This window comes from Elephas maximus, chromosome X (assembly GCF_024166365.1).
Source record: "Elephas maximus indicus isolate mEleMax1 chromosome X, mEleMax1 primary haplotype, whole genome shotgun sequence".
NCBI lineage: Eukaryota > Metazoa > Chordata > Mammalia > Proboscidea > Elephantidae > Elephas > Elephas maximus.
In genome coordinates this window covers 65,915,023-65,987,111 of record NC_064846.1, presented here as the reverse complement: position 1 = coordinate 65,987,111, position 72,089 = coordinate 65,915,023, and positions in this window count along the sequence as shown.

Below are 72,089 nucleotides of genomic sequence, written 5' to 3'. Positions count from 1 at the left end.
ATCACTTTTTCATTTACAAAGCAGGATTATATTTCTCATCTCACTTAGTAGGGCTTTCTGAATCTTGATCAATTCGTCTGTCCTTTTTTTTTTTTTTTTCCAATTCTTTGATAAAGAACATGAAAAAACCCATTGCTGCTGAGTTGATTTCAACTCATAGTAACCCTATAGGACAGAGTAGAACTGCCCCACAGGGTTTCCAAGGAGTGGCCAATGGATTCAAACTGCTGCCCTTTTGGTTAATAGCCTAGCTCTTAACCATTGTGCCACCAGGGCTCTGGAGAACGTTGGAGAATCTAAATGAGGAAACACAAACAAAGATAATTACTATCTCAGAAATTTTGAAAGCATCTTAATTTTGACATAATTCAGAGAACACTAGGCAAATGCTGTTGCATTTAAATCTACATTTTTAAGGCACTGTACATTCAATTTTATTTTATTTTTCCACTTAACTTATCATATTGTCTTCCTAGGTATACACAGCATCCCAGAACAAGGCTTATTCTGTGTGTTTAATATTAAAGATTTTTAAAGGAAAATTTGAACAGAAATTACCTTAAGTGAATAAATAGGAACATTTTATTTGGTGACCTGGATTGTGACAAAGTCAAAACAAAATTAATTCAGTAAAAATGAGCAAATATGCAAATCAACAAACTAGCTATTTACCTGAAAGCACCAGATGATTGATTTTTAACTTTTAACCTTTTATTTTGTCAGTATACAGAGATATTTACTCTGTAACCAAATATAGCAGCCAATGTTAGGTTGTTAGCATGGCAGTATAGCCTTGAAAATAAGAGTATGGTCTTTGGAACCAGACAAAATCATATTCAAATATAGACTCTGGCACTTACAAACTGTGTTGCTTTGAGCATGTTACTATAAAATGGAGATAATAGTAGGTTGTTGTGAAGATCAAATGAGATCATGTTTATAAAGCATTTAACAGATTGCCTGAAATAGATAAAAGCTAAAAAAAAAAGATGAGAGCCCTGATGACACGATGGTTAAGCACTGGGCTGCTAACTGAAAGAGTGGCAGTTGGAACCCACCCTGTGGCTCTGTGGGAGAAAGACCTAATGGTCTGTTTCTGTAAAGCCAAGAAAACCCTATGGGGCAGTTCTACTTTGTTACATGGGGTCCGTATGAGTCAGAACAGACTTGACAGCACCAAACAACAACAAACTACCACAAACTTAGTGACTTAGAAAAAATGTAAAGGATGAAGAATAAAAAGGTAGTCAGATTGAATGAGAGGAGACCAATTTTCTCTAACCTATATAGGGCCCTTACATGAATTAGAAAAATATGTCTTCTCTGGGTGCATATAGCCTCAAGAGTGCATGCTTGGTAACTGGATGGTATTTTTGTGCAAAACCAAAGGCACCCCCTTCTTCCAGGCTGCCACAGTCTTGCAACAGAATGCACAACTTGATAAGCCAAGTGTAGACTGGATTCCACCTTTCACTGGCTGCATCTCACAGGTGTCCTTAGTGACGAACATATGACATGCAGCTATATCTCAAATTATATGCCAAGTAGCGTTGTCAATAAATTTCTTCTGGAAAAGTATAGTGCTTTCCTTGAAGGGAATTAAAACATGTAAATTAAAATCACAAAATTTTATTTGAACAAAACTCATCCTAAGAGAACAGAATTCCCTGCTTCCAAATTTTTCTGTCTAGACTTGGCTATGGACCAAGTATAATATCTTAATGGATCAAAGAAGCATAGCCTAAAATTCTGGCATTATTTCTGGCCTGAAGACTTTGGAGACATATATTAAGGAGTTAGACTGGCTATTACAAGTTGTGATCACAATCCATTTAGTGTACCAAGAGATTTCCTCTGCATAAGTAATTTAAGAGTGCATTTGAGATATCAACAGATGCAGTCCATCCTAGCTGAACAGAACCCAAAGAATTACTAATAAGATTAGTTTTGAATTTTAATTTCAGTCTATTACGTACTAGTTATTTGACTTTGATCAAGTCTCTTTACTCTCTGAGCCTTAGGGTTTTCAATGTGCAAATGAAGATAATACTAAATTTGCAGAGTTCTCCTAAGGGTTACATAAGAATCTATATAAAGACCAGGCACACTGTGGCCACCCAAAATGATAGCTATTTTAATTGATTATTGATGTGTGTTTAAAAATGCCCAGTATTATTTTGTTCTGTAATGCCTAGCATCAATCAGATCAGGTAAACCTGAGCATGGCTAGGCTCACTTGTACTGGATCAGGAGTCCGGAATGTCTTTAGGACCTTTTCTGCACATATGTGCAAGAGGTTTTTCATGCTCTTGAAAGAGATACTGAGAGAAGGCAAATTTAGGGCCTTCTTTTTTTTAGAAGAGAAGCAGTTGACTATTTAGCAACTGAAAAGCTTTATATCAATTTGACTATTTGGCATTAAATGGGTAAGATATGTGATTGTATATAAAACTTCCAATGTTATGGCCTTGTAGAAACACTAAGAATCTAGAAAGTTCCAGCTAAAATTTAAAAAGTATATTTTCTGTTCTCTACTACCAATGCTACCAATACACTGTGGCCATGCTTCCGGGAACTCTTAAGTGTAGCATAGGCATTAAACTGTGTCTTTGTTTCATTCACTTCACAGAGAGTCAGGCACACAGGGAGGTTAAGTGATTTGCCCAAGGCTGTGTCTTCTGTCAGTAACAGAACTGTAGGAATTGAACCAAAAATCAGGCTCCCAGATAATGTAAAACCTACATGAGAAAGTCATTTTGCTTGTGCTGCTGCTGTTGCTTATCCTGTTTCTCTTTATACTAACACATCAACTACATTAATTCCCTTTATGATCTGGTTCAATGTTTATATGACTGTAGTAAACCGATGGTGCCTGTATTCAGTGAGAAACTATGAGAAGGTAGGAACTACATTTATACAACCTCTAATAGTTCCTTTCTTATATGGACTCTGACAAAGGCAAATGGAATAGACAGTCAGCTCTCCAATGTCTGCGGTTCTTTAATAATCTGACAAAACCAGCAATAAACGTGGCTAGAAAAATCATAATATGAGGGAGGATTGAGGCTTACTTCCAACAAGGAAATGCCTTTGCACTTCTCTTTTCAGGACTACTACTTATTCTCAGGTGGTATTGGAGATATCATGATACAATGAGTTCTCTCAACCAGCGGCAAAAAGGAGAGACATCCTGAGGTGTCTGTTGGTCACTATGATAAGGAAAGAAAAATGGCACGAATTGAATATACTTTGTTTTTACAGTGACAATAATTATTGAAAAGGTTTATCAATCATTACCAAATTTCACCAACCTACCCTCTAGTCAGGTGGAAATTCACTTGGCAGATAACCAATCTGGTGGTAAAATGAATCAAAGACCATGCAAGCAGTCACAGCTGCATCACCATATTAACAATTAAAATGGCATATGGGTTTTTTTTTTTTTATGGCAAGCTAAGGTTTATCGAACACCTTCCAATATACAATTGAATTTCATCTTCACAATAGTCCTGTCCATGACATAGGACAGAGGTTTTTATTGTTAGCTTCCATCAGGTTGGCTCTGACTGGTGTTGACATGAACAAAATGTTGCCTGGTCCTGTGTCATCTTCACAATCATTGGTATGCTTGAGTCCACTGTTGAGGCCACTATTTATTTTGAGTATCTTCCAACCTAAGGGGCTCTTCTTCTAGCACTATATTGGACGATATTCTGTTGTGACCCTATGAAAATATCTTTGTGGATGAGAGCAAGCATAAAGTCAATTCCCAGAAGGTGGAGATCTAACATACCCCTGCTTTCCTACTTCTCCATCATTTCTGACACCAGCTGCCAGCACAGCATCTTTTTTATCTCTGTCACTAGCCAACCAGGGCTAGGTCATACCTCACAAGTTAAAAGGACACTGTCCTTGGATTCATTAATTCACTGGAATGACTGTCAGAACTCACAAAAAATATTATACCCACGACTACTGGATTTATTATTGTAAAATGATATGTCAAATCATCAGGAGGAAGAAATGTACAGGTGAGATATGAGAAGGTTCCCAACATGGAACTGCCTTAGTATTCTGGGCTTTAACTGGCCAGTCTACATGATAGGCTAACTCATGCCTCCTGAGATTAGCTGATATAAGCTTCCCTGATCTTCTGGTCTGGTCATCCCCCACTCACCAGCACAAATCCTGATGTGTGGCCTGGAAGTCCCAGACCAAGGAACTCCAATTGCTCCAAGTGTTACAATTATTTCCCCAGAGCCAAGGACAAAGGCCACCTTATTTAGGGTAAAGCTAAGTCCTTAAACCCACAGATCTGTAGGGATTTCATTGGCTAATTTTCAGAAGTGTATCTCCAGGCTTTTCTTCCTAGTCTGCCTTAGTTTGAAAGCTCCAATGAAAGCTGTCCACCATGTGTGACCCTGCTGGTATTTGAAACACCAGTGGCATAGCTTCCAACAGCATAGCAATACACAAGGCACCACAGTAAAAGAAACCGACAGACAGGTGTTGAAGGACAGAGATTAGTATTCCATTTTATTTGACATGTCTTATACCTAACTAGCAAGTGGTGGATTTAAGAAAAGGGAATAATCTATAGCCCATGGTACTTTCCATTACAGTATGCTATCAGAAGGGCCACGAAAGCATCAGATGTGAACTACTGACTTCGGTCAGGAAAAATAGTACCCTGGGACAACTGGATTTCTATATGCAAAAGAATGAAGTTGAACCCGTACCTCACATCGTATATGAAAATTAACTCAAAATGGATCAGTGACTTAAACATAAGAACTAAAACCCTAAAACTCTTAGAATAAAACATAGAAGTAAAACTTCAAGACATTGCTTTTGACAGTGGATTCTTAGATATGATACCAAAAGCATGATTACAAAAAAAAAAAAAAATAGGTAAATGTAACTTCATCAAAAACAATTTTTTTGAGGGGGTATTTAAAGACTTTATATCAGTCTTAACTGATCAATTTAGAGAATAACTATGGGAAAAAGGAATGCATTAAACATAATGATTTTTTTTGCTAACGCAAGTACCCGACCATATACTTTGTATATTAAACAACAAAACATCCTTGTTGTAAATGATATATTTCAAATAAATTTAACTCTCCAAAAAAAAAGGGGGGGGACTTTATAAAAAAAGTGAAGAGACAACCTATAGAATGGGAAAAATATTTGGGGACCATATATCTGATAAGGTCTTAATAACAAGAATATACAAAGAACTCCTACAACTCAACAACAAAAGTACAAACAACCGAATTTAAAAATGCGCAGAGGTTTGAATAGGTATTTCTCCAAAGAAGATACACGGATGGCTAATAAGTACATGAAAAGATGCTCAACATCATTAGTCATCAGGGAAATGCAAATCAGAGCCATAATTACATACCACCTCATACCTAATAGGATGGCTATTATCAGAAAAATGGAAAACAAGAGTTGGCAAGTGTGTGGAAAATTTGGAACCCTCATCCATTACTCATGGTGATGTAAAATGCTGCAGCCACTAAGCAAAACAGTTTGTTGGTTCCAACAATTCCACTCCCAAGTATATACCCAACAGACTTGGCAGCAGGGACTCAAACAAGTTCTCATATACCAGTGTTCATTGCAGTGCTGTTCACAACAACCAAAAAGTAGAAGCAGCCCAAGTGTCCCTCAATAGATGAATGGGTAAACAAAAATGTGGTATGTCCATGCAATGGAATATTATTCAGCCATAAAGAGGAATGAAGTTCTGAGACATTATGCTGAGTGAAATAAGTCAGATATGGATGGAGAAATATTGTATGATTCCACTTGTATGGAGTATGTGGAATAGGCAAATGCGTAGAGACAAAAGTTTATTAGTGGTTACCAGAGGCTAGGGAGAGGAAAGAATAGGAGTTATTGCTCAAAGGGTACTGAGTTTCTGTTTGGGGTGATGTAAAGCTTTTTGGAAATGGATAATGGTGATGATAGCATAACATGGTGAGTGTAATTAATGTCACCGAATTGGAAACTTAAAAAAGGCTAAAATGGCAAATTTTTTGTTTTATATATATATATATACACAAGGGTTAGTGGGTTTTTATATGAATACATGTACATATATATTTACTATGCATCTTTTTATTTTATAATTTAATTTTTGTTGAAAATGTGTTCTAATAATAGAAAGCCAGTATTTTTCACAACTAGAAGCCTTTATGAATTAGTGGACTTCCAAAGTCCAACCTATTTGCTACAGGTTAAGTAAATTTCTTTGATTATTATTTCTACTGTCTTCCTTATCCATTGTCATATTGTATTTAAATCAGGGATGGGACAGTGGTGTACTGGTAAACCAATGTGGAAGTGAAGAAGGGGAAAGAGGGTAGAAAAGTCCTGATTTGTATCATTTGCTGATTCCAGTGGCCAATTTCAAGCTACCTATGATACATTTATTGAGTACATAGTTGGGAACTGATGTACACAATTGGCCTTTGTAAGCTACTCTGAACTGGCTCTGGAACACCACGGAAAGGGAAGGTCAGAACATGAAATTGTGAGGACACAGACAGAGATGGTGAAGCATTTATTAATTTATTCAAGCATATATTCCATATACCTGGAATTTGCTAAGTGTTTTAGAGGAGGCATAGAGATAAAAACAGCTATCATATTTGAATGCGTCCTATGTTTTTGGAAAAGTGTTAGGCCGTTTATGTACATATCTTCGTTTTATATTCAAAATCTCTATATATGGCATGCATCATTTTTCAGATGAAATCAATGCTCATTGAGATGAAGTGATCTGTCCAATGAGCATGTGGCTGGGTCAGAAGTCTAGCTCATGTCTTAGTGTCTCTTAAAAGTGCTTCCTATTATATCAAGGCAACTTAGTTGAGATTTCTTGCCTTCAGGGAACTTATAGTCTAGTTGAGACTAAAGCACAATCATAATATAGTGTGACAGCATGAGGGTCACAGAAAAGGGACAGTTAATTCAGCCTAATGGGCATTTGGGAAAACTTCCAAAAAGAAGTGACTGTTGAGTCAATTCTTAAGAGCTAGCAAAAGTTAGTTTGGCATTTAGAGACAAGGAGGGCATTTCTGGTAGAGGAAACAGAATATACAGACTCACAGAGAGAGTGTGGGACTTGCAGAAATTGCAAGTGGATCCATATATTCCTTCATTCAAAAAATGTTTATTGAGCACGTACTCTATGGGGCAGTTCTACTCTGTCCTATAGGGTCGCTATGAGTCCGAATCCACTCTATGGCACTGGTTGGGGTTTTATGTTCAAGTCACTATGCTGCCACTAAATATACAACAGTGAACAAAACTTAAGGCAATGTCCTTCTTCAAAAAACTTACTTTGTAATGGGGGTAGAGACAAAACTAACAAATATGTAAGTAAAATTATATGTCACATGGGATACATGATATGGAGAAATAAAACAGGAAAGGAGGATAGGGTGTGTCTGAGAAGTGGTCACAATTTTAAAAAGAATAGTCTGGGAAGACTGGGACCTAGGTGAGACGATGAAGGCACCCAGTGAGCAAAATTCAAGGAAGCACTCATTCTCAAGAGTGAGTCTCACAGCCTGAGAGTAAGTACTTCCTTAAATTTTGGACCCTGTGTGCCTCCCTTGCGTCACCCTAGTCCTGACATGGCAAGTGGTATTTGAGACAAGACTGAAAGTAGATGAGACATGCTGACATCTGGAAGAAGAGCATTCCAAGAACTTCAAAAACTCTGCACCTAAAAGTCCTCTTGAGAACATGGTGTGACAAAGGAAAAGCAGAAGAGGTGTGCAGGGGTCTGAACATGGAGGGCATTACTTGGATTTTATCTTGAGGACAATAATGGGGGGGTTTCTTAATGAGTTTTAAATGGGGTAGGCATATGATCAGGTTTGACTTTTAGAGATAGCATTGTGCCTGGAGCATGGAGTATGTTGTGAATGGAGAGGAGAGAACAATTTAAAAGATGTTTAAGTGGTAAAATAAATTAGTCACTTTGGACAAAGTGTGTATTGAGGATATTGAGATGGGCTCAAAAAGAGGAGAAAAGAGGAGCAAAGAAGACAAATGGGATTTCATTGAATTGTTCCTGTGGTCAGGCTTATTCCTCAAAAGTTCACACTGTACAGGGAAATATGAGAAGAGTAGGATTTGCCAAGAAAAGATCATATTGGGTGGTATGTAATATCAAAGGTGGCAGCTTTAGTGATTAACCTAACAGATGCAAATGTCTGGAGAAATTTCACACCATAATGTAGGTTCCACCTTTTATTTAGAATAGGACTTAGATTTTTTTTTTTAATTCAATTTGGTCTACTGTCTTTATGCTAAGTATGCATTATTGGAAATGGGCCACAGCAGACAGGCAAATTAGAATATCTTTAACAGAAGTAGAAGCTGTAAAATATACAGAAAAAAAATTTCCAGCAATAATGGAAGAACACCACTTTTTGCTTTTGTGTGTGTGTGTGTGCGTATAACTTATTTTAGGATTAATAAAAATGGTACTGTCCTTCAGTACCCTTCATAACTTTCAATTTTTAGGTGACTGTCTCTTGTCTCTTCAGGCTCCCTCTTGTTCCTCTTGTTAGAAATGACATTATATGTAGGGATATGCACTGTGAAGTTTGGACCAAATACAAATAACAGTGTTGATTACTTTTACAAGAAAACATTTTTATGACATTGGATTCCAATGGGATTGAAATATTTATGAAGAAATATATCATACTTTCTTTGGTGGACATTTTATCACAAATTATATTTTTGTCACAATGTTTAAAAAAAAAGCTTCACTACTATATTAGCAAGTCTCTTTGGTTACAAGATGAGGGACATGCTGCTGTAGCTTAAGCAAAAAAGGGGGAATTTTACTATTCACCTGATATGGTTGTTGTGAAAATTCAATGAAAAAGGACATGTAAAACATTTGGCACACTGCCTGCTGCATGAAAAATGGTTAAAAGTTATTAGTTATTATTATCAGTATTCATTCAACAAAGATTTACTGATTCTGGTCACCAGTGCCAGGCACAACAACCCTATTAGATAAATATTATTATCCTCATTCTACAGATGATAAACTGAGGTTGGAGAGATTAATTGTTCAAAGTTCACACATCTAGTGAGTGACAGACCTGAGATTTGAGTTCAAGTTGATCTTAATTGAGCCAACTACTAAAAGAGGCTGGAGTTAGTTAAACTGAAAATGTTGGTTAAGGATTTTGTCTTAGAGAAAAGAGGAAGAAAGAATTAATTCCAGTAAATTCCATAGTTAAGGTTAGGGTATTGAGAGAGTTCTCCCTAATGGAAGAAAAGGAAGTAACATTCTTTTATCACATACTTTGATGGATTCCCTATGTGTAATATTTCCTTTAATATCCACAAGCATTGTATAAGACATATATTATCACCCCCACTTTACAGATAAGGAAACTGAAGCTTAGAATGTTTATCATGACCAAGGTCACACATCTAATAAGTGGTAGAGTCTGGATAAAACCAAGTCAGTTGACACCAGTAAATCATGATATCTGTACTTTGTTGATGATCATTGACTTCTTTATAAAGTAGGAAGTAGGTCAGGTAAGTGATTAAAAATAATCTGGACAGGGAGTGTCTAGAGTAACAATGAGGTAAAATCACAGTTTCTGAGACATATAGTGTGTACTCATCTGTGCTTTTCCTATAATCTTTTTTATTAAAAAAGTTATATATATGTCTTATAGAAAATTTTAACATCATATAAAAGTGTTTAATGTGAATACAAACATCCTACCTTCCACCAATCAAAGATAATTGTGGTAACATTTTACTGTTTCTTTCTAGTTCTTAATACTTTTTTAAACTTATGTAATATTATTTATCTTACTTTTATAACAGTGTAAAGTTAGCATTTTCCCAAGCTACTGAAAAATTTTCATAATAATAATTTTAATGGCATTGTGATATTTCTTCATATTTAACCTTTTGTGTATTTTTGCACATTTATTTACATTTTTCCTATTCTGAATAATGCTGCAGGAAGCATCTATATAAATAAAATGTCAAAATCTGATTATTTCCTTAAACTAGATTTCTGGAAGCAGGCTTATTAGATCACAGTTCTATGAATGTAGGTCTGACATATACTATGCATACAGCAATGTTTCAAATATGGTTAATATATAATCACAAGAAGGAAAAAGAATATTTACTGGACACTGAAAATGTGTCAGATTCTGTGCTAGCCACTTCCATATTGATTTTTTATTATTCACGTAAGCTTGGGGGTCATTTTATACTCTGTCCTATAGGGTCGCTATGAGTCGGAATTGACTCGATGGCTCTGGGATTTTTTATATTAAAAATGTAGAAGCTGAGGCTCAGAAGTGTTGCATTCATTGCTCAAAGTCATATATCTACTAGTGGAAGAATAATAGGCTATCAAAAGGCAAAACTCTGTTGAACTGAGTGAAGAAGTGTATTCTGTCTTCACTGTTCAGGTATTTTATTCACTCGTTTGTTTTTCTTATGAGGAGAATAATTTATATCCTAGCCAGTATGCCATTGTTTTTTAAGTATATCCAATATATAGATCTATAATCCCCAGCAAGCTCTTCTTCTATGTCTGTCATCGTCACATTGTATGCAGAGAATTGTTCTTTTCAATTGAATGGAGGGAGGGAGTCACCATTAGGCTTTTGAGAGTGATAGAGTTCTGGTTACTTCAGGTATTGTCTGAATACATGACTGTAATAGACCTAAGGGAAGATGATAAAGAAGGTACCAAGCCTCTTCATTCCAAGCCTCTTCATTTCTTAAAAATGAGAAAAGCCAACTGTAAAACTCCATTAATAATCAGAATGTGGAATGTAAGAAGTATGAATCTAGAAAAACTGAAAATTGTTGAAAATGAAATGGAATACATAAACATCAATATTCTAGGCATTAGTGAGCTGAAATGGACTGGTATAGGCCATTTTGAATCAGACAAACATACGGTCTACTATGTCAGGAATGACAAGTTGAAGAGAAATGTCATTGCATTCATTGTCAAAAAGAACATTTCAAGATCTATCCTGAAGTGCAACACTGTCAGTGATAGGATAATATTCATAAGCCTCCAAGGAAGACCAGTTAATATGACTATTACTCAAATTTACACACCAACCACTAAGGCCAAAGATGGAGAAATTGAAATTTTTACCAACTTCTGCAGTCTGAATTGATCGAACATGAAATCAGGATACATTGATAATTACAGGTGATTGGAATGAGAACGTTGGAAACAAAGAATGATAAATCGTTGGAAAATGTGGCCTTGTTGATAGAAACGATGCCAGAGATCACATGATAGAATTTTGTAAGACCAACAACTTCTTCATTGCAAATATCTTTTTTCAACAACTTATTGGAGACTATACATATGGAGGAAACCCTGGTGGCAGAGTGGTTAAGTGCTATGGCTGCTAACCAAAGGGTCAGCAGTTCAAATATGCCAGATGCTCCTTGGAAACTCTATGGGGCAGTTCTATTCTGTCCTATAGGGTCACTATGAGTCAGAATCGACTCGATGGATACATATGGACCTCACCTGATGGAACACACAGGGATCAAATTGACTACATTTGTGAAAAGAGACGATGAAGAAGCTCTGTATCATCAGTCAGAACAAGACCATGGGGCTGACTGTGGAACAGACCATCAATTGCTCATATGTAAGCACAAACTGAAGCTGAAGAAAATTAGGATAAGTCCACGAGAGCCAATGTACTTTGAGTACATCCTACCCAATTTAGAGAACATCTGGAAAATAGATTTGACTTATGGAACACTAATGACTGAAGACCAGAGGAGTTGTGGAATGACATCAAGGACATCATATATGAAGACAGCAAGAGGTTATTAAATATACAGGAAAGAAAGAAAAGACCAAAATCGATTTCAGAAGAGACTCTGAAACTTACTTTTTAAGGTAGAGTAGAGTAGCTAAAGCAAACAGAGGACATGATGAAGTAAAAGAGCTGAATAGAAAATTTCTAAGGGCCACTCGAGAAGAAAAAATAAAGTATAATAATGACATGAAAAGACAAGGAGTTAGAAAACCAAAAGTGAAGAACAAGCTTGGCATTTCTCAAGCTGAAAGAACTGAAGAAAAAAGTCAAGCCTCAAGTTACAATAGTGAAGGATTCTACGGGCAAGATACTGAGAGACACAGGAAGCATCAAAAGAAGATGGAAACAGTCAATATCAAATCACCTAAAGAAGCAGATCATGGTCGTTTCAACAAGCTCTCAAAACAAAGAATCAATGGATCTTCTGGATGAAGGTGTCTTCCTGGAATTACCGGATGCAGAATACAAAAGATTAATATACAGAACTCTTCAAGACATCAGGAACAAGATCAGGAAGGAGATCAGGCAATATGCAGAACAAGTCAAGGAACACACAGATAAAGCAGTTGAAGAAATTAAAAAGATTATTAAAGAACATAATGAAAAATTTAATAAGCTGCAAGAATCCATATAGAAACAGCAATCAGAAATTCAGAAGATTAACAATAAAATTACAGAATTAGACACCTCAATAGAAAGAGGAGCAGAATTGAGCAAGGCAGAATTGGTAAGATTGACGATAAAGCATTTGGCACCATTATATTTGAAGAAAAATCAGACAAAAAAAATTAAAAAAAATGAAGAAACCCTAAGAATCACGTGGGACTCTATCAAGAAAAATAACCTGTGAGTGATTAGAGTACCAGAACAGGGAGGGATAACAGAAAACACAAAGAGAATTACTGAAGACTTGTTGGCAGAAAACTTCCCTGATATGGTGAAAGATGAGAAGAAATCTATGCAAGATGCTCATTGACCTCCACATAACATAGATCTTAAAAGAAAGTCACCAAGACATATTATAATCAAACTTTCCAAAACCAAAGATAGAGAATTTTAAGAGCAGCTAGGGATAAACGACAAGTCACCTACAAAGGAGAGCCAGTAAGAATAAGCTCGGACTACGCAGCAGAAACCACGCAGGCAAGAAGGCAGTGGGAGGACTTATGTAAAGCACTGAAGTAAAAAAAAATTGCCAGCCAAGAATCATATATCCAGCAAAAATGTCTCTCAAATATGAAGGTGAAATTAGGACATTTCCAGATAAACAGAAGTTTAGGGAATTCATAAAAACCAAACTAACACTACAAGAAATACTAAAAGGAGTTCTTTGGTTAGAAAATCAATAATATCAGATATCGATCCAAGACTAGAACACTGGGCAGAGCAATCAGGGGTCAACCCAGATAGGGAAATCACAAAAATAACTCAAGATAAAAAAATGCTCAAAACAGGGAAACAGTGGTAACATTATGTAAAACGAGACAACATTAAAACAATAAAAAGGGACTAAGAAATGTAGTCATAGATCTTTCATATGGAGAGGAAGACAAGGCTATATGAAGAAATAAAAGTTAGGTTTAAGCTTACAAAAATAGGGGTAAATATTAAGGTAACCACAAAGGAGACTAACAATCCTACTCATCAAAATAAAATACAAGAAAAAAATAGAGACTCAGCAGAGACAAAATCAACTACAACGAATAAGCGGGAAAGACAATACATAAAGATAAACCACCCAGCACAAAAAATCAAGTGGGAAGAAGAAATTGTCAACAACACACAAAAAAAGACATCAAAATGACAGCACTAAGCTCATAAAAAAAACCTATCCATAATTAAACTGAATGGAAACGGACTAAATGCACTAATAAAGAGACAGAGAGTGGCATAATGGATTTAAAAAACACAATCTGTCTATATGCTGCCTACAAGAGACACAACTTAGACTTAGAGACACAAACAAACTAAAACTCAAAGGACAGAAAGAAATATATCAAGCAAACAACAATCAAAAAAGAGCAGGAGTGACAATATTATTCTCTAACAAAATAGGCTTTAAAGTCAAATCCACCACAAAGGATAAGGAAAGACACTCTATAATGATTAAAGGGACAATATACCCGGAGGATATTACCATATGAAGTATTTATGCACCCAATGACAGCATTGAAACGTGAGATAGACAACAACAGAGTTATAGTAGGATACTTCAACACGCCACTTTTGGTGAAGGACAGAACATCCAGAAAGAAGCTCAATAAAGACACAGAAGATCTAAACGCCACAATCAACCAACTTGACCTCATGTATATATATACAGAACACTTCACCCAAAAGCAACCAAGTATACCTTCCTTTCCTACATACACCGAACATTCTCTAGAACAGACCACATATTAGGTCATAAAGCAAGCCTTAGCAGAATCAAAAACATCAAAATATTACAAAGCATCTTCCCTGACCATAAGGCCATAAAAGTAGAAATCAATAACAGAAAAAGCAGGGAAAAGAAATCAAACACTTGGAAACTGAACAATACCCTGCTTAAAAACAAGTGGGTTATAGAAGACATCAAGGATGGAATAAAGAAATTTGTAGAATCCAATGAGAATGAAAACATTTACTATCAGAACTTTGAGATATTGCAAAAGCAGTGCTCAGAGGTCAATTTATATCAATAAATGCAAACATATAAAAAGAACGGGCCAAAATCAAAGAATTATCCCTACAGCTTGAACAAAAAGAAAGAGAGCAACAGAAGAAATCTTCAGGCACTAGAAGAAAGGAAATAATAAAAATTAGAGCAGAACTAAATGAAATAGAAAACAGAAAAACAATTGAAAGAATTAACAAAACCGAAAGCTGGTTCTTTGAAAAAATTAACAAAATTTATAAACCATTGGCCAAACTGACAAAGAAAAACAGGAGAGGAAGTAAATAACCCAAATAAGACATGAGATGGGTGATATTACAACCAACCCAACTGAAATTAAAATAATCATATGAGATTACTATGAAAAATTGTTCTCCAACAAATTTGAGAACCTAGAAGAAATGGACGAATTCCTAGAAACACACTACCTACCTAAAGTAACACAAACAGCGGTAGAACAACTAAAAAGATTGAAAAGGTAATCAAAAAACCTCCAACAAAGAAGAAGCCCTAGCTTGGATAGCTTAGTGGAGAGTACTACGAAACTTTCAGAGAAGAGTTAACACCACTACTAATAAAGGTATTTCAGAGCATAGAAAAGGAAGGAATACTACCAAACTCATTCTGTGAAGCCTGCATATCCCTAATACCAAAACCAGGTAAAGACACCACAAAAAAAAAAGAAAGAAAATTGCAGACCTATATCCCTCATGAACTTAGATGCAAAAATCCTCAACAAAATTCTAGCCAATAGAATTCAACAACATATTAAAAAAAATAATTCAAAATGACCAAGTGGGATTCATACCAGGTATGCAGGGGTGGTTCAACATTAGAGCAACAATAATTGTAATCCATCATATAAATAAAAGACAAGAACCACATGATCTCATCAATTGATCCACAAAAGGCATTTGACAAAGTTCAACACCCATTCATGACAAAAACTCTCAGCAAAATAGGAATAGAAGGAAAATCCTTCAACAAAATAAAGAGCATGTATACAGAGCCGACAACCAAAATCATCCTAAATGGAGAGAATTTGAAAGCATTCCCCTTGAGATCAGGAACCAGACAAGGATTCCTTTTATCACCACTTTTATCCAACATTGTGCTGGAGGTCCTAGCCAGACTAATTAGGCTACATAAAGAATTAAAGGGCATCCAGATTGGTAAGGAAGAAATAAAAATATCTCTATTTGCAGATGACATGATCTTATACACAGAAAACCCTAAAGAATCCTTAAGAAAACTACTGAAACTAGTAGAAGAGCTCAGCAGAGTATCAGGATACAAGACAAACATACAGAAATCAGTTGGATTCCTCTACACCAACAAAAAGAACACTGAAGTGGAAATCACCCCCCAAGAAAATAAAATACTTAGGAATAAATCTTACCAGAGACATAAAATATCTATACAAAGAAAACTACAAGACACTACAGCAAGAAACCAAAAGAGACCTACATAAGTGGAAAGACATACCTTGCTCATGGATAGGAAGGCTTAACTGTAAAAATGTCTATTCTACCAAAAGCAATCTATAGATTTAATGCAACTCTGATCCAAATTCCAATGACATTTTTTAATCAGATGGAGAAACAAATCACCAGCTTCATATGGAAGGGAAAGAGGCCCCGGATAGGCAAAGCATTACTGAAAAAGAAGAACAAAGTGGGAGGCCTCACTCTACCTGATTTTAGAAACTATTATACTGCCACAGTAGTCAAAACAGCCTGGTACTGGTACAACAGATACATAGACCAATGAAACAGAATTGAGAATACAGACATAAATCCATCCACAAATGAGCAGCTGATATTTGACAAAGGCCCAAAGTCAGCTAAATAGGGAAAAGACAGTCTGTTTAACAAATGGTGCTGGCATAACTGCGTCTGCAAAAAAATGAAACAAAACACATTTGTCATGCCATGCACAAAAATGAACTCAAAACGGATCAAAGACCTAAATATAAAATCTAAAACGATAAAGATCATGGAAGAAAAAATAGGAGCAATGCCAGGAGCCCTAGTACATGGCATAAACTGTATGCAAAACATTATTAACAATGCAAAAGAAAAACTAGATAACTGGGAGCTATTAAAAATCAAACAGCAATGCTCATCCAAAGATTTCACCAAAGGAGCAAAAAGATTACCTATAGACTGGGAAAAAGTTTTTAGCTATGACATTTCTGATCAGCACCTGATCTCTAAAATCTACATGATACTGCAAAAACTCAACTGCAAAAAGACAAATAAGGCAATTAAAAAATGGGCAAAGGATATGAACAGACACTTCACTAAAGAAGACATCCAGGTAGCTAACAGATACATGAGGAAATGCTCATGCTCATTAGCCATTAGAGAAATGCAAATCAGAACTATAATGAGATTCCATCTCACTTCAACAAGGCTGGCATTAACCCCAAAAAACCCACAAAGTAATAAATGTTGGAGAGCTTGTGGAGAGACTGGAACACTTATACACTGCTTGTGGGAATATAAAATGGTACAACCACTTTGGAAATTGATTTGGCGCTTCCTTAAAAAGCTAGAAATAGAACTACCATACAATCCCATAATCCTGCTCCTTGGAATATATCCTGGAGAAATAAGAGCCTTTACATGAACAGATATATGCACACCCATGTTCATTGCAGCATTGTTTACAATAGCAAAAAGGTGGAAGCAACCAAGGTGCCCATCAAAAGGATGAATGGATAAATAAATTGTGGTATATTCACACAATAGAATACTATGCATCAATAAAGAACAATGATGAATCCATGAAACATTTCATAACATGGAGGAATTTGGAAGGCATTATGCTGAGTGAAATTAGTCAGTTGCAAATGGACAAATATTGTATGAGACCACTGTTATAAAAACTTGAAAATTAAAAAGAGAAGAAAATGTTCTTTAATGATTATGAGAGCGGAGGGAACGGGGGAGAGGGGTTTTCACTGATTAGATAGTAGGTAAGAACAAGTCTAGTTTAAGGGAAAGACAACACACAATACAGGAGAGGTCAGCACAACTGGACTAAACCAAAAGGAGTTTTCTGAATAAACTGAATGTGTCGCAGGTCAGCGTAGCAGGGGCGGAGACTTGGGGCCCATGGTTTCAGGGGACATCTAAGTCAATTGGCATAATAAAATCTATTAAGAAAACATTCTGCATCCCACTTTGGAGAGTGGCGTCTGAGGTCTTAACGCTAGCAAGTGACCATCTAAGATACATCAATTGGTCTCAACCCACGTGGACCAAAGGAGAATGAGGAACGCCAAAGACACAAGGTAATTAATTATAAGCCCAAGAGACAGAAAGGGCCACATAAATCAGAGAGTACATCAGCCTGAGACCACGACTAGATGGTGCCCAGCTACAACCGATGACTGCTCTGACAGGGAACACAACAGAGAACCCCTGAGGGAGCAGTAGAGCAGCGGGATGCAGACCTCAAATTCTCATAAAAAGATCAGACTTAATGGTCTGACTGAATAAGAAGGATGCCAGAGGTCATGGTCCCTAAACCTTCTGTTAGCCCAAGACAAGAATCATTCCCAAAGCCAACTCTTCAGACATGGATTGGACTAGGTTATGGAATAGAAAATGATACTGATAAAGACTGAACTTCTTGGATCAAGTAAGCACATGAGACTAGGTGGGCAGCTCTTGTCTGGAGAAGAGATGAGACAACAGAGGGGGTCAGAACCTGCTGGAATGGACGTGAAAATAGACAGTGGAGAGCAGGAGTGTGCTATCTCATTAGAGGGAGAGCAACTAGGAGTACATAGCAAGGTGTATACAAGTTTTTGTATGAGAGACAGACTTGGTTTGTAAACTTAAAGCACAATAAAAATTAAAAACAAAAAGAAAAAGATGCAAGGAATACACAGCGTCACTGTACCAAAAAGAATTGGTTGACGTTCAATACTTTGAGGAGGTGACATATGATCAAAACCAATGGTACTGAAGGAAGAAGTCCAAGCTGTACTGAAGACATTGGTGAAAACAAGGCTCCAGAATACCAACTAAGATGTTACAACAAATGGGTGCAGCACTGGAAGGGCTCACTCGTCTATTCCAAGCAATTTGGAGGAGAGCTACATGGCCAACACACTGGAAGAGATCCATATTTATGCCTATTCCAAAGAAAGGTGATCCAACCAAATGTGGATATTATCGAACAATATTAATATCACACAAAAGTAAAATTTTGCAGAAGATCATTCAAAGGCAGTTGCAGCAGTACATAGACAGGGAACGAAGAATATCATTGCTGATGTCAGATGGATCGTGGCTGAAAGCAGAGAATACCAGAAAGACGTTTTCCTGTCTTTCATGGACTATGCAAAGGCATTCTACTGTGTGTATCACCTTCAGTATGGATTACAACTCAACATAACCCAAACCACATAAAGAAAACAAAAACCCTCACAACTGGACCAATAAGCAACATCATGACAGAGTGAAGACTGAAATTGTTAAGGATTTCATTTTACTTAGATCCACAATCAAAGCCCATGGAAGCGGCAGTCAAGAAATGAAGTGACACATTGCATTAGGCAAATCCACTGCAAAAGACTTCTTTAAAATGTTAAAAAGCAAAGTTGTCACTTTAAGGACTAAGGTGAGCCTGACCCAAGCCATGGTGTTTTCAATCATCCCATATGCAAACGAAAGCTGGACAATGAATAAGGAAGTAGGAAGAAGAATTAATGACTTTGAATTATGATGTTGGCAAAGAATATTGAATATACCGTGGACTGCCAAAAGAATGAACAAATCTGTCTTGGAAGAAGACAAGAATGCTCCTTAGAAGCGAGGATGGCAAGACTGCATCTTACATACTTTGGACATGTTGTCAGGAGAGAACAGTCCCTGGAGAAGGACATCATGTTTAATGAAGTAGAGGGTCAACCAAAAAGAGGAAAACCATCAGTGAGATGAATTGACACAGTGGCTGCAACAATGGGCTTAAGCGTAATGATCGCGATGATGGCGCAGGACCGGGCAGTGTTTCGTTCTGCTGTACATAGGGTCGCTATGAGTTGGAACTGACTTGACAGCACCTAACAACAACTCTCCTCTTCATGACTATCTCCTGGGTTCCTGTGCTATTTTTTCTTCAAAGGTGGACTGCTTTTTAGACCACCAATATATTTGTTCTTCTAACTCCACTGTAAATTTAGTGGGAGTTCTCCCCATACCCTGGCAAGTGACAGAATGATTCCACATCCTAGGTTTTCAATGCTTTTGCTAGTTTTTGTCTTTTTGTGTGCTTTTATTAAATAGGTTAATGGAACTTGGGAGATGACAGATCAAGGGCTGATTATCATTATCTGATTAATCTTTATTATTAATTATTACTATCATTAATAATCTTCATACAGAAATCTAATCTCTAAATACTAAAAAGTTAATCTCATTTAAAAGATGCAGTCTCCATAGTGCATACCTATTCATTCAACTTGGTCAAAAAAAAAAGGAAAATTTGTAGCCATTTTTGTATCTGAGGCAGATCAACAGCTGAAGCAGCATAGTTATAAGTGGCCTCTGAGATGAGTGCATGCACGTTATTATAGTTACGGAATAGAAATGCCCTACACTCTGATGGCTCTATGTAATTTTTACTTATGGTATTGCCTTGATAATTTGCATGGCAAAAGTCAGGTTGGAACAATCTAATAGTATTTGAGCTCTGTTAAGAATAAGCCTAGGCTTAATTATAAGTCAAGAATGCCTATATCAAAGAAATATAGGCAAGCTGTAGCATTTGTAGGGATTTGATGGTTATTTTTATAACATCTAACATCATATTCTCATTCTGACATTTTTCAATTTTACTATAGAAAAATTTGCAGGCATTCTTCTATGACATTGCCTAAGGCTAGGCCTCCATTTTCAAAGTACAGATTCCCGAAGTAAGTAAAGTATTGTGTGGTAATTTCCTTTGTGCACATAAATTGTACATGCTTCCTGGAATAATTGCTTATTCGCGTATTCATAGAATGTGCTACTGAAATGATCTATGAGTGCAAGATTTATGTGTAAAAATACATTACAATGAGAATGTTAAAAAGGTTTCTGGTTATTTGGGTGGTTTGTTGGACAGAGAGATAATTGGTGCATTTTTAAGTTAACTTGCATCACTTTGCACCTACTACGGATTTTAATCAAAATTGAATAATTTTAGCTATTGGGAAGAAAGCACAATTCAAATTTATGTCTTTGACTTAAGAAGCTTCTCTCAACAGCTCTGAAATCAATTTGGTCCTTGATTGCCAGAACCTGAGTAGGCGAAATGAGAACTGGGAACGATTTGTACCATGTGCAGTGTATACTGGGAAACCCTGGTGGCCTAGTGGTTAAGTGCTACGGCTGCTAACCAAAGGGTTGGCAGTTCGAATCCGCCAGGTGCTCCTTGGAAACTATGGGAACTTGGAAACTACTGTCCTGTAGGGTCGCTATGAGTCGGAATCGACTCGACGGCACTGGGTTTGTTTTTTTTTGGTTAGTGTATTACTGACTGAGAATGGCAGCCTGAAAGCTGGGAGAGAGAAATAATCAAACTTAAATAAATTTGAAGAAGTTAAAAAAAAAAAAAACTCATTACTGCACAAGGTGATGCAAACCTCTTTAGTCTGTTCAGCAAAAGAACTGCTTGAGTAAACCAGATTAGGGAGGTGTAGGATGGCATCGGAAACCCTGGTGACCTAGTGGTTAAGTGCTATGGCTGCAAACCAAAAGGTCAGCAGTTTGAATCCACCAGGTGCTCATTGGAAACTCTATGGGGCAGTTCTACTCTGTCTTGTAGGGTTGCTGTGAGTCGGAAATGACTCGATGGCAATGGGTTTTTTGGTTTAGGATGGCATCATCAGTAAGATGTAACCAGAAAAATGTTAAACTGCTCGGGGAATCATTATCTACTGACAGAAATCAATGACCATCAGAAAAATTCAGGAGTTTTTGAAAAATGCAGGTAGATTTTCAACCAGAATATAGGGAACAAAATAATGCAGATCTTAATTGACCCTTGAATTATATGTTCTGTTTCTCAATGAATACACCACCCCATCACCCACACAGTTCATGTGGGCAAACTATCAGAATCAGAAGTTGATTGGGTTTGTAAGCTCAGAGTCAGCAATCATGTATTAAATCACACGCCAGGTTTAGAGAATATTTATTTAAGAAAGTGGAACATTATTCTGGAATGCCATGAAAATACTGAGATACACTGAAAGGGAGCTTTTCACAAAATTAATTTTTTTGTTCTCTTATTAATTTTTTGGGGGGGTGGGGGAAGAAAAGGATACATGTGCTTCTTACCAAAAGGAAACTATATAGTTTTTTTAAAAAAAAAGACTAGATTTTAGCAATAACTGTTTAATGTAAGTTTGGTTCAGGCACCTTGTCATAATACAATTCTTATCAGAAGACTTGACAATTGTTCTACCCCTTGGGGTTGGTGAGAGATACCATCAATATATTTTGCTCTCCATTGTAATAATTGTATTTGCAATTAGAAACTATTATTTTTAAAATTACAGAACAATGCATGGTGACTGTAACAAATTAAAACAACGTAGATGTGTAGAAAGTAAAAACTGAAAGCTTTCTTCCCCCTTCACATCTCCCAAGGTGAATGACAGGTAAAGGTTTGGCATGGATCCTTCCAGACCTTAGAGGCACACACACTGCGGTGTGTAGGAGCCAATTACACACCTATTTTTGTGGGCAGTTTCTTTACTCATCAATATATTACCAGACATTTAAGTAGTCTAGGAATTGCCGCTTTACAAACAAGGCTAGAATGAGTATCTTTAGACACATATCTTTGTGCACTCTTGCAAGAATAGAGATCCCTAGATTATAATTGCTGAGTCAAAGGGAATATGCATTTTAAATTAGAGTAAAAATTGCTCAATTTCCTTCTAGAAACGTACACCCCACCCAGAGTGTGAACATGATTTTCATTCTGCACTCTCTCCAAAGCTTAATAAAGCCACTTTTGGTTTTATTTTTGCCATTCTTATAGGGGAAATGATAGTTCAACAAATTAGCAAATTTTTGATATAAAATTTATTGCTGCTTCAATTTTCAGTTGAAAAATTCACCTTCTCAGAAACCCCGTTTATTGAATTCTCAATCCCCATAAATTGTTAAACTTTCCTCTGAGAATACTTAAAAATTAATAATAATATCTGGTCAGCAATGCTTTATTCTTTCTCATCCCTCAGTCTAATTACTTCATTAAGTTAAAAAAAATTACTCAAAATCACAGGTGAATCAAAGGAGCTGCAATTCTTTACGCCTAATAACTTTTCACATTTTAGCTCTCATCTCCTCTGGGAAGTTGCTCAATCAATTATCTCCTATTCTTTTTATATATTCAACCTTTACCTCGCCACTGACTCTTTCCTTCAGCTTTAACATATTCCCCAGTTTCTTCCATTTAAAAATAACCCTCTATGACGCTGCACGCTCCACTATCACCGTTATTACTCCTTAAATTTCTCATAAAAAATAGTCTACTCAAATTCTATAATTCCTCACTTTCCATTCACTTCTCATCCCACAGCAATCTCACTTTCATCGCCAAAACCATACTGAAAACTCCTCTTGGAAAGGTTTTCAGTGATTGCTGTATTGCCAAAGTGGGCAGTTAATATTCCTTTTCTTACTAGACTTTATTTTTGCATTTCATACTCTGCTCTCCTATTTTCACTAACATTTCATTTCCCTGTTTCTTCTTGTACCTCTCTGATTGTTTCATCTTCTCCACTTCCATGGGTTTCTCTCATCTACTCTTTAACCACTGTAGTTGCCCAGAGCTCCATACTTGGTAATGGTTTTCTTTCTCAGTATTATGTACCTCTATAATTTTAAAGAGAATCTGAACAGATAACCCATATATCTATACCTCCACCCTTTCTTGAGCTCAAATCTATATAACCATTGCCTGCTCCAGGTTCCTCAAGTTCCAATTATCCAAAACTGAAATTTTCATACCACCCCTTAAACCTACTCCTCCTTCTATGTTTTGGACCACTGTTAATGGCATCAACATCCATCTGGTTTGATATCCAATTAATTTCCAAATCTGGCTGATTTTCCTTCTAGGTGTATTGCAAATTTCTCTCATTCCCTTCACCCTTAATTGCACTGGCATAATTCAGATCTTTCTCCTATTATAATAACCTACTAAACACTTTCCCTGCCTCCTTTTCCATCCAGCTGTCACGCATCATCCATAAAGATGTCCGTAAGTACAAAACACATCATACCGCTCCCATGATTAGAAAGCATCTGGGGTTACCTATTGTTTACAAAATAAAGCCCGACGTCTTTTTTTTTTTTTTTGCTATTAGAAGTTGTTCAAAACTTGGTTCCTCGATATTTCTCCAGTCCATTCCCCAGGCTCCCTGTGTCACTTTTAATGATCTAATAACTTCTAACCACTTACAGTTCTCCCTCGCATTAGGCTGTTTCTCACCTCTTCTTCTTGGCTCAAACGGCTTCCTCTCCCTATGAATGTGCTTCCTATCTTTTAGTTAGTTTCTGGTTAACTTTTACTCATCTTTCAAGACTCAGCTGAGGTAACACCTCCTTCAGAAAGCCTTCCCTGACCCTCCAGATCAGGCGGAAATGCCCCCTTTTTTGCTCCCATAGCAATATATATATATATACACACATATGTATACATATACACATATGTACATATACATATATCTTAGCACTTGCGTGAGTTGCAAAAATGTGGTTGAGACTGTCTCCTCTCATTTGTTGGTAAGATCCTTAAGGCAGATACCACAGCTCATTCATCTGTTCCCAGTGCCTTATGTGTTGAATGAACATTTGTTGAACTGGAGAGGGGAAAGCCTCTTAAAGATCAAGGTGGTTCTCTCAGATGCGCGAAGTGCAGACCTAACATATATTTCAATTTATTCTCTTGTCTGTTGTCCCACAGCTTTTTTGAAAACTCTTGCTCTTCTTACTTGTATTACCTTTGCTGGCTTGTTTCTAACCCGTTTTAGAGATGGAAATATTCTTTTGTTAACTCTTTTCCGTGAGGAGTTATTTCCAGATGAAGGCCCTGACTAAAATTAATCCTCCAATTTGGCAGCGTGATGACATTTACCGTGCAATAGTATCCCTCTGGCAGAAGTAGTAGTTAAGGGACAGTAATGTTAATCCTGGTGGCGTAGAGGTTAAATGCTAAGGCTGCTAACCAAAGGGTCAGAAGTTTGAATCCTCCAGGTGCTCCTTGGAAACTCTATGGGGCAGTTCTACTCTGTTCTATAGGGTCGCGATGAGTCGGAATCGACTCGAGGGCACTGGGTTTGATTTTTTTTTGGGTTAATGTTAATCTGGCTTTGTGTGTGCGTGCGTGTGTGTGTGTATGTGTGTGTGTGTGTGTTTTCCTAGCTTGTAGACTAGAAAAACTACAATTTCGCCTGCCATATTGACTTAGGAAATATCTGCTAAAAATATTCTGACAGGACTAAAACAGCAAATTCTGTATGACTGAAATGCACCCTTTATTCATTAACGTGTGGAAACAGGAATGAGGATGTAACATAAAAAAGTTGTGGTCTAAAAGATGCACCTAAATAGAGAAGAGCTATTTCAATAATAAAACCAAACATATCTGGGCCATATTAGATATACCCGATAATCCAGAAGAGTGATGAGGTAGTTACACACAAGGAGTTAAAAACTAGAGAAAAAATCTCAAACATAGAAAGTATGCTTTTAGACATTACCGCTGTTTTTTGTAAGTTACATTTGTGGATTTTGTTTAATCAAAGTGTGCCACTAAATTTTGATTTCTACAAAATATTTAATCCTCTTCTTTTGATCAGTTCCTTTCGGTGATGTACAAGTCTCTGATCTCCTTACTGTTGCTAAATATGGTTCAAGGCAATTAGGGCTTTCTTTGATCAAATAGTACATTGTGATTTTCTACCCATTAGTAATGTGGTTGGTTGGATCTCAGTTGTTCTTTTTACAACATCAGTAAGATAGGCATTGTCTTACCTCTTGTGCCTCGTAACTTTTATAAATCAGTTGCTGTCCAGGAAGTTTGTTTTACAATTTTAAGCACACGCTATTTTTGGTTCTTGTTTATAATCCTGGCACTTTGCACTAGAGTGATTCAATAAGCAACCGTTGGGACTATAATTATTGCTTTTGAAGCATTCATTCTAATCTTAAGAAAATGCCAGAACTGTTCAATTCCAGATAATTTTCTAATGTTTTTTTTTTTCATCTACACTGAAGAAGTACTTCTTAAGGCTTTTTTTTTCCTCTTTTACACGTTCTTTTCCAAGAGTAGCTTAATCTAACCCCAACATGGATAAGGAAATCCTTACTAATATAATTATTTTAATAGTTTTACCATGCTAAGATTTTTAGATTTTAAATTTCTAACTTCAAAAAGATTTGGCCAGGATATTTTAGTTTCAAGCAGACTTGGGGAAGGGGGGGGGAAGTCACTCAGAATTAGAGTTATTGTTCTTAAAACTGATAATTATTGTATCACTCAGTTTCAGAGTTGGTGACATTTCTTAAGTATACATTTAATTTTGATTTGACTGATGAAAATATTAACATTTATATCTACTATGTTATTTCAGGAAAGAGCAGTTGTTGGCTTAAAGAAATCAACCAATTAATGAATCAGGCAAAAAAAAATCCCTTACAAATTCATGAATTCAATCTAGATGTATTTTTGTACGTCTGATAATTTAATTTGGGTACTTAAATATATGAAATCCTATCCTTGGTATCCTCACTGCCTCCCCCATTCCCTACCTTGACGGTTTTGCTGGAATTGCATTAAGGAATAAGCCCTACCTCTGAGAGTAGGGAAGCAAATGCTCTAACATCATACAAGGTTATTTCTGAATTTATCGCTGTTGCTGTTGTTAGGTGCCTTCAAGTCATTTCCAGAGCATAGTGACCCTGTGAACAACAGAACTAAACACTGCCTAGTCCTGCACCATCCTCACTATCATTTCTATTATTGAGCCCATTGTTGTAGCCACTGTGTCAATACACCTCATTGAGGGTGTTCCTCTTTTTTGCTGACCCTCTTACCTTACCAAGCATGATGTCCTTCTCCAGGGACTGGTCCCTCCTGATAACATGCCCAAAGGACGTGAGACAAAGTCTTGCAATCCTCCCTTCTAAGGGGCATTCTGGCTGTACTTCTTCCAAGACAGATTTGTTCATTTTTCTGGCAGTCCATGGAAATTTATTGCTGGTAATAGCAAAACTAATATAGTTTAAACATTAGAGATAGATATATGTGTATAACTCCAAAGAAGAACTGTCTACTGTACTTTTTGCAATGTTCTTCCTAACTCTGAGTGTCAAAGTCTGTATCATCTAGCCTACATTTAACCTTCTTTGTGGAAACAACTTAATCTCTTTGTCATGGGAAAAGATAATGGCAGGAAAAGGTGATCTAGAGTCTGGGATAATTTTCGAATAGTTCCCTAAGTCCAATAATCTTCTTTTTTCTTGTGAGGCCTCAGGGTCTGTGTCTTGAGCACGAATTTAGCTTTGACAAAGCAGGACTCTCATTGAAGACAGTGGTTGCTTAGGGGGTGCTCTAAGTATTGGATGTGTATGGTGGTTTTCCAGTGGGGGTTTGGTGGAAGAGATGGAGTAGACAGAGGATATATTAGCATTCTTGAATGCATAAGAAACACTGCTTGGGAATTCTCAGAAAAACTTGCTGGGCAGGGGCCAGATTTTGCAGCGAATTTGTGTATCAGTCTGAATAGATAACAGCCCAAAGCCAAGACACTTTGAACAATGGTGCTAACATAACTTTATTTGTTCTGACTAGTTTTTGAGGCATGGGAAAATTCACGTTAAATCTCCTTACTGAAAAGGCTACATCAGTTTCTGGTATAGTCTCACTACATTTTCTCCAGCACTGAGCAGTAGCAGTTATTTTAACCTTTAAGTATTGCATAAGTAAAACATAGTAATTTTGTGTTGTTAAGATTATTAACTTGGATGAACATATTTTCTTCTGTTTATTGTCAGTTGTACTTCTTTTTCTGGAAATTGTTCTTTAATGTCTATGTGTGACTTCCTCATTGTGATAATCCAAGAAAATTCTATTTGACTAAATGTTGAGTTAAAATTCAAATATTTCATTACAAATACTTAAAAATGATTTTTAAAAGTATATTTAAAAAAGAAAACCTGAACCCTTAGAAAATCTGTGTGGGAAAATAATTTCAATGCATGACACAAAGCCATAAGGAAAACCGAAATAACTGCATCTTTAACTGATTTCATTTGAGCAACTCACCAAATTAGTCAATTCTCTTCATTTTCTGTATAGGACATACTGATTCATGCACCTGGCACGCTGAATGTTCATAACTGGTAGGTTACCGTCTAGTATTGGACAAGGTTTGAAGAAATAACATTCATATTCCACCGGTGGGAATATAAAGTGGTGCAGCCTATTTTGGAGTGCAGTCTGGAAATATACATCTTTAAAAAAAAACAAGCTTTCTCTCTGTTACAAATATATATATATGTATATATGGATGATGATGATGAAAGATGATGTATATAAACATATATATATGCCAAAGTATAAGTAAAAAGATTTTCATCATCTTGTTAGATGTCATTGAGTCTGTTCTGACTCACAGCAACCCTCTGTACAACAGAACTAAACACTACCCAGACCCGTGTCATCCACACAGTCATTGCTATGGTTGAGCACATTGTTGCAGCCACTATGTTAATCCATCTCATTGAGGGTCTTCCTCTTTTTCTCTGACCCTCTGCTTTACCAAGCATGATGTCCTTCTCCAGGGATTGGTTGTTCCTGATAATATGTCCAAAGAAAGTTAGACAAAGTCTCTCCATCCTTGCTTCTAAGGGACATTCTGGCTGTACTTCTTTCAAGACAGATTTGTTCATTTTTCTGGCAGTCCATGTTCTTCACCAACACCATAACTCAAATGCATCAATTCTTCTTTGGTCTTCCTCATTTATTGTCCAGCTTTTGCATGCACGTGAGGTGGATGAAAATACTATGGCTCGGGTCAGGCATATCTTAGTCATCAAAGTGACATCTTTGCTTTTTAACAATTTAAAGATGTTTTTGCAGCAGACATAACCAATGCAATGCACTGTTTGGTTTCTTTTTTGTGTGTGTGTGTGTGCTTTAAGTGAAAGTTTACCCCTCAAGTTAATTTCCTCATTCAAAAATTTATACACATATTGTTTTGTGACATTAGTTGCAATCCCCACAATGTGACAGCACAGTCCCCTTTCTACTCTACATTCCCTGAGTCCATTCAACCAGTTCCTAGCTCGTCCTGCCTTTTCATCCTGCTTTTGTATAGGAGCTGCCCATTTGGTCGCGTGTATCTGACTGAACTAAGAAGCACATTCCTCACATGTATTATTTTTTGTTTTATAATACTGTCTAATCTTTGCCTGAAGAGTGGGCTTCAGGAATGATTTGAGTTCTGGGTTAACAGAGCATCGGGGGGCTATAGGTTTGGGGGCTCCTCCAGTCTCTGTCAGACCATTAAGTTTGGTGTTTTAACGTGAATTTAAGTTCTGTTCTATGTTTTTCTCCCTCTCTCTCCTGGACTGCCTGTGGTGTTCCCTGTCAGGGTGGTCATTGGTGGTAGGCAGGCACAATCTAGTTCTTCTGGTCTCAGGCTGGTGGAATCTCTGGTTCATTTGGTCCTCTAGTCCTTTGGGCTAGTATTTTCCTTGTGTCTGGTTTTCTTGATTCTCCTTTGCTACGAGCGTGAGGGGACCAATTCATGTATTTTAGATAGCTGCTCCCAAACTTTTATGACCCCAGATGCCACTCACCAAAGTGCGATGTAGAACATTTTCTTAATAAACTATGTTATGCCAATTGACCTAGATGTCCCCCAAAACTATGGTCTCCAGGCCCCAGTCCCAGCTACTCTGTTCCTCAAAGTGTTTGGATGTATCCAGGAAACTGCTTTTGCTTTTGTCCAGTTGTGCTCACTTCCCCTATATTGTGTGCTGTCCTTCCCTTCACTGAAGTTGATCCTTGTCTACTATCTAGTGATTTCCCCTCTGCCTCCCTCCCCACCCTCTCAGCCATCAAAGAATGCTTTTTTCAGTGTTCATCCCTTTTCCTGAGTTCTTATCATAGTCGTCTTATATAATATTTGTCCTTTTGTGACTGACTTATTTCACTCAGCGTAATGCCCTCCATCTTCATCCATGTTGTGAAATGCTTCTGGATTCATCATTGTTTCTTGATTTTAAACCACAGAGTATCCCCTTTTCCATTCGAAAGACTGCCTCTTGGTCTATATACAGGTTCCTCATGATCACAGTTAAATGTTCTGGAATTTCCATACTTCACAATGTTATCCATAATTTGTTATGATCGACACAGTAGAATGTCTGCATAGTCAGTAAAACACAGGTCAACATCTTTTTTGTATTCTCTGCCTTCAGCCAAGATCCATCCATCTGACAATGGCATCCCTTGTTACAGGGTCTCTTCTGAATCTGGCTTGAATTTTTGCAGTTCTTATTGATGTACCACTCCAACCATTTTTTATGATCTTCAGCAAAATTGGACTTGGGTGTGATATTTATATTGTTCGATAATTACCTCATTCTGTTGGATCACCTTCCTTTGGAATGCACAAAAATATGATCTTTTCCGGTTGGGTGGCCAGATAGCTGTTTTCCAAGTTTCTTGGCATAGACAAGTGACCATTTCCAGTACAGCATCTGTTGGCTGAAACATCTCAATTGGTATTCCGTCAATTCCTGGAGCCTTGTTTTTTGCCAGTGCCTTCAGTGCAGCTTGAACTTTTTCTTTCAATACCATCAGTTCTTGATCACATACTACCTCCTGAAATGGTTGAATGTTGGCAAATTCTTTGTGGTACAGTGACTCTGGTTTTATGCTTCCTGTGTCATTCAATACTTTGCCCAAGAAATCCTTCAATATTGCAAATCAAGGCTTGAATTTTTTTTTCATTTTTTTCAGCTTGAGAAATGTCGAGCTTGTTCTTCCTTTTTGCCTTGTAGCTCCAGGTCGTTGCACATTTCATTATAATACTTTACTTTGTCTTCTTCAGCTGCACTTTGAAATCTTCTGTTCAGCTCTTTTACTTCATCATTTCTCCCTTTGGCTTTAGCTGCTCTATTTTCAAGAGCGAGTTTCAGAGTCTCTTCTGACATCCATTTTGGTCTTTTTTTTCTTTCTTTCTTTCCTGTCTTTTTAATGACCTCTTGCTTTCTTCATGTATGATGTCCTTGAAGTCATCCCACAACTTGTCTGGTCTTCAGCCATTAGTGTTCAATGCAACAAATCTACACTTGAGATGGTCTCTAAATTCAGGTGGGATATACTCAAGGCCATACTTTGGCTCTTGTTGACTTGTTTTAATTTTCTTCAGCTTCAACATAAACTTGCATGAGAACAATTGATGGTATGCTTTGCAGTCAGCCCCTGGCCTTGTTCTTACTGATGATTTTGTACTTCTCCATTGTCTCTTTCCACAGCTGTAGTTTATTTGATTCCTGTTTATTCCATCCTGTGAGGTCCACATGTATAAAAAAAAAAATTTTTTTATAGTCACTGTTTATGTTATTGAAAAAAAGTATTTGCAATGAATGAGTCATTTGTCTTGCAAAATTCTATTATATAATATCTGGCATCATTTCTCTCACCAAGGCCATATTTTCCAGCTAATAATCCTTCTTCTTTTTTTACCAACATTTGAATTCCAATCACCAGTAATTATTAGCGCATCCTGATTGCATGTTTGATCAATTTCCGACTGCAGGAGTTGGTAAAATCTTCAATTTCTTCATCTTTTCCATTAGTAGTTTGTGCATAAATTTGAATAATAGTTGTAGTAACTGGTCTTCCTTATAGGCATATGGATATTATCCTATCTTGAAAGATTCTTTCCAATGATGAATGCTGCATCATTCCTCTTCAATTTGTCATTCAGGCATAGTAGACCATCTGATTGTCCAATTCAAAATGGCCAATATCAGTCCACTTCATCTCACTAATGCCTTGGATATTGATCTTCATGCATTCCATTTTATTTTATTTATAATTCTTATTGTGCTTTAGGCGAAAGTTTACAAATCAAGTCAGTCTCTCACACAAAAACCCGTATACACCTTGCTACACACTCCCAATTACTCTCCCCCTAATGAGACAGCCTGCTCTCTCCCTCCACTCTCTCTTTTCACATCCATTTCGTCAGCTTCTAACCCCCTCCACCCTCTCATCTCCCCTCTAGGCAGGAGATGCCAACTTAGTCAAGTGTCCACCTGATCCAAGAAGCTCCCTCCCCACCAGCATCCCTCTCCAACCCATTGTCCAGTCCCATTTTATTTTTAATGACTTCAAATTTTCCTACATTCATAGTTTGTACATTCCATGTCCTGATTATTAATGGATGTTTGCAGGTGTGTTGTCTCATTTTGATTCTTGCCACACCAGCAAATAAAGATCATGAATGCTTTACTCCATCCAAGTCATTAAGGTTGACTCTACTTTGAGGAGGTACCTCTTCCCCAGTCATATTTTGAGTGTCTTCCAATCTGAGGGGCTCATCTTCCAGAACTTCATCAGACAATGTTCCGCTGCTATTCATAAGGTTTTCACTGGCCATATTTTTAGAAGTAGATTGCCAGGTACTTCTTCTTAATCTGTCTTAGTCTGGAAGCTCAACCAAAACCTGTCCACCATGGGTGACCCTGCTGTTTATTTGAAATATCAAGGGCATAGCTTCCAGCATCACAGTAACACTTAAGCCACCACAATACAACAAACTGACAGCTATTTGTAATTGTAGAAAAAAAACCTGATGAAAATTAATGTCCACCAGTAGAGGACTGGTTTAGTAAATTTATGGCACAGGTATGAAATACCATGAACATGAGTAGGGTAGATTTATATTTTATCGTATGGAAGATGGCCAAAAAATTGCCATTAAGTGAAAATAATTAGTTGTTGGGCAGAATGCATTATGGAGACCTATTTATATATTAAAAAAAAAAAAATCTCTGAGCAGAAGGGTAAAAGACCTGATAATGAATATTTCTGGCGAGTGACATTAAAAGATCAGGATAGGGGGCGTGCAGCCCATTTATATCACAATCAACTGAGGGACTTCTTATAAATAGATTCCTGGGCCCATCCCAGTTTAGCCACTTGTGGCTGAAATTTTGTATGCTAACATAACCTTGAAACATTATTCTCTGGGCGTGGGAACAGAAAATTAGTTTTTTAAATAAGCTTTTACAGTTGATTGTTAAGCACATTAAAATTTGATCAATAAAAGGGATTGCATCCTGCAATGACATTTTTAGTTTCTGGAGTCACTGATCATTCAGTTCTGGGTTTGAGCAAAAAGTATGTGAAGTTTTTCTTTGATACCCTTATGCTTTCCCTCTTAGCGTGCTGCTGGCATCCCTGCCAAAATTCCATTGCTTTTAGATCTGGACTCCCTTGTTTTTTTCTTGGTTTTAGCTTGTTGTCAACTGGGTCCGACTCATGTCAACCTCATGTACAACAGAACAAAGTGTTGCCTGGTCTTGCAATATCTTCACAACTATTGATATGCTCAAGTCCATTGTTGTGGCCACAGTGTATTTTGAGTTCCTTCCAACTTAGGGGGCTCATCTTCCATCACTATATCAGACAACGTTGTGTTACAATTCATAGGATTTTCATTGGCTAATTTTTGGAAGTATGTCACCATGCCTTTCTTCCTACTCTGACTTAGTCTGGAGGCTTTGCCGAAACCTGCCCACCATGGGTGATCCTGCTGGTATTTGAAATACTGGTGGCATGACTTCCAGCATCATAACAACATGCAAGCCGCCACAGTAGGACACACTGACAGACAAGTGTGGTGATTTTAGCTGGTAGTCCATTAATGTCTAAGTTGTTAACTTATATTTTTGAGAGAGAAATCTTTGTGAACAATAAACTTTCAAATTCAAAAAAAGGATTCCCATACTGGAGAAGTTTTAGGTCCTACAGCAGCCATCTGGAGAGATATTTAGGTTGTAGGGGGTGCTTTCTAGCACATCTTAACCACACTACCTAGGTATATTCATCCTATACCCAAAGATAGCCCTGCTCACTTTTAGCAATGTGCCTTGTACATTAAAAGAGGTCACAGACATTTTCAGGACAGAAGATTTGGAAGCCGCAGACATTATGCTGGACTAAATGACTCCCGAAGTTCTCCACAATCCAATGATTTAAAGATATTCTATCATCTTTCTCATGTGCTTTCCCAGTGGACTCAGAAAATTCAAGCAGAATTTGGAAGAACAGAAAAAGCAAAAATGTTTCACAAATCTCAAATAATACATTTGTATACCTGTACAGACATAGGACTGACAAGACAAAAGACAGCAGCATCATACAGACAAGTTTTAAGGTTATTCCAGCCACACATGATGGTAATGATGTGAAGCAGTGCAAGGTAATTAAGACAAATTTAAGAATGTTAAAATGCCAATAAACATAAAATTCTAAATTCAGTAGGGATCTATTTCACTTAGTAAAGTTAACCAGCATTACTGAAACTAAAAATATAACTTTGGTAAATTTTATTTCTTTGCTATTAGCATTAAAATTATTTTAAAGGGGTTGTTTCTTTAGAGGGCTCATAATCCCTCAGAAGAAACTCACATTAAGGTACACTATTTTTATTTATTAGTCTTAAGCCTTACGTATTCTCCTCCTCCACCTGTTGCAATGCAATTTTTTCTTTTTCTTTTTTTTTTAAGTATGGTAGAGTGCTAGAAGTCCCACCTTGGGAAAATGAGGTATTAAGATTTTTTCTTTCTTTCTTCCCTTTTCACATTAAACAATTAATCCCTTTAAAAATCATGTATTTCACATGTATAGTATTATACGTGATGGCAAATAGAAAGAATACTTGTTTATTGTAGGCATAGTGGAAAGGACAGAGGTTCGTGAGTCAGTCGTGCTTGGGTCTGCTACCTATCTATGCTGATTAGTAGCTGCAGGTCTTGCTGAAAGTTGAAAAGTCCCTTGAAATTTTATTTTCTAAGATAATAAAATAAAACATAATAGTACCTGCTCCATAGTGTTATGAGATTGATGTGAGAACAAAGGCATATAGTACAATGTCTGGCTGGTGCTCAACAAACCTTTTATTGCCAAACAGAGATTATATCTGTCAAAATGCTTTTGACTCTAAGTATCAGAAGATCCAATACAAAATGGCTTAAACACTAAGATACAGATGATATTTCAAAAAGTGTAAACAATAAGGAGATCTGTTAATGCATATAACAAAAAGTCTGGAAATATGGTGGTTCTAGGATGGGCTACTTCAGAGTCAATGTCAGCAGGAGGCCCTGGGTGGCACAAATGGTTAGGTGCTCTACAACTAACAAAAAGGTTGGACGTTTGAACCCACCCAGAGGCACCACAGAAGACTGGCCTGGCAATCCACTTCTGAAAGGTCACAACGTTGAAAACCCTGTGGAACAGTTCTACTCTGCAACATAGGTTCACCATGAGTTGGAATCGACTTGAAGGAGCTAACAACAGCAACGTCAGCAAGGATCCCTATTCTTTAACTTTTTCTGATGTGCCATTCTTTAGCATATTGGCTTTTGTCCTTAGGCCTGTTCCCTAAGGATTACAACTGCTTGTTGTGTTAGTTGCCATTAAGTAGGCTCCCACTCATGGCAACTTGATGTATATTGGAACTGAAAGTTGCCTGGTCCTGCGCTATCTTCATGATCATTGGCAGGTTTGAATCCATTGTTGTGGCTATTGTGTCAATCCACCAACCATGATGCACTTTTCTAGCAATTGGTCTTTCCTGATGACGTGTATAAAGTAGGCAGGGTGAAGCCTTGCCATCCTTGCTTCTAAGGAATATTCTGGTTGTATTTCTTCTAAGACTGATGTGTTCGTTCTTTTAGCAGTGTATGGTATATTGAGTATTCTTCACCAACACCACAGTTTGAATGCCTCAATGTTTTTGTCTTCCTTCTTCATTGTCCAGCTTTCCCATGCATATGAGGTGATTGAAAAGACATGGTTTGGATTAGGTGCACCTCAGTCATCCAAATGATACCTTTGCCTTTTAAAACTCCAAAGAGGTCTTTTGCAGCAGATTTGCCCAATGCAATACAAGTAGTTGCTGACTTACGATGGGGTTCTGTTCCAATGACTCAGTCATAAATCTGTTCTAAGGTAAGTCGAATAGCTCTTTTTTTTTTTAGTTTTCATTTTTATTCTATTTATTATCGGTATCTTTATAAATTTGATCTTTAATTGTCTTTGGGGGTTGGAGACATTACATATAAACTAACAGATATATTTTAATACATACATACATTAAAAATACACAAATCATAAAAATTTACTCAGACAGTGAAGAAGAGTTGTACGACACTGGTGTTTTGTCAGTTGCAGTAATAGCTCCACTTGTGGAAGATTCTGGATTATCCCTCAGAATGGGCATGGCGTTTCTAGTTAGAAAATTAGTGAGAATTGTCTGTATGGTCTTTTTCTTTTTTTCGTCATGTATTTCATGCCACTGCTTCCTGGATCTGTATTGACTTTACCAAAGCAATCAATGTTTGGGTCCAAGTTTTCAAGCAACTGAAGCCCCTGATTGAATTTAGAAGAAAACTCCAGTTAATCCTCTCACTGTAAAAAATTTTGACAACTTTTCTCCAACCTGTTCCTCATTATTTCTTTTTTCAAAATTTATCTTCAAAATCCATTAAGTCCTGATCTGTCAATTCTTCTTTGTGATCTATAAGCTGCCCTACATCGGTGATATTAAGTTCTAAATTCAGTGTTCTTGCCGTATGACGATTTTCCTCTGATCTCTTCCATCATACTATCTTGATAGAATGCTTAGAGTGTGTTCACATAACTCAGCATTTTTTTCCATATCCCCTGCATGCATTTTCACATAACTTCCTCCCAGGAAGATGTACTAACAGTAAGATGTACAAAAAAAGTGCGCTTCATCGTATCTCAAATACATCTAAGTTGGTGACTACCTGTAGGTTGTTTGATTTGTTGACTGCTACTTTCATGGGTGATGATTGTTGATCTAAGTAAAATGAAATCTTCTACAACTTCGATATTTTCTCTGCTTAGCAGGATGTGTCCAGTTGTGAGGAGTTCTGTTTTCTTGACATTAATGTGTAGCGTATACTGAAGGCTATAGTCTTTGACTCTCATCAGTAAGTGCTTCAAGTCGCCTTCATTTTCAGCAAATAAGATTGTGTTATCTGCATATTGCACGTTGTTAATGAGCCTTCCTCCAATACTGATGCCACATTCTTTCTCATATAGTCCAGCTTCTTGGATTGTCTGTTCAGCATATAGATTGAATAAGTAAGGTGAAACGATGCGTGCTGCATATCTTTTCCAATTCTGAACCACCCAGTGTTCCATTGTTCTGTTCGAATGACTGCCTCTTGATTCATGTGCAGTTTCTGCATGACCACAATAAAGTGTTTTGGAATTCCTATTCTTTGTAATGTCATACATAATTACTGCCACTGAAGGCATCATCATATCCTCATACTTCCTTTAGATTTTTTTTTTTTAAGAGTGAGAAAAGCTTTCCCAAAAGCTACCTGGTAGACTTTTCCTTTTGCTTCATTGGCCATAACTTTGTCAATGAATGGCTAAAGAGAAAAAAATTGCCATGGTTGACTTACACTAATCAAGATTCATCCCCTGTATGGGGAGGGAGCTGAGCCTTCCTTCAAGCATATGACTACCCCAAACCTGATCAAAATCAATCAAAATTATATCTTTAAGGGATAGGCAGGGCTGGTGGAGGATGGAGTAGTAAATGGCTATTGTGAAATAAAATATCTGCAGCAGGGAGCTTCAATATGGTATATTGAAATAGAGCTTAAGTCTTTGCAACAAACAGCTGTTTGATTTTGAGTAAATAATTTAATCTCTGTAGATCGCAGTTTTCTCTTCAGCAAAATAACGGGGTTGGACTAAGTCATCAATTCTTATATGGAGGCTGACATAATACCTTAGGGAGATATCTCAAAAGTACTTGGAAGAGTTTGGAAATACATACCCAAATGTAACCCTCCAATCATGGATTCTGAGACATACCCCTCAATGTTTATGGAATAACTGCCTTAGTGGTCATATCCTTTAAGTATGTTGAGGCAGGAAAAAAAGTTTAAAAACTCTTAGACTACATGATTTCTAAGTCTCCTTCTAGGACTATGCTATTTGGTATGTATATTCTAAAACATAATGCACTCTGAACAAGGTTTACTATATTTTTATGTCAGCTGACATAAAATTTGATTAAATTCATATCAGAAAAGGAAATTGCTATAAAATTCAGATATTATACAGTAATGTAATACTCTACAATCACTGTACTGAAGTATCTCATATAGTTTTCATATGTTTGATAAAGTAGGAAATTTCCAGGATTTCCCCCAAACACCAGTACAGTAAAAATAAAGATAAAATCAAGTAAAAATTCCATACACAATAGTGAATATGAGTAATAATGTTACAAATATAAAACAATAGATGGCCTCTAAGGTCTTGTTGAGTTCTAAAGTTCTTTACATCTGGGCACTCTTCAGGTGGCTACTTATGGAATTTGGGATATTAAGAACTATAAATCAAAGAAAATATTTTAAATATTCAATGTCATTCTTTGACCACTGAAACGGAAATAAATATTAAGCTGTAGTGGTCTGTTGGCTTGAAAATTCTACATGATAGCTTAAGCCCAATTCAGTAAAGGTTCTTTAATATGTGGAACTCAAAAGACAATGGTATAAGACAGAAAAAAAGAACAAAGAAACAATCAAGGAAAATCACTGCTTTGAAGCAAAAGCAAGCGGAAAAAACCTTCTTTGCTGCCTGATTAGTATTGGCTTTTCTCTTCATTTCCAATTGGACTACACAAAGAGGTAGCGTTTCTTTGTGAGGAAGAATCACAGCGTGTCCTCAGGTAAAACTCTCATAATCTACTGTGCCACTATGTCTGAGGATATTTGATTGACTTGTCAGTAAGTCAGTTCCTTTGCTTCAGATTCGATCATTTCATTGCTAAAATGTCTGAGGATATTTGATTGAATTGTCAATAAGTCAGTTCCTTTGCTTCAGATTCGATCATTTCATTGCTAGTTAGCCCTTTTAGAGGAAGAATTTGTTGAGGAAAGAGCTTGGGCTTTGAAAGACTGAATTTATATCTTTGCTCTACCTTTTCACTAGCTGTGTAATCTAAGGAACATCTTGTTATCTCTATGATGATTATGATAATAAACCTACCTCATTTGGCTATTTTGAAGAATAAATGATATAGTGTATGGAAAAACATTATAGATATGCTAACTATCTAGTGGAGTCCCTGGGTGGTGCAAACAGTTAAGAAAGTTGGGAGTTTAATTCTACCCAGAAGTACTTTGGAAGAAAGACCTGGTGACCTATTTCCAAAAAATCAGCCATTGGAAACCCTTTAGAGCACAGTTCTACTCTGACACACATGGAGTCACCATGAGTTGGAATTGACTGGACAGAAACTGGTTTGGGTTTTTTGGTTTAGTTATCTACTATTGACAACTCAAAACCAGATAACTCTATTATGTATTAGTGATATGAGGATAATAATATTTGGGATGGAATAGAGTTCAAAATTAATAGTCTAAAGAAATTTAGAGGCATAGGGTAATATTGATGAAACTGCTTCTTCATTCCCATTACAATTATACTCAATAGTTATTTATATCAAGATTTCACTAGACAATTTAGAATCAACAAATGGTATAAGTAACTGCAAAATGAAGAAAATAAAGTCCTTAAGAATAAGAGATATATGGAAATTATACAGTAGAATTTAAGGTTAATTTATTTGTTAAGAAATGCTGTGAATGCTCACCATAATAGGCCTAAGGTCTTGAAATAATGTAATAATAGTAAATAAGTGCATAGAGATGGAGTTCCCAATTGATCCAGTAATTGTTCTTTTCAAAGTTCAAAGGGATAAACAGGTAGCTGTATAGCATAGTACTTTAGAGCACAGGACTATCTAGGTTGATATCTTGGCTCTGCCACTTATTAAGGGGAAGGGGGAACTTGGGAAAGTAGCTTAATATCTCTTTTCTCATCTCTCTCTTTTTTTTTTTTAGCTTTTGCCATACAGATTTTTGTTGTTTTGTTTTGTTTTTAATTTTTATTGTGCTTCAAGTGAAAGTTTACAAATCAAGTCAGTCTCTCATAAAAAGAAAAAAAAAACTTATATACACCTACTCCCAATTGCTCTACCCCTATTAGACAGCCCGCTCCCTCCCTCCACTCTCTCTTTTCCTGTCCATTTCACCAGTTTCTAAGCCCCTCTATCCTCTCATCTCCTCTCCAGGTAGGAAAAGCCAACATAGTCTCAAGTGTCCACCAGATAGAAGAAGCTTACTCCTCACAAGCATCCCTCTCCAACCCATTGTCCAGCCCAATCCCTGTCTGAAGAGTTGGATTTGGGAATGGTTCCTGTCCTGGGACAACAGAAAGAAGGTCTGGGGGCCATGACCGCCGGGGTCCATCTAGCCTCAATAAGACCATTAAGTCTGGTCTTTTTACGAGAATTTGGGGTCTGCATCCTACTGCTCTCCTGCTCCCTCAGGGGTTCTGTGTTGTGTTCTCTGTCTGGGCAGGCATCGGTTATAGCCGGGCACCATCTAGTTCTTCTGGTCTCAGGCTGATGTAGTCTCTGGTTTATGTGGCCCTGTCTGTCGCTTGGGGTCGTAATTACCTTGTGTCCATGGTGTTCTTCATTCTCCTTTGCTCCAGGTGGGTTGAGACCAATTGATGCATCTTAGATGGCTGCTTGCTAGCGTTTAAGACCCCAGACACCTCTCTTCAAGGTGAGATGCAGAATGTCTTCTTAATATATTTTTTTAAATAATTTTTATTCTGCTTTAAGTGAAAGTTACAAATCAAGTCAGTCTGTCACATATAAGCTTCTATACACCTTACTACATACTCCCATTTACTCTCCCCCTAATGAGTCAGCCCGCTCCCTTCTTCCAGTCTCTCCTTCATGACCGTTTTTGCCAGTTTCTAACCCTCTCTACCCTCCCATCTCCCCTCCAGACAGGAGATACCAACACAGTCTCAAGTGTCCACCTGATACAAGTAGCTCACTCTTCATCACCATCTCTCTCCAACCCATTGTCCAGTCTCTTCCATGTCTGATGAGTTGTCTTCGGGAATGGTTCCTGTCCTGGGCCAACAGAAGGTTTGGGGACCATGACCGCCGGGATTCTTCTAGTCTCAGTCAGACCATTAAGTCTGGTCTTTTTATAAGAATTTGGGGTCTGCATCCCTCTGTTCTCCTGCTCCCTCAGGAGTTCTCTGTTGTGCTTCCTGTCAGGGCAGTCATTGGTTGTGGCTGGGCACCATCTAGTTCTTCTGGTCTCAGGATGATGTAAGTCTCTAGTTCGTGTGGCCCTTTCTGTTTCTTGGGCTCCTAGTTGTCGTGTGACCTTGGTGTTCTTCATTTTCCTTTGTTCCAGGTGGGTTGAGACCAATTGAAGCATCTTAGATGGCCGCTTGTTAGCATTTAAGACCCCAGATGCCACACTTCAAAGTGGGATGTAGAATGTTTTCATAACAGAGTTTGTTATGCCAATTGACTTAGAAGTCCCCTTAAGCCATAGTCACCAAACCCCCTTCCTTGCTCCACTGACCTTCGAAGCATTCAATTTATCCCAGAAACTTCTTTGCTTTTGTCCAGTCCAGTTGAGCTGACCTTCCCTGTATTGAGTATTGTCCTTCCCTTCACCTAAAGTAGTTCTTATCTACTAACTAATCAGTAAATAACCCTCTCCCACCCTCCCTCCCCCCTCTTGTAACCACAAAACAATGTGTTCTTCTCAGTTTATACTATTTCTCAAGAACTTATAATAGTGGTCTTATACAGTGTTTGTCCTTTTGCATCTGACTAATTTCACTCAGCATAATGCCTGCCAGGTTCCTCCATGTTATGAAATGTTTCACAGATTCGTCACTGTTTTTTATCAATGTGTAGTATTCCATTGTGTGAATGTACCATAATTTATTTAGCCATTCATCTATTGATGGACACCTTGGTTGCTTCCAGCCTTTTGCTCAAAAAAAAAAAATTTTTTTTTTTAAACAGTGCTGCAATAAACATGGGTGTGCATATATCTGTTCATGTAAAGGCTCTTATTTCTCTAGGGTTTATTCCAAGGAGTGGGATTTCTGGATTGTATGGTAGTTTATTTCTAACTTTTTAAGAAAAAGCCAGATAGATTTCCAAAGTGGTTGTACCATTTTACATTCTCACCAGCAGTGTATAAGAGTTCCAATCTCTCCGCAGCCTCTCCAACATTTATTATTTTGTGTTTTTTGGATTAATGGCAGCCTTGTTGGAGTGAGATGGAATCTCATGGTAGTTTTAATTGGCATTTCTCTAATGGTTAATGATCGAGAGCATTTTCTCATGTATCTGTTAGCTGCCTGAATACCTTCTTTAGTGAAGTACGTGTTCATATCCTTTGCCCACTTCTTGATTGGGTTGTTTGTCTTTTTGTGGTTGAGTTTTGACAGAATCATATAGATTTTAGAGATCAGGCGCTGGTCGGAGATGTCATAGCTGAAAATTTTTTCCCAATCTGTAGGTGGTCTTTTTACTCTTTTGGTGAAGTTTTTAGATGAGCATAGGTGTTTGATTTTTAGGAGCTCCCAGTTATCTGGTTTCTCTTCATCATTTTTGGTAATGTTTTGTATTCTGTTTATGCCTTGTTTTAGGGCTCCTAATGTTGTCCCTATTTTTTCTTCTATGATCTTTATCATTTAGTCTTTATGTTTAGGTCTCTGATCCATTTGGAGTTAGTTTTTGTGCATGGTGTGAGGTATGGGTCCTGTGTCATTTTTTTGCAAATGGATATCCAGTTATGCCAGCACCATTTGTTAAAAAGACTCTCTTTTCCCCAATTAACTGACACTGGGCCTTTGTCAAATATCAGCTGCTCCTATGTGGATGGATTTATATCTGGGTTCTCAATTCTGTTCCATTGGTCTATGTGCCTGTTGTTTTGACTACTGTGGCTGTTTAATACGTTCTAAAATCAGGTAGAGTGAGGCCTCCCACTTTCTTCTTCTTTTTCAGTAATGCTTTACTTATCTGGGGCTTCTTTCCCTTCCATATGAAGTTGGTGATTTGTTTTTCCATCGCTTTAAAAAATGTCATTGGAATTTGGATCGGAAGTGCATTGTATGTATGCATGGCTTTTGGTAGAATAGACATTTTTACTATGTTAAGTCTTCCTATCCATGAGCAAGGTATGTTATTCCACTTATGTAGGTCCCTTTTAGTTTCTTGCACTAGTACTTTGTAGTTGTCTTTGTACAGGTCTTTTACATCTTTGTAAGATTTATTTCTAAGTATTTTATCTTCTTGGGGGCTACTGTGAATGGTATTGATTTGGCGACTTCCTCTTCGATGTTCTTCTTGTTGATGTAGAGGAATCCAAGTGATTTTTGTATGTTTGTCTTGTAACCTGAGACTCTGCCAAACTCTTCTATTAGTTTCAGTAGTTTTCTGGAGGATTCCTTAGGGTTTTCTGTGTACAAGATCATGTCATCTGCAAGTAGAGATAATTTGACTTTTTCCTTGCCAATCCGGAAGCCCTTTATTTCTTTGTCTAGCCTAATGGCTCTGGCTAGGACCTCTAGCACAACGTTGAATAAGAGCGGTGATAAAGGGCATCCTTGTCTGGTTCCCGTTCTCAAGGGAAATGCTTTCAGGCTCTCTCCATTTAGAATGATGTTGGCTTTTGGCTTTGTATAAAAAAAAATAGATGCCCTTTATTATGTTGAGGAATTTTCCTTCAATTCCTATTTTGCTGAGAGTTTTTGGCATGAATCGGTGTTGGACTTTGTCAAATGCCTTTTCTGCATCAATTGATAAGATCATGTGGTTTTTATCTTTTGTTTTATTTATATGGTGGATTACATTAATGTTTTCTCTAATATTAAACCAACCTTGCATACCTGGTATGAATGTCACTTGGTCGTGGTGGATTATTTTTTTGATATGTTGTTGAATTCTATTGGCTAGAATTTTGTTGAGGATTTTTGCATCTATGTTCATGAGGGATATAGGTCTGTAATTTTCTTTTTTTGTGGTGTCTTTACCTGGTTTTGGTATCAGGAATATGATGGCTTCATAGAATGAGTTAGGTAGTATTCCGTCATTTTCTATGCTTTGAAATACCTTTAGCAGTAGTGGTGTTAACTCTTCTCTGAAAGTTCGGTAGAACTCTGCAGTAAAGCCTCCGGGCCAGGGCTTTATTTTGTTGGGAGTTTTTTGATTGCCTTTTCAATCTTTTTTTTTGTTATGGGTCTGTTTAGTTGTTCTACTTCTGATCGTGTTAGTTTAGGTAGGTAGGTAGTGTTTTTCTAGGAATTCATCCATTTCTTCTAGGTTTGCAAATTTATTAGAGTATAATTTTTGGTAATAATCTGATATGGTTCTTTTAATTTCAGTTGGGTCTGTTGTGATATGGCTCATCTCGTTTCTTATTCGGGTTATTTGTTTCCTTTCCTGTATTTCTTTAGTCAGTCTGGCCAATGGTTTATCAATTTGGTTAATTTTTTCAAAGAACCAGCCTTTGACTTTGTTAGTTCTTTCAATTGTTTTTCTCTTCTCTAGTTCATTTAGTTCAAGTTGTAGGGACAGTTCTCTGATTTTGGCTCTTTCTTCTTTATGCATGTGTGCATTTATCGATATAAATTGACCTCTGAGCACTGCTTTTGCTGTGTCCCAGAGGTTTTGATAGGAAGTGTTTTCATTCTCGTTGCATTCTATGAATTTCTTTATTCCCTCCTTAATGTCTTCTATAATGCAGTCTTTTTTGAGCAGGGTATTGTTCAGTTTCCAAGTATTTGATTTCTTTTCCTGATTTTTCTGTTATTGGTTTCCACTTTTATGGCCTTGTGGTCTGAGAAGATGCTTTGTAATATTTTGATGTTTTGGATTCTGCAAAGGTTTGTTTTATGACCTAATATGTGATCAATTCTAGAGAATGTTCCATGTGAGCTAGAAAAAAAAGGACACTTCGTAGCTGTTGGGTGAAGTGTTCTGTATAAGTTTATGAGGTCAAGTTGGTTGATTGTTGCAATTAGGTCTTCCATGTCTCTATTGAGCTTCTTACTGGAAGTCCTGTCTTTCTCTGAAAGTGGTGTGTTGAAGTCTCCTACTATAATTGCGGAGGTGTCTATCTCACTTTTCAGTTCCGTTAAAGTTTGTTTTATGTATCTTTCAGCCTTGTCATTGGGTGCATAAATATTTAATATGGTTATATCTTCCTGGTCAATTGTCCCTTTAATAATTATGTAGTGTCCTTCTTTATCCTTTGTGGTGGATTTATCTTTAAAGTCTGTTTTGTCAGAAATTAATATTGCTACTCCTCTTCTTTTTTGATTGTTGTTTGCTTGGTATGTTTTTTTTTTCCATCCTTTGAGTTTTAGTTTGTTTGTGTCTCTAAGTCTAAGGTGTGTCTCTTGAAGGCAGCATATAGATGGATCGTGTTTCTTTATCCAGTCTGTGGCTCTCTGTCTCTTTATTGGTGCATTTATTCCATTTACATTCAGTGTAATTATAGATAAGTACGTGTTTATTGCTGTCATTTTGATGCCTTTTTGTGTGTGTTGTTGACAATTTCATTTTTCCACTTATTTTTTTGTGCTGAGATGTTTTTCTTTGTAAATTGTGTGTTCCTCATTTTCATATTAGTTGAATTTATGCTTGCTGAGTCGTTACATTTTTCTTGGTTTTTATTTTGAGTTACGGAATTGTTAGACCTCTTTGTGATTACCTTAATATTTACCCCTATTTTTCTAAGTAAGAACCTAACTTGTATTGTCCTATATCGCCTTGTTTTCCTCCTCATATGGCAGTTCTATGCCTCCTGTGTTTAGTCCCTCTTTTTGATTATTGTGATCTTTTACATACTGACTTCAATGATTCCCTGTTTTGAGCATTTTTTTCTTTTTAAAAATTAATCTTAGTTTGTTTTTGTAATTTCCCTATTTGAGTTGATATCAGGATGTTCTGTTCTGTGACCTTGTGTTGTGATGGTATCTGATATTATTGATTTTCTGACAAAAGGATTTCCTTTAGTATTTCTTGTAGCTTTGGTTTGGTTTTTGCAAATTCTCTAAGCTTGTGTTTATCTGTAAGTGTTTTAATTTCACCTTCATATTTGAGAGAGAGTTTTGCTGGATATATGATCCTTGGCAGTTTTTCTCCTTCAGTGCTCTATATATGTCATCCCATTGCCTTCTTGACTGTGTGGTTTCTGCTGAGTAGGACCTTTCTTTTATCCCTGGCTGCTTTTAAAATTTTCTCTTTGTCTTTGGTTTTGGCAAGTTTGATGATAATATGTCTTGGTGATATTCTTTTTGGATCAATCTTATATTGGGTTCAATGAGCATCTTGGATAGATATCCTTTCATCTTTCAAGATGTCAGGGAAGTTTTCTGCAAACAGATCTTCAACTATTCTCTCAGTATTTTCTGTTATCCCTCCCTGTTCTGGGACTCCAATCACACGCAAGTTATTCTTCTTGATAGAGTCCCACATGATTCTTAGGGTTTCTTCATTTTTTAAAATTCTTTTATCTGATTTTTTTAAGTTATATTGGTGTCATTTCCCTTATTCTCCAGGTCCCCCACTCTGCATTCCAATTGCTCGATTCTACTCCTCTGACTTCCTATTGAGTTGTCTAATTCTGTAATTTTACTGTTAATCTTTTGGATTTCTGAATGCTGTCTCTCTATGGATTCTCACAGCTTATTAATTTTTCCACTATGTTCTTGAATATTCTTTTCGATTTCTTCAACTGCTTTATCAGTGTGTTCCTTGGCTTTTTCTGTAGATTGCCTAGTTTCATTCATGAGGTCATCCCTGATATCTTGAAGTATTCTGTAAATTAGTTTTTTATATTCTGCATCTGGCAATTCCAGGATTGTATCTTCATTTGGGAAAGATTTTGATTCTTTAATTTGGGGAGTTGTAGAAGCAATCATGGTCTGCTTCTTTATGTGGCTTGATAGCGACTGCTGTCTCCAGGCCATCTATAAGATATTGTAGTGATTTATTTTATATTTGCTCACTGAGTCTTACCTTGTTTTGTTTTCTTTCAATATATGTAGATGTGCTACTAGATTGTTGTAGCCCTTGAATCACTTATGTCCTCTTACCAGCTGGTTTGGGCTGTTACCAGAAATATAAGCCTAAGGGTCCATTCACTATTCTTGAGTAGAATCTTATTTTAGGTCACCAAGTGTGTGGTGCAGACTGTCACCTATCCTCCTAGAGGAGTAGTGGTGCTAGTTGTGTGCACCAGATTCTAGTAATAGCAGGGGGTCACACTCCAGGGGGGGCAGGATGCTGACAGGCTTCCTCCAAGTGCCAGTGTGGTAGGCGTGTCTCTATTCCTAAAGCACTTTGGTGGGTGGGCTATGCAGCTGTACCTTAGGCACCCAATGCATGTACCTCCATAGACTGGTAGGTGTCACCATCCTCAGACCCCTAAGGCAGGAGGCTAGGTGGTCTGGGGGGAGCTTCAGCCCTCAGTTCCCTGTTGTGGGTCAGTGAGGGCTCTGTTTAATATGCAGAGATATCAGACCTGGGAAACTTGTCTTTCCAGTAATCTGCTAAAACAATTACATTCAGATCCCTATCAGAATTGCCTTTGCATTATAATAGCCACCTTGCTCCCTGTATGGATGAAATCCCAAGACTGTGGATCTCATATGCTTGGCAGGAGCTGGTTCTGTATTTTTAGTCCAATTTTTGGAAGGCGGGGAAGGATTTTTTGTCCCTGGGTTTTTTGTAGCTGTTTCTCTCAGGCCAGGAGAATGGGTTAGGAAAAAACCAAAAAAACAAAACAAACAAAAACCGCAGAGCATTTCACTCTCTGGCTCAGGAAATTCCAATGTTAATGAAGCCACCTGGGCAGGGGAGCGGAGGGATCAGATAGATAGGAAAGTGTAGCACCCTGGAATATAGACAAAGTTACTTATCTTGCTTGGCGAGGACTGTTTTATCTGAGATTCCTGAGGGGTGTGTAGCCTGTGTGCTTTGGCTGGATCGAGATTGCCCCCGAGGGTCAGGCCCGCGTCCTTTGGTTGTGCTGTCGCAGAAGCCGTGGTCAGTTCCTCCGCTCCCAGTCCAAAACCCAGCGCCAAGGTTCCCCGACTGGGACCCCCCACTCCAGGCTCCAAGACCTGTGGCCGCCTCCCGGTGACTTCTCCTCCTGTCAGCTGCGTCACTGAGCTGCCTGCGTGCACTGGCTGGGCTTCCCCGAGGTCACTTCTGGGGGTTGGGATGCGTCCTGTGTTTGCGCCGTCTCAGGATGCCGTGCTCAGCTGTCCTGCACCCAGTCCAAAGCCCAGCGCCAAGGTTTTCTGACTGGGACACTGGCTCCAGGCTCGGAAAGCAGTCGTTGCTTCCCTGTGGTTGTTTATTCTTAGTCTCTGTCACTCGAGTCAACTCTTTAGATCTGTGTTTGATGGTCAGGGTTTGTAGTTTGTCATGTATGTGATTGATTCACTTGTTTTTCCGAGTCTTTGTTGCAAGAGGGATCCGAGGTAGCTTCTACTTAGTCAGCCATCTTGGCCCCGCCTCTCCCTCCTGCTCTTTTTTTGATTGTTTTTGCTTGATGTGTTTTTTTCCGTCCTTTAAGTTTTAGTTTGTTTGTGTCTCTACGTCTAAGGTGTGTATCTTGTAGGCAACATATAGACAAGTCTTGTTTTTTAGTCCTTTCTGCCACTCTCTGTCTCTCTTTTGGTGCATTTAGTCCGTTTACATTCAGGGTAATTATGGATGAGTTTGAATTTAGTGCTATCATTTTGATGTCTTTTTTGTGTGTTGTTGACACTTTCCTTTTCTGACTTAATTTTATGTGCTGAGTAGATTACGTATTGTCCTTTCCTGATATTCATTGTTGTTGATTTTTTTTTGTGCTGAGTCTCTATTTTTCCCTTGTATTTTATTTTGATGAGTAAGATAGTTTGTCTCCTTTGTGGTTACCTTATTATTTACCCCTATTTTTCTAAATTTAAACCTAACTTTTATTTCTTTCTATCGCCTTATCTTCCTCTCCATATGGAAGGTCTATGATTACATTTCTTAGTCCCTCTTTATAATTTCAGTGTTGTCTTCTTTTGTATAATAACATCGCTGTTACCCTGTTTGAGCTTTTTTTTTTTTTAATCTTGCTTTGTTTTTTTGATTTCCCTGTCTGGGTTGACTTCTGATTGCTCTGCCCAGTGTTCTAGTCTTGGGTTGATACCTGATATTATTGGTTTTCTAACCAATGAACTCCCTTTAGTATTTCTTGTAGTTTTGGTTTGGTTTTTATGAATTCCCTAAACTTGTGTTTATCTGGAAATATCCTAATTTCACCTTCATATTTCAAAGCCAGTTTTGCTGGATATATGATTCTTGGTTGGCAATTTTTTCCTTCAATTTTTTAAATATGTCATCCCATTGCCTTCTTGCCTGCATAGTTTCTGCCAAGTAATCCGAGCTTATTCTTATTGGATCTCCTTTGTAGGTAACTTTTCATTTATCCCTACCTGCTCTTATAATTCTCTCTTTATCTTTGGTTTTGGCAAGTTTGATTGTAATAAGTCTTGGTGACTTTCTTTTAACATCTACCTTAAGTGCAGTTTGACGAGCATCCTGGATAGATATCTTCTAATCTTTCACGATACCGTGGAAGTTTTCTGCAAAGAAATCTTCAACAATTCTCTCTGTATTTTCTGTTATCCCTCCCTGCTCTGGTACTCCAATCACTCATAGGTTATTTCTCTTGATAGAGTCCCACATGATTCTTAAGGTTTCTTCATTTTTTAAAAATTCTTTTATCTGATTTTTTCTTCAAATGTATTAGTGCCAAGTGATTTATCTTCAAGTTCAGAAATTCTGGCTTCTACTTGCTCAAATCTGCTCCTCTGACTTTCTATTGAGTTGTCTACTTCTGTAATTTTATTGTTAACCTTCTGAATTTCTGATTGCTGTCTGTCTATGGATTTTTCCAGCTTAATAAATTTTTCATTACGTTCCTGAATAATCTTTCTAATTTCTTCATTTTCTTTATCTGTGTGTTTCTTGGCTTGTTCTGTGTATTGCCTCATTTCCTTCCTGATGTGTTGAAGTGTTCTGTATATTAATCTTTTGTGTTCTTCCTCTGGTAATCCCAGGAATGCACTTTCATCTAGAAGATCCCTAGATTCTTTGTTTTGAATGCTTGTAGAGGTGATCATGGTCTTTTTCTTTATGTGACTTTACATTGACTGTTGTCTCCGAGCCATCTATAAGTTATTGTATTAGTTTATGCTTCCTTACTGTGTCGAGCTTCTTGCTTTGTTTGGTTTTGATATACCCAAATGAGTTGCTTGAGTGAGCTAGCTTGATTACTTTGCCTTTGGAGCTCTGACGTCCTATCCCTAGACGGCTAGATCTGTTATCAGGTATGTCAGTCTAGGAGTCCATTCACCTTTCTGGTATGAATTCAGCTCAGGTGTCCAGGTAGCTGATCATTAACTGTTTGTTAAGGCTCTATCCTACAGTCTTAGAGAGGCAGGGGTGGTTGGTGTATGTACCAGTATCTGATTGCAGCAGGGGGTCACACTCTGAACGATGCAGGGGGCTGAGAACTGATCCCCAAGTGTCTCTAAGGAAAACATGTCCTTGTTCCCTAGAGCGTGCAGGTGGGTGGGTTCTGCAGATGGACCATGTGTATCCAGTGCTTTTGGTTGTGTGGACTGGGAGGCACCAGTTATCCTTGGACCCCTGTTGTGGGTGGCTGTGTGACCTGAGTGGAGCTATCAGTCTTTAGTCCCCTGATGTGCATAGGTGAGGACCCTGTTTAATAGGCAAAGCAATGTCAAACTCCGAACAGTCACCTCTCCACCTCACAGCTGAAATGGTTTGGAGTTTGCCAACAAGGGCCTGTTCTCCCAAAATAGGCCCACACAGGTCCATGCAGAAGGGAAAGGTGCTCAAAGTCCATGGGCTGTTTATGCCTGGACAGGTGCCGCTTCTGTCCTGAGCTCCCCTGGTTAGTGGAGCTGGCAAATTATCTCTTCCACCAATTGCAAATTTTTTCCGTCTCCAAGGCCAGAAGGATGGCTCTAGGCAGTCAACGGGGCCTCTCTCAGACCCAGGGAATTCAGCCACTGAAGTCAGCTTGGGGGTGGGGGGGCATGGTAAAATATATGCAAGTACTTAGCTTTTGCCTCGAGCACTGTTCTTCTCAGGTTCTGGAGGTGTGAGTAGGCTGTGTGGCTGCTTCTCCCCGAGGAAACTGGAGCCAAATGCTAGTACCAGCTCACCGCTGCAGCTCTGGGCATGGTGCCTGAGGGCTTCCCATGATTTAGGCCTGGTAACTCCTCTCTGCTTCTGAACCATCTCTTCCTCCCCCTGCCCCTCAGTTTGTTTTCTAAGCTTGGTTTTGATGTTCAGGGCTCCTAGCTTGTCATAAATATACTCGTTTCACTTGTTTTTTCGGGTCTTTGTTGTAAAGAGGGCTCGCTGGAAGCATCTGTCTATTCTGCCATCTTGGCTCTCTCTTGTCTCAGGCTCTTTTTAAGAATTACAAAAAATTTTTTTTAATATGTATAAAGCACATTAAAACAGTATTTGGCATATCATAAACATTCAACAAATGTTAGCTTTTATTTGTCCATGATTTTACTTATAAAGAACTCACTGTAAGAATAAAGCTAAGCAAAAAAAAAAAAAGAATATTTTAGAACTTCAGGCACTAATGTTCTAAATGAGGCCTGTGTGGCCATAGCAGTGAAACAAAGGCAAAATTTTATTCTTCCTCAATTGCTCATTTTAAAATGTCTCAAGTGGACACTCTCAATCACTACTAGTTAGAGTGTAAATTCTCTTTTTGAAGGGAAATTTAGTAATATTAACAAAAATCTTAAAATATATATACGTTTGACCCAGAATTTTTTTTTTTTTTTTATTAGGGAATGATCCTAAGGAAATTGTTAGAAGGCTTTTCCTAAGGTGTGTGACCCAGTTTCACCACTCTAGTCTCTCCCATCCCTGCAGGTGAATTTGTGCTCTGTGCTTTCTCTCTAATTAAACGATTAGGCAAGAAGTCTAATTTAGGAATGGCTATTCTAACATCACCATTGTTTCCCATCTTCTTATATCTTACCAGGGTGGAATGATAGGAGTCATGCAGGCATTTGTGATTTCATGACATTGAACTTATCAGCCTTCAAGGTTTATGTGACTTAGGCATAAACACAAAGTGTATGGATATAGTGATACAAATTAAGGCCCATTGCAGTAAGTGAGGGATGACACAGGCATAGACCAGACTGCTGTCAGTGTAGATTAAGATAATTGGGCAATGTTAGGAAATGATTTGGAAATAGAATTAACAGAAATTGGTTGATTGATTTAATGTAAGGGATATGCAAAGGGGGGCATCAAGAATGACATTTAGCTTTCTGAAATAAGCAAACTAGAGACACGATGGTGCTATTTCCATAGACGGGGGAGATTTGTGGAAAAACAAGACGAAGTTGATCAAGAGAGTTGAATTTGGGCATGTTGTATTTGAGATCTGCATGAGTTATCCAAGCAGAGATAAAAGGTAGGCAGTTCCATGTACTAGTCAGGGCAGATTTCTGAATTGGAGGTATAAAATTGGGATACGTCAGCATATGTTGTTGTTGTTAGGTGCCATCAAATTGGTTCAGACTCATAGTGACCCTATGTACCACAGAATGAAACATTGCCTCGTCATGTGCCATCCTTACAATCGTTGTTATGCTTGAGCCCATGGTTGCAGCCACTATGTCAATCCGGCTCATCGAGGGTCTTCCTCTTTTTTGCTGACCCCATACTTTACCAAGCAGATTGTCCCTCTCCAGGGATTGATCCCTCCTGACAACATGTCCAAAGTATGTAAGACACAGTCTTGCCATCCCGGCTTCTAAGGAGCATTCTGGTTGTACTTCCTTCAGGACAGATTTGCTCATTCTTTTGGCAGCCCATGGTATATTCAATATTCTTCTCCAACACCACAATTCGAAGGCGTCAATTCTCCTTCAGTCTTCCTTATTCATTGTCCAGCTTTCACGTGCATATGACGCAATTGAAAATACCATGGTTTGGGTCACCCGCACCTTGGTCTTCAAGGTGATATCTTTGCTTTTTAGCACTTCAAAGAGGTCCTTTGTGGCAGATTTGCCCAGTGCAATGCATCCTTTGATTCCTCAACTGCTGCTTCCGTGGATGTTGATTGTGGATCCAAGTAAAATGAAATCCTTGACAACTTCAATCTTATCTCCGTTTTTCATGATGTTGCTCATTGGTCCAGTTGTGAGGATTTTTGTTTTCTTTCTGTTAAATGTAATCCATACTGAAGGCTGTGATCTTTCATCTTCATCAGTAAGTGTCTCAAGTCCTTTTCATCTTCAGCAAGTAAGGTGTGTCATGTGCATAACACAGGTTGTTAATGAGCCTTCCTCCAATCCTGATGTCCCATTCTTCTTCATATAGTCCAGCTTTTCAGATTATTTGCTCAGTATACAAATTGCATAGGTATGGTGAAAGGATACAACCCTGATGCACACCTTTCTGGACTTTAAACCAATCAGTATCCCCTTGTTCTGTCCGAACAACTGCCTCTTGATCTATGTAAAGGTTCCTCATGAGCACAGTGAAGTGTTCTGGAATTCCCATTCTTCACAATGTTATCCATAATTTGTTATGAACCACACTGTCAAATGCCTTTGCATAGTCAATGAAACACAGGTAAAGATCCTTCTGGTATTCTCTGCTTTCAACCAGGATCCACCTGACATCAGCAATGATATCCCTTGTTTCACAGCCTCTTCTGAATCTGGCCTGAATTTCTGGCAGTTTCCTGTCAATATACTGCTGCACCAGCTTTTGAATGATCTTCAGCAAAATTTTACTTGCATGTGATGTCGATATTGTTCAATAATTTCCACATTCTGCTGGATCACCTTTCTTGGGAATAGGCATAAACATGGATCTGTTCCAGTGTGTTGGCCAAGTAGCTTTCTTCCAAATTTCTTGGCTTAGATTAGTGAGCACTGCCAGCACTGAGTCCATTTGTTGAAACATCTCAATAGATATTCTGTCAGTTCCTGGGGCCTTGTTTTTCACCAATGCCTTCAGTGTACCTTGGATTTCTTCAGTCAGTACCATCAGTTCCTGATCAGGTGCTACCTCTTGAGATGGTTGAATGTCGACCAATTCTTTTTGGTATAATGGCTCTGGGTATTCCTTCTATCTTCTTTTGATGCCTCCTGCATCATTTAATATTTTCCCCATAGAATCCTTCACTATTGCAACTCAAGGCTTGAATTTTTTCTTTAGCTCTTTCAGCTTGAGAAATGCTGAGCTTGTTCTTCCCTTTTGGTTCTCTATGTCTGCTCTTTGTACATGTCATCATAATACTTTACTTTCTCTTCTCGAGCTGCCCTTTGAAATCTTCTGTTCCGCTCTTTTACTTCATCATTTTTTCCTTTTGCTTTAGGTGTTTGATGTTTGAGAGCAAGCTTCAGAGTCCTCTGGCATCCATCTTTGTTTTTTCTTTCTTACCTGTCTTTTCAATGACCCCTTGCTTTCTTCATATATGATGTCCTTCCACACCTCATCTGGTCTTTGGTCATTAGTGTTCAACATGTCAGATCTATTCTTGAGATGGTCTCTAGAGTCATGTGGGATATACTCAAGTTCAAGTTTGTACTTTGGCTCTCTTGGACTTTTTCTAAATTTCTTCAGTATATAGAGAGTATGTAAAGCCATGAAAGTAGATGAGATGGCTAAGGAATAGTGGTAAGAGTAAGAGGAATGTAGGACCTCACATAGAGTCTTAAGTAACTGCAATATTTAAGGGTCGGTTAATAATAGAGTAGAAAGGGCAAAGGTCATTGAGAGGAACAGCTAAAGATATAGAAGGAAATTCACGAGGGTATGATTTGATAGAAGACAAGGAAGAAAACACTTTGAGAGGTACAGAGTAGTCATTAATATCAAGAGGCCAAAAATGGACTGACTGCATTTAATTTAATGATATGAATGTCACTGACGAATTTAGCATGAGACGTTTTGGTGGAATATTTGGCATAGAAGTCAGGAGGAAGTGGGCTAAGTAGTGTACAAGAGGTGAGAAAACGGAGATATAGAGCATATACAACTAATTCTACACGTTTAGCTATGAAGGACAGGAGATAGAAATTGAGTCTAGGAAGTTATTGTTATTTATTTAAGAAGATAGACTAGACATTGAATTTTGATGGAACTGAGAGAGGAGACAGAGAGAAGTTGAAGATACAGGGAAAGGGTAATAACTGATAGCACAGTATCTCTAGTAAAGTGGGAAGGTGGAGAATCAAGAGTATGGGAGGAAAATTTGGAATAATGCTTCTGTTTACTTTCCGTCCATGAGCCTTATAAAAGTATTCTCACAATTGCCCTCCCTCCCAGGCAGCTCAGGATTCCTTTTTCCTTGTCTGTAAAGTTTTTATGTATTATGATCCTGGTGTTCCTATAAAACTAGTATAGCATATAGTACAGTCATTAAAGATCTACTTTAAAATCATTAAGACCCAGCTTTCAGTCATTTTTCTGCTGCTTTACTACTGCTTAAACTTGGGCAAGTTGTATAATCTTAAAGTTTCTTCATATGTAAAAAGGGATAATAATAATTACCTAGCAGGAACATTGTACTTATAAAAATAATGCATTTAAAACACATAGACAATATCTAATATATAGTAAGAGTTTCATGCAAGAGACTTGCTGCCAGCTGAAAGTAGTGGTCCATGATCCAAATCCAAACTATTAGATATATTTTGTTTATTCCTCAATATTCCTTTAAAAAAAAACACATAAATTTTTCCTAGCATTTAAAAATCAGGAGATTTTATGTATACATTTGGATTTCTCATTTCTCATGAATAATTGGTAGGTCTGCACATATGTATGAAAACACATTAAAGCTTCATTAATTCACTTTACCTGCTTCACTCCTGTAGGCACTTGAGTTTACAACTCCTGTTATAAGGCATTCCTAAACTTTGAGGTTGTTACACAGCAAGGGATCAAATCCAGGTTTTAACATCACTTTCATAGGCATTTATTCAGATACTTGGAAAAGCAATCGAAGACCACACTCCAAAGCTTTGAGACTTTATTTTGGCCTAATGCATAACATTTTAAAAATGAAAAGAGCTATCTCAGAAACCAAGTAGTCTCCCCAAACACTTTCTAATTTTGTCCAGAATATTTGTGAGTAGGAGATTGACAAGGCAGAAATAACTACAGACTTGGGTTTAAAAAAAAATCTTTCCACTATCTCCATCTAACTTCATGTCTACATTTAAAATAATTTTTACAAGGTCATTCAGTAAATAATTTAGCCAATATTAAAGCTTAAAGCTAACATACCAGAATTTTCAGGGCTATTGCCCATCTACTGATCCTTGCTATCCATAGTATAATGAACACTTTCCAATAAATGATCCACATGGAACGAGGGCATAGAAACCAAAGGTTATGTGAAGTTTTTTGTTTTGTTAAAAGGATCTTAGTAATAGTTAATATTATATCCAGCAAACTTTATCTGACAATTTGGTTGCTAGACAATGTCCAGTGCCTTGGGAAACCAATAATCCTGTTCACATTGATTTTGATTGGAAAGGTGTTTCAGTTTATCCCTTGATAATAAGTGGCTGTCATATTGCAAAATATATTTTAATACTTGGATGTATAGGCTAAAAGATAAACCAGCAGAGGCATTTCAATTATAGAAGAATATTCCCCAATGACACACTAATATCCCTAGACTAGAGAAGCCAATCATACCCCTAGGCTAGAGAAGCAAAAGAAAAGATGGAGTTACGTAGAGTCTTTCATGGCTTAGTTCTTCCAGCACTTCTGTTAGCAATTCTCAGAATTAAATTACCATTGCATGAAATACCTAATGTGGTTTCTGTTTTCCTTACCAGATATTAATTAACTAACAGATACTAGATACATGCTGTTTAGATGGCAATATGAAATAGGTATACTAACAAGACATTACTTAGTACTTGGGAGATAAAGTAAGATGCCTCCCATCCCCAGTCAAGTACTGAATCTTCAATTCTTAGGTCAATGCATAAGGGATAAGAGTAGGCACATGCAAAGTGGAGCTATATAAAATGGTGAGTTACAGAGGTAAACACTGGCCAAGCCTATTGAAGTAATGTTTAAGAAATAAAGACTCTTAGCCATCAAACTTTGAGCATTTTCAGTTCCATTTGCAAGGTTGCGTCAGACTACCTTAAACTGATATCATTTGATATTTGAGTTGTCTAACTCATTTTTTGTTTCAATTCAAAGCTCAGAAAACAACATAAATATGGTTTCACTTCCAATATTTGGCTACTCACTGGAGAATGTGATAAATATAGAGACTGTTAATAACAGGCATTTTTGGGGTGAATCAGTTTAGTGCCTTCTGATTTAAATTTGTTTCTCATGTGGCTGGATTACAAGGAGAGAATGTATTGATCATGCCAACACAACTACTTTATGCAACAATTATATTTTACTAGTGTAAATTACTAATTTGGAATTTTGTTATTCACCAGGTCTTGTGTGTATATTGTTAGTTTGAGTCAGGTTTTCAAGCGCTGATTACACCTGGAATACAGTACTGCAATTTGAGCCCCTGCCTAGCTCTAGCCAGCTTTTCCATGGATTTGTTTTCGTGTTGTTTTATTTCAAAATGAACTAGGGCAAGTGGTAACATGAATTAAAAGGATCTAGTAAAGAGAGGTATTGGATTCTAAGATGTATATCTTAATGTTTGTCCAATATTTTAGAAATGAGCCTGATTTTAAATTAAAAAACAATTACGAAGAAGAATTTTGAATTGGGAGTTTTTTTCCCCCCAATATGTGCGTAGAAGCCCAACATAATATAAAGTAAAACCAGTGAGATTTGGATTTAATCAAGAATCTAGTTATTTTGGAAACCTACAGAACAGCGTTTAGCAACTAGGAAGATTCCTTATGAGAGTTGGCACTGTGTTCTTGAGAAAGAAGATACTATTAACTATGTATCAGTATGCTGATATGTATACTGGGGTACTAAAACTCAATCTCTAGAAGTCAACATTTATGCAATAATTGAGAAGGTAAATTTAAGTGGGTTGTACATGTTCACATCAAGAAGATGGTCAAACAGGTTCAAGAATACTGGTAATAAAGTTGAGAAAGATAGTCATCTTTTTTGTCAAGTAAAGGTGAACGAACTGTTACGGTCTGCTTAATACCCAAGATTTCTCTTTTTAGATAGCTTCTCTACGGACACAGAAATGCATAACATATACTTGTAGCAAGTAACCAACTATGACCTGTTGAACAGAAACGCAAATGGAAGAGCTGCTACATCTATTACAAAATAAAATTTAATGAAGGATCCCGGATATAAGAACCTTGGGAAGTAATATTTGAAAAACACAGCTCTTAGACTTGGCAGGTTCTGATGACAGATTTATATGAATGGATTCAATAATCGGATATATAGTAGGAACATATATATAGATGTAACTTGCTATCCCTAAGGAAACTGCAATACAATTTGAACTTAATAAAATAAGTGAGCGGCTGAGAAGAATTCAGTACTGTCAGATGTTAGTTGAGAACTTGATTTCTCACGAATGTAACTGAATTACATATTTCTAACACTGAATGTATATGGAATATATGTATTTCTTTTATGAATATAAATGAAATACATATTCCTAATATTAGCTTGTTAATATTGATTTGTAGATGGAATATCCAAAATGAAACTTATCAACTTACTTGCTGCAATAGCTACTTCATGTGTAACTTGTTAATTAATTTCATATTACATTAAAAAACATTTATATAAAATGAATCTCTTCATTGACTTTCTGTGCAGATAGGTCAGTTGACTTTTTCAGTTCTGCAGCATAGGTGTAGCTGGACTTGAATTAAAGTTAAAGGAAATAGAGTATAAGAGAGAGTCAGAAAGAGAGTCAATGATAATTCTTTTTTATTTACTATTTCTGATTATAAACTAACATACACCTGTTGTAGGAAAATTAAAAACTTCAGTGAAATACAAATAGAGGAGAAAAAAATCACCCAGTAATTTGGGCACATATTTGGAGATATATTATTTTAATGTTTTTTCTATGCATGTTTGATATTGTTGAGATCATACCGTATTAATTTTGTATCCAGCTCTCCCCAACCCCCATAGGTTTATCAATTTCTTCAATGAAATAATTCTTTTAAAGCACATAGTAAATGCCTGATACAAAGTGAGCATGCAGTACTTATTATAAGCTATTCTAGTCCTTTTCCCCCCCAAAAAATTTTTTTCCCAAGTCACTGTAAACTCTTTGTAAATATTTTAATAATGATATAATAATCTATAATTTACCTGCAAATTCTCTTTTCACTGTATATTTTTGCTGTTTCCTGTGTGTCCCTATTATGCATAATGGCTCAGTGAACATCTTTGCCAGAGCAATCTTAGTCAGTACCCCTAATAATGTTCTTAGGTTTGTTACTACTTTGGCCAACCTCAAGTGTATATACCTATTTAATACAGACTTCTAGAACAGGATTTAAAATGTCAAACATATTAACATTTTTATGGTTCTTAATTCATATTGACAAAATACAGAAAGTTTGTTCCCATTTATACTCCTAGTAGCAGTGTGTGAGTATCCACTTTTATTGCACCTTTACCAGGCTTGAATATTTTCATTAAAAAAAAATTGGCTAAATTGCTAAACAAATATGTCTCATTTGAATTTGCAACTAATGAGGTTGAACATATTTTCTTATCTTCTTTAACTGTACTTATTTTACATTCTATGAGTTATATCTTTTGTTCTTTTGTCTGTTGGGGTCTTTAGTGCTTTTTTCATGTATCTAATTGACTGGAAAAAAAATTTTTTTTAATTGACTGGACAGTACACAAAACAACTTCTTTACATATTAAGGGTTTTAATTATTTGTTTTATTGTAACATATATGTTCTTAATTTTGATATTATAATTTTGCTTATGTTCTCTTAGAAGCTGAAATCTTTACTTCTATGTAGACCAATCTATCCATATTTTCCTTTTTGTCTATTCTTGCCTTTAAAAAAAAAAACTCTCCTATTCAGAAGATTGATGTTCATATTTTCCTTCATTTTTATGGCTTGTTTTTCCATATGTTTTCTCATTATAGTTATATGATTTACATTTAAATGTTGAAACCATCTGGATTTTACTCTGATATATAGTTTGAGGTTAAAATTTTAAATTTTCTGCCCTTCAAGCTTACCAGTCATCACAGTGTCATGGTTGTGGAACAACTCTTTCTTCACCCAATGGTAAGTGATGCCTCATTTATGAAGAATTGCATCTTATAAAAATAGTTTTACTTCTCTGCTTTTTAATCTTTTTCAGTGATCTGTTCTTTGCTGTAGCCTTATGTTTTGATAGTTTTACTGTTTTGCTTTTATTTCTTTTATATTATTATCTGCTCACCCTTATACAGGAAATTTAGAATAATTTTCTCAAAATAAAATCTCCCTTAGATTTAGATTGGGATTGTGTAAATACTACAATTAATTAGGAAAAATGACATTTTTGCAGTATTCACTCCTCTTGAATCAGAAAACACTATCTCTTTAAAAAGCTTGTTTTATTTATCTTTTATTTATTTCCTCACATAGCTCCTGTATGTTTCTTATTGTTTTTCCTAGGAATTTCAATTATTCTACACATCGATCAGGTTTTCTTTAACCCTCACTGCCACAATGGAAGCTTCAGGAGGACAAGAACCATAGTAAAAAAAAAAAAAAAAAACTGATGTGGTCGAGTTGATTCCGACTATAGCAACCCTATAGGACTTTCCCTCCTTGGAAAGAACCATACATATCTCACTAAGCCCTGTATTTCCAGTGACCGGTAAGTTGCTTAATAAATAGTATTGTTGTTGTTAGTTGCTTTGTGTCAGCTCTGACTCATGGCATAGCAGAATGACCTGTTACCTGGTCCTATGCCATCTTTATGATCATCGGTATGTTTGAGTTCCTTGTTGAAGCCTTTATCTCAATCCATCTCATTGAGGGTTTCCCTTGCCTTGCTGGCCCTCCACTTTGCCAAACATAATGTCCTTCTTCAATGATCAAACTGCCCAGATCGTGTGTCCAAAGTGAGTCTAAAGTCTCAGACAACATTCTGTGATCCATAGGGTTTTCATTGGCTAATTTCAGTAGATCACCAGGCCTTTCTTCCTAATATGTCTTAGTCTAGAAGCACCACTGAAACCTGTCCACCATAGGTGACCTTTCTGATGTTTGAAATACCAGTGACATAGCTTCCAGCATCGTAACAACATGCAAGCCACCACAGTACGCTAAGCTGACAGATGAGTGGTTCGGCAAATACTAGGCACTCAATAAATAAATATTTGTTGCCTGATAACTGCCTCATTAACATTTGAGCTATATCTGAGTTCAGCTCTTATTCATAGAATCACATAAGCTAGAAGAAACCCTTGGGATGTGGTCTAACCCTTTGTTAACCTAAGTCCATAAGTCTTAGATTTCTTAACAAATGTTATAGACAAAATTAGTGGAAGAAGTATGACTAGAACTCATAGCTGATTCTACAATCTGTGTTCTTTCCACTACATCATGCTGGCTTTGACAAAGGTTAAAATGTTCAACTACTAAGAAGATTTTTAAACAAGGTAATTTTTAATATATACCATTGATGATTTCATGTTCAGATGAACTGTTTTAGTTATAAATAAACATGAGTCATTATATCCTGAAAATATTTATAGTGATAATCATTTTTCTAGAAACAGGTTGTCAAATTCAAGTACTTTCAAGGCCCAGGCAGTGAACCTAAATGAGTGAAGCAGAGAGTGTAAAGTGATAGGAAGTGAATGGTCCTGTGATAAACTGGAGAGTGCATGCCCACCTGGGGGCTTTTAAGCTCATTAAACATATACCGCACAAGCTAAACCAAACATGTCTGCAGGCTGTGAGTTTGTATTCCTGTGTCTAGTACACCGGGGAAAAATAACTTGCTTAACATGGGCTGAGTCATAATGTTGGAATGGATATCGTAAATCTTGGATTTGTCAAATAACCGTATTCTTCATCTTGATTATCTGTTTCTAACTATATATCCAAATGGGACGTGGAGGAGGCCTGTAGCGCTATCACACTATTACTCAGATCATCTCAACCAACCTATGTAACCTCTAGTGGAAGGTTGCTCTTCTGAGCTTTTCGCCTTTAGGCTTCAACTACATGGAGTTCCCAAATAGTGGGATTTTATTGGCATACTTGTGCTCTTGAGCAAAACCAAAGAAGCTGTGAGCATCCCAATCTCACGTATAGCTGTCAAGTCCTCACAAACGTCTTCATCCAATCCTGTGAGTTCCTTATCTCTTTGATCTTAGCTCTGGCTCACATTCAAGATTTATCAAGAGGGCAATGGGTAGAATATAATATTCAATTGGTTTCTTTTTTAAAAATATTTTGCATTTTTCTAATTTGACAGACTAATTTGTATTTAAAACTAATAGATAGTAACCTTGGCTTGTTGATTAAATAAAATGTGTTGCTGATTACAGAATGATTATGAAGGCAGAATATATTTTATGCCAAGCAAATTAGCTGAGATCAGGAGCTGACACTATATAAAAAAAAGAAAACCAAATGCGTTGCCGTCGAGTCAATTCCAACACATAGTAACCCTATAGGACAGAGCAAAACTGCCCCATAGAGTTTCCAAGGAGTGCTTGGTGGATTCGAATTGCCAGCCTTTTGGTTAGCAGCTGTAGCTCTTAATCACTATGCCACCAGTGTTTCCTGACACTATATAGTACTTACGAACTCAGTGCCAGGTAAAATGAGAGAACAATCAGTGTCAGAGGCAAGGAGGTGACTTGGGGGCTGTCCTGAACTGGTTTCCTCAAGACCTATAGTACATACAGTTTAACCTAATTTGTGATAGTTATGCTTCTAAAAATGATAATGATAACAATAATTTAAGGTGATGATATCTCAAATAATAAAGTTATTTTATATTCATGTAATTGGCAGGTGAAGACATTATATATAATTATTTTTTTGATAACAATAATTTAAGGTGATGATATCTCAAATAATAAAGTTATTTTATATTCATGTAATTGGCAGGTGAAGACATTATATATAATTATTTCATATAGACCCAAGCATCTTTCTTGCAAAGAAAGCATAATTCTTTGAATCAAAGAGGCTTTACTGTAAGTGTTCATAATCAATATGGTCAGAGCACTAATGGGATTTAGCATAATTACGAACTTCCTGAAATGCCATACAAAATTCTGTGTATATTTGAATACACGTATTTTTACGGGGAAAAAATCCATGGGTCTCAGATTCTCAAAAAGGTCTATAAGACAAAAAAAGATAAAGAACTACTGCTTTATAAAGGTAAGAATCATCCACAAAGCATCTGCAGATGGATGCTAATACCCACGTTATGACACATCTATCCAATAAAAAGAGCTCCAGAAGGTGTGCAAGACCCCTTATATCAACAGTGTAAAAAACCCGATCTAAAAAAAAAAACATAATTTTTCTTAAATGGGAGCAGAACATTATTTTTCTTTGCTCAGCCCTAGCATGTAGGTAAGTTCTTCAAACAGATATAAAAAGAGAAAGAATAAGAGTTTTCTGCATGATCCAAAGCTTTTGCTCTACTTCACTTATACTTTTAAAGGAAATACTATCACGTAGGCCAACTACTTTGTGAATAAATGTGTTTTTTCAAATAAAACACCATGTGTTATCACTGTGTTGGGATTTATATGATTAAAGTTATGTATAAGTAGGTTGCTACAGCATGGCATAGTGAAAAAAAGACAAACACTTTGTGTCCAAGCCAGGGTTCATATCCTTTCTCTGTCAATTAGCAATTGTAGAATAGCAATAATCATGTCTACCTTATAGGACTGTTCTTACTATTTTAGAGATAAGATGTGGAAAACTCCTACCACTGTGCCTGGCATACAGTAAATATTCATTAATTGGTCATAGTTATTCCCTAGACAGCAAGAATCTTGTTTTTATGGTTAAATTGTCAGCAGTGATTGTATATGTTGTCTTCCAGTCATAATTTATACAGCAATTGCCCAGGTGCCTTCAGATAGACGCCAAAAGAATTTAACTACCCTTCAAAAAGGTTTATTTATGATTCATGTGTTAGGAGGAGAGAGCTGAACATTTCAATGATATAAGATTCCTAAATTTATTGAAATACACTTATTCAAATTCTGTAAAACTCATGAGGTTCTGCATGTGTCTACATTTCAAAAGTATAGCTTATGTTCTATAAGCCAATGTTTATGTATTAACACATACTCAGTACCTCTTACACTGAAATGAGGATTTGTCTTTCAGGACACCAAAAACATGAATTTCAAGTGTTGTAACAAGACTGACAAACATCCTTATAAATATGCTACTTGTCACAAATGCATGTTGCATAAATAGCCATTTCCTGACTTTTATGATGTGAATTTTGACCCACAGAGTTTAATACCATGCTAGGATGAGCAGGAAATAAATAAGGTTTTTGTCTTATAAGCCTAAATCTTTTGAATAATAAGCTTTCATTTGACAAAACTTATGATTATGCCCATCTCAATAATATTCAAACAGTGAGACAAATATCTGAAGCTATTGTTAAGTGCACTATAGCAATTTTGTTATATGAAAAAGTTATTTGAGATTTGTTGTAAACATTGAAAGTTATAAATATGGATATATTAGTATATACAGAAAAATAAATTACCTCTGTTCCATAGCACTGAAACTTAGAATGCAATTAAAAAAAAACGCTAATTAATCAATTTATCACGAATACCAAACAGGCCAATGTTTTGGTAATTATCAAGACAACTCAATTTTTGCTTTACTATGAAAAACTTGTTTGCTCAACTGAATTGGAGATCATCAAAATTACTTACAATATGCTGGTTACCAAGGCATGACAAAATTAGACTGCTACAACTAATTAATTGAACTTAATAAAGCTTTTAAATTATTTTTGTTTATTAGCATTCCTTTGAAGTTAATGATTTGTTTCTTTTTTGGCTAGAAGAAATAATTAAAATATACAGAAGAAAATTAAATTTCTCTGGTTTGAAAAGACCAAAGCTCCCTAACAGGTTAACAATAAATTATTCATCTGATCCAAATCTGAAAAAAAAAAAAATTAAATGAATTTATGTGTGTTCTTTGTTAAACATTTTCCCAACCAACACTTTTTATATATTGGATGATTTGAAAATATAACCTATTTAAACAGAAATGAATGAACTGTATTCAAGGTATTGGTGTTGATTTGTTTTTCTGCTATTGCTTATGTAGAAAAAAAAATCATTGCTTTCTGGAGCAGTTTAATTTCCTGACCAGGGCAGATAATCGCACACTTTCTGGTACGCTCTGTAGTGTATGTAAATGTAGTTTTTCTCTCTAGAGAGATACTCTACATAGCACCACTTATGGGGCCTCTCGCTCTTTGCTCTTTTGCATCTCAGTGGGAAAGGTGGCTTTATTAGTAAACGTACTCCAAATTTCTCAACTGTATTTGAGAAGAAAGATATGTGGATGATTAAGATGTCCCTAGGAGAAGTTAACTGGTTGCCTGACAGGGGCTTTCTAAAGTAGTATTTAATTTGGGGAATTTATCCCAGTTCAAGATCTGACTCTGAGACAAGAAAGCCCAGAATCCTGATTTGCTAGAACCTTGGAATTGTTCGTTGTTGTTGGTCGCCATTGAGTTGATTCCAATTCATGGCAACCCCATGTGCACAGTGTAGAACTATGTTCCATACGGTTTTCAAGGCTGTGACCTTTCAGAAGCAGATTGCCAGGCCTGTCTTCTGAGGTGCCTATGAGTGGATTTGAACTACCAACCTTTTAATTAGTAGTCAAGCACTTAACTGTTTGTGCCACCCAGGTAGACAGCAAAAATGCTCGTAACACTTAAGTATTTAAATCAGAAAACCAATTTATTAATGAAATTTTATAAATGCCACATAGGCTTCAATGTTCTCATTTACTTGACCAGCATATTCTGGAGAGACTGTATAGAAGAGTGATTACAGTCACCAAGTCTTTGAACTTAGCATCCTGTGTTCAAATCGCAAATCTGCTACTTCCTTGCTGTGCCTTCTTGGGCAAGTTTATTAATCACCCTAAAGCGGCCTCATTTTCTTCAGCTGTAACTGAGAATAAATGTATCTGCTTCATAGGACTGTTTTTTTTAATATATAATTTTTATTGTACTTAAAGTGAAAGTTTACAAATCAAGTCAGTCTCTCACACAAAAACCCATATACATCTTGCTACACACTCCCAATTACTCTCCCCCTAATGAGACAGCCCGCTTTCTCCCTCCACTCTCTCTTTTTGTGTCCATTTCTCCAGGTCTAACCTCCTCCACCCTCTCATCTCCCCTCCAGGCAGGAGATGTCAACATAGTCTCAAGTGTCCACCTGATCTAAGAAACTCACTCCTCACCATCATCCCTCTTCAACCCATTGTCCAGTCCAATCCACGTCTGAAGAGTTGGCTTCAGGAATAGTTCCTGTCCTGGGCCAACAGAAGGTCTGGGGGCCATGACCACTGGGGTCCTTCTAGTCTCAGGCAGACCATTAAGTCTGGTCTTATGAGAATTTGGGGTCTACATCCCACTGCTCTCCTACTCCCTCTGGGGTTCTCTGTTGTGTTCCCTGTCAGGGCTATCTGGTTCATAGGATTGTTTTAAGGTTTGTATAAGATAAAGCATGTAAAGTGAATAGGAAAGGGCATAGACTAGGGTTAAGAGCTCACTGTTTTTATTCTCTCCCTTTAAGAAAACAGAAGCAAATTTATTAAGGGATTGTTTGGTGAATGATCATATTAATCCAGTGATTTTTTTTTCACATTAATGCAAAATATACTCTGTGAAGAGAGAAGCAGTTAATTTCCATCTTACAGAATGTAGCAACTAGAAATGCTTAAATCCAATTTTTTCTTTTTTTTAAGTTTAAAGCCCTCTTAAATGTATGCCAGTTAGGATAGCTTGTATAGTGTTAAAGCCTAACAGAAAACAAATAAACAACTTCCTGGCATTTTCCATTTCCCCATCTCCCATCCCAATTTGTTATACTACCCTATACATTTTTTCCAACTTCATTTTTTTTTCAAAATATAGAGCAAAATTGAAGTCAAATACAAAATAATAAATAATAAATTAACCAAAAATTAAAGACCAGCAAGAACACTTAAAATTCATGGGGTAAAAAATATATATACCAAAAATATCTTAAAAGTTATATCAAAGAAATCTAAACAACAAATTCTATAAATCTGACATCTTTGTCAAAGATAAAAATCATCCATGACAATTAGAAAAAAAAAAACAACGCTGTTGCCATTGAATTGATTATGACTCATAGCAAACCTATAGGTGGAGTAGAACTGCCCCATAGGGTTTCCAAGCAGTGGCTGGTGGATTTGAACTGCCAACTTTTTGGTTAGCACCAATAGTAAGCCAGAAAAATAGTGTTTTAATGCGAAGAGGGCAATCCCAAATAAATTGTACAGATTCATTCTTCCTCAATAGAAGGCAGTGAAAGAAGATTTTTAAAATTACCCTTGTTATAATAATAAAAAATGGAAACAATCAATGCCACCCAAATATCAGGAAAATAAATGAATAAATTATGGTTATTATATTAATGTAAAATATAAGGGCCTTAGAGTCATCAAAATACCTCTTTTTGAAAATGGTGTTTATTAAAAAGTATGTTACAAAGCAGTATGTAAATATGATCACGATTATGTTTTTTTAAGTTTATATAAGTGCATAGAAAAGAGAAAAATGCTCATATACTAAAATGCTAACAAGTAATATCTTTGTGTGGCTTTTAAGCTATTCTCTCTATTTTTCTGAATTTTCCAACTCTTCCACAAGGAACATGCATTACTTTTATTACTAAAAGGTGTGATGGTAGATTGTGTGTCAGCTTGGCTGGGCCATGATCCTCAGTGTTTTAGCAGTTGTATAATGTTGTAATCACTGCCCTGTTGAGATTTGATATGCAATCACCCCAATGATGGGATCTGTTGTGAGTAGCCAATCAGTTTAAAGGGAATTTCCTTGGGCGTGTAGCCTGCATCTGAATATAAGCAGACGTTCTGGCTTTTGCCTGTTCTGGATCCTACAGCTGGTTCCTGTTCATCTGACCTCTGGTTCTTGGGACTTGAGCTAGCAGCTTACCTGTGGTCTTGCCTGCCGATCTTGAGATTTGTCGAACTTCACAACCTGGGAGCAAAAGCCCTGCACTCTGACCTGCCGACGTTAAGTTCGATAGCCCCTGCGACTACATGAATCAGGAAAAGCCTCTATCCTGATCCAAGAACATGGGATGTTCCAGCCTCTATGACCACGTGAGCCATTTCCTTGCTTTTTTTAAAAAAAATACATAGGCGTAATATTTTTTTTTAAATCTCTTAAAAAATAATTTCTGAAATACAGATTACACAATGTCATGGATTGAATTGTGTCACCTCAAAATATATGTATCAATTTAGCTAGGTCATGATTCCCAGTATTGTGTGATTATCCACCATTTTGTCATCTGATGTGATTTTCCTGGTGTTGTAAATCCTACCTCTAAGATGTTAATGTGGTGGGATAGGTGGATGTTATGTTAATGAGGTAGGACTCAATCTACAAGATTGGATTGTGTCTTGAGCCAATCTCTTTTGAGATATAAAAAATAGAAGCCATCAGAGACAGGGAATATCATACCACCAAGAAAGCAGCTCTGGGAGCAGAGCACATCCTTTGGACCCTGGGTTCCTGCACAGAGGAGCTCCTGGTCAGGTGAAAATTGATGACAAAGACCTTCCTCCATAGCCAACACAGAGAAAAAGCCTACCCTTGGAGCTGGCGCCCTGAATTTGGACTTCTAGTCTAGTAGACTGAGAGAACAAACTTCTGTTTGTTAAAGCCATCCACTTGTGGTATATCTGTTACAGGAGAACTAGATGACTAAGACACACAGGTTTTGCTTAAGGGGCAGACTTGCTTTGGGAAAGATTGTATTTCATTATTGAATAAAAAAGAATCCACATGTTAAAGATTTGGAAAACAAATGCAGTGTGAATAGCTAGTGTTTCCATTCCAAAATAATATTTTTAAATAGGCTAGACAAGTTAGTCGAGATATAAATCCAGATTTTGTCAAGGAAGGCCAAGAAAGATGACTGCCCACATCTAAACTTTTAAAAACTAGAAGGGTTTGAGAATGTAAAATGCAAATGTCTCATGCTTGGCCACTGAATCCAACCTCTGGTTCAATAAGCAACAGAAAAATAGATGACTAAAACATAAGGGTCTGAATCAAATACCTACTATTAAAGCTTACTCTGCTTACTTTAAGCACGACTCAAAATGAGAAGAAATAACTGCAAACATCCCTTAATAATCAGAACCTGGAACTTATGAATCTAGGAAAATTGGAAATCGTCAAAAATGAAGTGGAATGCAAAAACATCAATATTCTAGGCATTAGTGAACTGAAATGGAGTGGTATTGGCCATTTTGAATCAGACAATCATATAGTCTACTATGCTGAGAATGACAGCTTGTAGAGGAATGGTGTTGCATTTATTGTCAAAAAGAACATTTCGAGATCTATCCTGAAGTACAATGCTGCCAGGGAGAGGACAATATCCACACGCCTACAAGGAAGACCAGTTAATACAACTATTATTCAAATTTACTCACCAAACACTAGGGCCAAAGATGAAGAAATAGAAGATTTTTATCAACTGCTGCAGTCTGAATTTGATTGAACATGCAATCAGGATGAATTGATAATAATTACTGGTGATTGGAATGGGAAAGTTGGAAACGAAGAAGAATCAGTAGTTGGAAAATATGGCCTTGGTGATTGATAGATCAAATGATAGGATTTTGCAAGACCAACAACTTCTTCATTGCAAATACCTTCTTTCAATACACATGGACTTCGCCAGATGGAACACACAGAAATCAAATTGACTACATCTGTGGAAAGAGACGATGAAAAACTCAATATCATCAGTCAGAACAAGGCCAGGTGCTGACTGTGGAGCAGACCATCAACTGCTCATATGCAAGTTCAAACTGAAAATGAAGAAAATCAGAGCAAGTCCACAAGAGCCAAAATATGACCTTGAGTACATCCCACCTGAATTTAGAGAAAATCTCAAGAATAGATTTGATGCATTGAACACTAGTGACCGAAGACCAGACGAGTTGTGGAATGACATCAAGGACATTATCCATGAAGAAAGCAAGAGGTCATTGAAAAGACAGGAAAGAAACAAAAGACCAAGATGGATGTCAGAGGAGACGCAGAAACTTGCTCTCAAACATCAAGCAGCTAAAGCAAAAAGAAGAATGGATGAAGTAAAAGAACTAAACAGAAGATTTCAAAGGGCGGCTCAAGAAGACAAAGTGAAGTATTATAACGACATGTGCAAAGAGCTGGAGATGGAAAACCGAAAGGGAAGAACACACTCAGTGTTTCTCAAGCTGAAAGAACTCAAGAAAAAATTCAAGCCTGGAATTGCAATATGAAGGATTCTATGGGGAAAATATTAAACGATGCAGGAAGCCTCAAAAGAAGGTGGAAGATATACACAGTCATTATACCAAAAAGAATTAGTCAATGTTCAAACATTTCAAGAGGTAGCATATGATCAGGAACCAATGGTACTAAAGGAAGAAGTCCAAGCTGCTCTGAAGGCATTGGCGAAAAATAAGGCTTCAGGAATTGATGGAATATCAATTGAGATGTTTGAACAAACAGATGAAGCACTGGAGGTGCTCACTCGTCTATGCCAAGAAATATGGAAGACAGCTTCCTGGCCAACTGACTGGAAGAGATCCATATTTATGCCTATTCCCAAGAAAGGTGATCCAACTGAATGTGGAAATTATAGAACAATGTCATTAATATCACACGCAAGCAAAGTTTTGCTGAAGATCATTCAAAAACAGCTGCAGCAGCATATCGACAGGCAACTGCCAGAAATTCAGGCCAGTTTCAGAAGAGGACATGGAACCAGAGATATCACTGCTGATGTCAGATGGATCCTGGCTGAAAGTAGAGAATGCCAGAAGAAAGTTTACCTGTGTTTTATTGACTATGCAAAGGCGTTTGACAGTGTGGATCATAACAAATTATGGATAACATTGTGAAGAATGGGAATTCCAGAACACTTCATTGTGCTCATGAGGAACCTTTACACAGATCAAGAGTCAGTTGTTCAGACAGAACAAGGGGATACTGCTTGGTTTAAAGGTGTGCTTCAGGGTTGTGTCCTTTCACCATACCTACGCAATTTGTATACTGAGCAAATAATCTGAAAAGCTGGACTATATGAAGAAGAATGGGGCATCAGGATTGGAGGAAGGCTCATTAACAACCTGCGTTATGCACATGACACACCTTACTTGCTGAAAATGAAAAGGACTTGAGACACTTACTAATGAAGATCAAAGACCACAGCCTTCAGTATGGATTGCACCTCAATATAAAGAAAACAAAAATCCTCACAGCTGGACCAATGAGCAACATCATGATAAAGGGAGAAAAGATTGAAGTTGTCAAGGATTTCATTTTACTTGGATCCACAATCAACAGCCATGAAAGCAGCAGTCAAGAAATCAAAAGACACGTTGCATTGAGTAAATCTTCTGCAAAGGACCTCTTGAAAGCGGTGAAGAGCAAAGATGTCACCTTGAAGACTAAGGTGCACCATGGTGTTTTCAATCGCATCATATGCATGTGAAAGCTGGACAGTGAATAAAGAAGACCAAAAAAGAATTGACAACTTTGAATTGTGGTGTTGGTGAAGAATATTGACTATACCATGGACTGCCAAAAGAAGAACAAATCTGTCTTAGAGGAAGTACAACCAGAATACTCCTTAGAAGCAAGGATGGCGAGACTGTGTCTTACAGGAGGGATCAGTCCCTGGAGAAGGACATCATGCTTTGCAAAGTATAGGATCAGCAGAAAAGAGGAAGACCCTCAACGAGGTGGATTGACACAATATGGCTGCAACAGTGAGCTCAAGCATAACAATGATTTAAGGATGGTGCAGGACCGGGCAGTGTTTTGTTCTATTGTGCATAGGGTCAGTATGAGTCGGAAATGACTTGAGGGCATTAACAAGAACAGCACTCTGCTTACGGTATGTAAGAGGATTTTACAACCTACTTAAGTAAAACAATTTTTCATGTTATTAAACAGATGGAATTTGCAATTGACCTC